The 72,089-nt window shown below is 36.9% G+C and overlaps 2 protein-coding genes across 2 annotated transcripts; one reads left to right on the top strand and one right to left on the bottom strand.

Moving 5' to 3' along the window:
* The first annotated feature begins 15,424 nt into the window (after nucleotides 1-15,424).
* Nucleotides 15,425-16,075, top strand: LOC134528162 (twist-related protein 1-like). Its single transcript, XM_063361518.1, has one exon. The coding sequence runs from the start codon at nucleotides 15,425-15,427 to the stop codon at nucleotides 16,073-16,075; it is 651 nt and encodes a 216-aa protein (XP_063217588.1).
* A 40,459-nt stretch (nucleotides 16,076-56,534) lies between these two features.
* Nucleotides 56,535-64,760, bottom strand: LOC134528092 (uncharacterized). Its single transcript, XM_063361346.1, has 2 exons — nucleotides 64,651-64,760; nucleotides 56,535-60,458 (listed from the first exon to the last, which is right to left on the bottom strand). Exons 1-2 carry the CDS (start codon nucleotides 64,676-64,678, stop codon nucleotides 57,619-57,621), a joined length of 2,868 nt encoding a protein of 955 aa, XP_063217416.1. The 5' UTR covers nucleotides 64,679-64,760; the 3' UTR covers nucleotides 56,535-57,618.
* Nucleotides 64,761-72,089: the final 7,329 nt, after the last annotated feature.

The raw sequence follows: 72,089 nt of genomic DNA, 5'->3' as shown, positions 1-72,089 counted from the left end.
CATGGACAGATTCCACTATCGTGCTGGCATGGTTGGCAAGTTCTCCAAGACACTGGAAAACATTTGTGGCGAACAGGGTAGCAATAATCCAAAGCCTTGTGCCCTCAGATCAATGGTTCCATGTAAGCGGCGATGACAATCCTGCAGATTGTGCCTCCCGTGGGTTGTTGCCGAGTGAACTTTCTTCACACCCATTATGGGGGTCAGGTCTATCATGGTTGCAACACCCTGGTCCTTTGAGATCGAGTGAGAGAATTGAGCCTGATCAACCCCTAATGGAACAAGAGAGAAAAGTAACTGTGTTAAATGTGACCATCCACCCTGAAAATGCATTGCTGAATAGGTGGTCTTCCTTAAGTAAACTCCAACGGGTGACAGCGTGGTGTTTGAGATTTGTTAACAACTGCAGGAAGCCACAAAATGACAGACTACTTAAGTCCTTAACTGTGAGTGAGCTTCAAGTAGCATTATTTCGTTGGGTGATCATTGTGCAGAAGGAAAGTTTCAGTGATGACATTCACTGTCTCACAAATGCCAGACCTCTTAGTTCAAAGAGCCGTTTCGCCAGTCTTGCTCCATTTCTGGATAAAAATGGTGTAGTCAGGGTGGGCGGTCGAATTCTGAAATCATGTGTTCCAGAAGAGCAAAAACATCCTGTTGTGCTACCAGCCCATGGACAGCTGACCAAATTAGTGGTAATGCACGAACATCTGGTAAATCTTCATGCAGGACCTCAGTTGGTGCAAGCAGCCTTGCAACAACGATTCTGGATTCTTCGTGCCAGAGATACTATCCGCCACATACTGAAGGCTTGTGTGACCTGTTGCCGTCAGCAGGCTACTACTGCTACCCAGATGATGGCTGACCTTCCAGCACCAAGAGTTCGGGTCTCACGTCCATTTTTCCATTGTGGGGTTGATTATGCAGGGCCATTCCAGCTTCGTAATAATTGTAAGGGGCGCAGTAAAACTAAATTTAAGGGTTATGTAGCCCTATTTGTATGTTTTTCCACCAAGGCCATACACATCGAACTGGTGAGTGACCTGACGACATCAGCATTCATGGCCGCTCTCAAGCGTTTCATTGCTCGGCGTGGAAGACCCCTAGAGATTTTTAGTGATTGCGGAACGAACTTTGTTGGAGCGGCACGGGAGCTTAAGGAACTCTTTGTGATGGTCCAGTCACAGAAACTCCAACAGACAGTAAGCAACTATCTTGCTGGACAGGGTATTTCTTGGAGGTTTAATCCTCCTGCGGCCCCTCACCAAGGAGGGCTTTGGGAAGCGGGGGTGAAGAGCATGAAACATCACTTGTATCGCGTTGTGGGAAGTGCCAGTCTCACCTTTGAAGAATTTTATACGGTCCTGACTATGATTGAGGCCTGCCTCAACTCTAGACCGCTTACAGCACTTTCCAGTGATCCTAGTGACCTTTCCGCACTCACTCCAGGCCACTTTCTGATTGGAGACTCACTACTGGCGCTGCCACATCTTGAGGAACCAGATGTAAAACTCAACAATGTGGCCCGATGGAAAATGGTGCAAAGAATAGTTCAACACTTTTGGAAACGCTGGTCTTCTGAATATCTGTCAAGACTTCAAAATCGACCAAAATGGTGGACGAAACAAGCCAACCTGCAGATTGGAGACATGGTTATTCTAAAGGAAGAGCACATGCCAGTCCATCTATGGAGGCTGGGTCGCATTACAAAGATCTTTCCTGGTTCGGATAATTGTGTGCGTACAGTAGCTGTGTAAACAGTCTCCGGAGAAGTCAAGCGACCAGTTGTCAAGATTGTGCCTTTGCCATTCTAGTGTCATAAAGTAACTTATAGGTGGTGTATCTTGGAAAGATGGTATGAGTGAAACAGTTACGTGATGTTTGGTTATTTTAAGTTGTCAATTGGAAATGACAAGGTGGGCGGAATGTTGAGTCGCACAGAGTGGTTATTCAGTTGTTTGTTTTGAAAGACAAGTGGCCTTTGGCGTTAGGGTTTTGTTTTTGTTTTGTTTTGTTTTGAGTAGTTGTGATCTTGGGGAGAAATGGTGGCAGATGTATTTTAGTGCATTAAAACATGAAATTCAATAACGAGTTCTAATGTTACGTATTTATTTTAGCATTAAATGTGCGATTCCGACTTCTAACAGCTTACTTCATGGAACACATATATAAACAAATATTTGTTTGATTCAAACAAACCTTTTTCTCAGTGCACGCGTGGCCACTGAGACGAAGGATTCGGACACAGCTAGCAGCCACTTCTAAGGTCGCAGAGCGTACAGCGACTTCGGCAGTCGCCGTCTTCTGGGTTGGGTGGTGGGGGGGGGGGGGGGGGTCGTTTATCGCGAAGGGCGGCGTCGTGAGGAGGTGGCCCTCCTCGCACTGCCCTTCGCCCTATCTAGCACCTGCATCAAGCCCTCGCCTCACCCCAGTGGCTTATTAATTACGCCAGCCCAATCGCCGGTGGTTGCTTGGCGAGGGGGGGGGGGGGGGGAGAGGCTCGACCGACCGACATCCTATAGATCGCCGCGCCACTTCGCCGGAAAAAAAAAACAAGGGGTGCGGCCTCGCTATCAAGTCCCTGCCGCGGTGCATCCGAGGCTCATTAGCAAACACGCTAGCTTCCCCTAGACCCTAGTTCGTTCACCCCCGACATCATCTTCCTCGCAGCACTAACGTCCTTCCTAAGCCCGTTGACGGTAAAAAAAAAATTTTCCTCTTAAACTCCACTGAGGATCCACTTTGAGATGGGTCGATTCCCACCGTATTACTAGAGTCGCTGTTATTTCGCGGGTTCATATCAACTCCAGGCTAGAATACCAGTGCGTATTGGTAGATAACCATACTTCCTCTCCTTGTTTGTCTTTAGCATACTACAATGAAGGCCCAGGGTTGTCAAGAACAATGTACAGTTAAACTTCGTTTACTCGGACTAACTGGGACCAAAGGCAGTCCGGACATGCCAGTTAACATGGGAAATTATAAAATCCTTAAATAAGCAGACTTACAACTTACGAATAAACAAAACTTATGTTTTGTAACAAAATTACATAGTGTACATGACCTACATGTTTCACAAGTAATAGAAAATATAAAATTAATTTTCACGTCATTTAGTTTCACAAGCGCTCGCCGACAATTCCCCCGAGACGTAGCTAGGGGCGCGGGGAAATAGGTCCTCCCTTCCAGGAATAAAAAAAAACGAGCAAAAGACAGAATAAGTAAATTATAGCAACGTAGATACATAACATTACAGAGCGATTATTTTACAAGGATTATTGAAATCTTTAGTGGGCTAACATAATAGTTCCTCCCCCTTATAACCCGACGGGACTCGTGCACAAAAGCAGCAGTAAATGTGTTTTCAAGTATTTTTCCATGTATTCAATGCCTGTTTGCACACGTGGTGCTGTAAGCATCTTTTATACAAACTTGTTATGTGTTTAATAATTTTTGATAACATTTATAATATATGTATGTATTTATAACTTTTTTTAGCGGAATCATCAAACAATTTACTCACGAAAAAAGTATTAAAAACAATTCAATAAAAATCAAAATACTGAACGCTTGTTTTCCTTTTTTCAAGCAAAATTATTACTTAAAATCCTATGTGTTAAGGTTGGAGTTATTAAAATGCCAACCAATTTAAACGTGAGATTTTTTTTGACAGTCAAAAATATATTATTATTTTAATAATTGAGAAAAGTTATGCATCGTAAAAAAAGTGAGTGGGTTTTTCACTACTTGCCTGAGATTTGTAATATCAGACCTCGGAGACAAGCACATTCGTATTTTCGTTTTGAAAATAAGACTTATAAGACGATACACGGACACGAAATATAACGTAGAACGAGCGAAATAAATATACGCAAATTGTGTTTTCAAATACATTTCTTGACGCAAATCACACGTAGTTCGCCGCTAGAATTCGCTGCCGGAGCAGCTACGTCCTCTGAACAATTTGATTAACAGACCGAAGTTTTAAACCGTATAATTAAACTGCTCCGATAAAAGCGAAAAAAATAATGGCAATTTTTTAAACTAAATTCTGGCCTTTAGACCTGATTTTCGACCAGGAAATATAATAAAATAATTCCCAACTTGTAAAAAATTCATAACAAACCGAAAGGAACTATACCAAACCAACACTAGATTTAACAGGCACTAGACCGAAAGGCAAAAGACCGAAAGGCAACAGACCGGAAACTTGAAAAATTATCTTAACTCTGGCAACATTCACTAGAACAAAAGACACTAATCCGAAAAGCACTAGAGCAAAAGACGTTTCTCCGAAATTTCGATCCAATGACTTTCTGCCTAGTGCCTGCTACCCAATTGAAGGAGATTATGTAACTAATTTTCGCGCGGATAAGGAACCGGAAAATGCCATTTTGTTTTCAAAAATTTCTAGGCCACAATATTTTTTTGTAGTTAAATACTGAAAATTTTCTTTGTTAAAGCAGTGAGCACGAGTTAATAGATTAACATAGAACCGTTACATTGAGTCCGCTGACACTATTATTACAGTTGTAATCATCCCCGAAAATGAATTAATTATTAAATGATAGAAATTTCACAGGGCAAACTATTTGAAGCCACAAATCACTATTAACTTCAGAATTCCGCTTAGCTATATACTACATATATTTGTCCAAGTTAACTATGTATATAGCAAAAATAAATTTATATTAATAATTGATCCTTACTTAATATTATAAATGCGAAAGTAACTCTCTGTCTGTCGCGCTTTCACGCCAAAACTACTGAACCGATTTAAATGAAATTTGGTACACAGATAGTCTAGAGGCTGAGAAAGTACATAGGCTATTTTTTAATGCGAGAAAAGGGTTGTAAGAGATTGAAAGGGGGGATGAAAAGTTGTATGGAAGTATCGTCATTTTTAGAGCTAGAAGCATGAAACTTATTATTTAGGCTGTTGATTCGATATAAATAAATATGACATTCAAAGTTTGTAAAAGTTTTACCTTCAAGGGTGTAAAATAACAATAGGGAATAGGGGATAAATTTTTGTATGAAATATGTAAGGTTTATGTGAATGTTTTATAAGTTTGACAAGAGACAAAATATTAGAGCTATTCTGATGTAACATTTACAGAGTCATTACAAAATGTGAAACTGAAGTTAACGCGAGTAAGAAACTTGCCAAGCACCGCGCCGTACACAATGAGCGCTGTGCAGCAACACGAGGACAAGGGTGAGGGGGGGGGGGGGGGTTGGGGCGGTGCGCGGCGTGGTATGGCGCGGTGTAGGTGGGGAAATATGCCTAAGTGCGCTTACCCGAACGGGCAGACACGTGAGGGCAGACGACTGTGCCACACTCATGCGAATACTGATTTTTTCCGCTGCAAATTCATTATTATTCATTGCAAATTGATTACAATTCTATTTGATTACACGATTGTTTTAAAATTTAATTGATGTTCTTCGTGAAATACAAATAACTTTAAGTTTTTGGGTTAGGCTATTAAATATTTTTTTTCCTTAGTTGGGTCATTGTTTTGTTATTTCATTCGTCAAAATTAGATTACTTTCGAATTTAGTTAGATGTTATTACATCATTATTATTTGTTGTACATTTGAATATTAACTAGGTACCTGAGAACGGTAACTCCTATTCTTTATTTTGTAATAACGAACAATCTCAGTACAATTTTCTTTTCATAAGATTTTTGTTTATTTTTGTGAATTATACATAAAATACCATTGTTGTCATTAATTTTGCAAATAGCTCATTAAAGTATTTATACGTATGTGTCTTATTTGTAAAATAATTAGCCTAAATAATTAAAAATGCTACCCAAAGACACTATTCCACGCGGACGAAGTCGCGGGCACAGCTAGTTATATATACATACATATACATATATATATATACTTTTTTCATACTTCACTATGGTATATTGTGATTCCAAAACATCTGAAACACTCGCATTATACGGTAGTTAATCTTCAATAAAGCATTGTCAAGTGTTAGTAATACTCTTGGTTACCAGCCAGGTGCACCAAGCGAGAAATCACGCCCACCGAGAACAGTAACTACAGTACTGGGCCAACACAAAGCATAAACGATCGAGTAAGAATCTGTGTGCACTGTTTTGTAGTGATGCAGTTCTTTTTTTCATATAAAAGTACAAATTTACAAATATCTGTAAATTTACATGAATATTTATGTTCCATTTACAAAAAAAAATCCTACATTGAATTAACGTCAGTTGACTTGTCGGTAAAATGCCCGCAATGTACGCGAAGTTGATTCGCGTTTGGACTAATTCTTTTAGGCGATATCTCTAACAGCAACTTTCAATAAAATTTCGCCACCTATCTTGTCAAAATTTCCTTAGAACTTATGCGACTGCACTGTGTCGTAGTTTTTCCTATGAATACTTTCTTCAACTGCCATTGTGATTTCATCTTAAGTGCGTTTAAACACATGGAGGTGTTAGCATACTGAGTGGGTATCTGTTCTAAAGTCAATGTGGTTAGCAATTTGATGTTAAAAGAATATATTAGCTGTGTAAAGGATAACACTAGAAGTTTATTTAACAACTGCAAAGGAACTCGGTAGGAATGATCTTATAAATGCAATCATAACTTCATCATAACTAAAACACATTTTGCTATTCAAGTGGCGAAATAGGTTTGGTTTTTTCCCCCCATTTCGACTGCAATTTATTATTAACACGGCAAAACTTGTGCACACACATTCCCTTACCTCCAAGGAATAAAAAAATTTATAATAGGGAGTTTACAGTAATATATATATATATATATATATATATATATATATATATATATATCATGGAAAACTTCCGTCATGTTTTTTACTTTTCATCATAGAGTTCCCCCCCCCCCCCCCCCCGCCGCCCGGCCCCGTCCACCAAAAGGAAGTATACCCCAATCATCGTGCTATTAAGCGCGTGACTCCTAGACTACCGAGACCCTGTTCTTGAATGTTGGATCTGTTAACCTTGCGCTATGTTCGCAACATGTAAATATAAATGTTGGGACATTTTTTAAGCTGATGTTGCAGTGTAACACTGACTTAATTCTTGTTTGCTCTTACACTGGAAGTTCCACGCATATGGTACCTTGGTGTGTTACATCCAAATAACGCCCAATTTAACCCCAAAGTTTATTATGAGCAACACGATGTACTTAAAGATACTAAAGTAACAAATTGTTTTTGCTATGAATTTTGATACGTAATACTGCGAGAATTTTTTTACCAACTTTATCAGCACTATCGTATTTAGTCATCTCAAATAATAGCATTTCATGCCTTTATTTTGAGTTTGACTTCCTTGCTCGCAGTTACAAAACCGTTGTGTGTGGAAAATAAATGTCATTAAAAGGTTCTTGTATTTTTTGCAAGTATTTTTGTTTCGCTATTAACAATAATAAAGTCAAATTTCATTAAAGTAATTATGTTAAACAACCAGCAATCTTTTAGAAGAGCGGTGATACATACGACCATTTTCCCAATACAATGTCTTAAAATAAAAAATTACAGGTAAATGTCAACATTCATGAGCTTACACTTATATTGTCTGCATTAATTTAAATGCCATAGTCGGGAAAATTCTCGGTGAACATTTCACGCAAGACTAAGTCAGAGAATTTCACAGTTTTAAAAGTAGTTTTGAAAGAAACTCGTGTTTACGTCACGGTGTTTGATGATGTATGAAATAATGCAATATTAACACGCGAATATACGGACGTATACCATTGTTCTCCCCAGTCGCGGCGCGATCCTTCACAACATCCTGTTGCCACCCTCGGCTCGTGGCTAGCAGGTGGCAGACACCGGACGGGAGAGATCGATTAACGATTAAGACACATCGCACGAACGCAAAACAACGAATTTATTTGCGCTTTAACCTCGCAATTTACACGCGCATTCTTCGCGAAAACTCTAGTTTACCCATGATTCTTGATTTTTACGAGCGGTAACCAACTTAAGGGTGTGTGTCCCGTTCCAGGTTAATATTTTACATTAACCTTTAACACGGTTCAACATGTAGACATTTTGGGTGGCCGAACTTCAACAAATTAAAAAAAGTTTGATGTGAAGATGTTTGCATAATTAGCTGATAAAGTTGAATCTTGAACATTCTCTTGCAGTATGGGTAAGTGAAACCTATTAAATAATGAACTGGAAATGCTTGAGTTCAAAGGATATGCTGATGGCTGCTGCGTGGTATGGTTTAAAATTCTTTCGGAAAAATTTATTTAAATATATTTACCTTTTTGAAAATCATAAAAAATTCTGGTGATATTAACAGGAGAGGTAAAATTAAATAACTTTTTTTTTCTGAAAGAAGTTAAGCCATAGCAGCCAGTAAAATTGTCTTCAAGTCTAAATTGTTCCAGTTTTATATTAAATTTCATTCTTCTTATACATACTGCACACATACGTTAAAAATGCGACTTTGCCAGCTAATTATATAAATAATGCTATTATGTATATCTTTTTTATTTATTTTGTCAATACAGCCACTCAAAAATTCGAAAATTTTAACCGTTCGGAACGTAAATACAAAATTATGACCTGGAACGGGAATTACGCTCTTAAGGTATGGCCGCCTGGCTCGGCTGCAAAGAGGCATGCAGATTTACCGGTGTTTACACGTCGTTTACAAATCGCTCAAGGTTTATCAAACGTATGATGTTCCGAATACCATTTAAGAGCCATCGCATTTTTCTAGGGCAGTTTGCTCAAATGATTTAGTTTTTAAAATACACAATTGGACAGCAAAAAAAAGTTAAAAATTGATGTTTTCAACAGCGTTTTTTTTAGGCAGGTATAAAATATGATAAACGGTATTGTAAATAGGGAAAGTACACTTGCAGGGAATTTTATTATTGAATTATAATCCTTAAATTATAGGATCGCCACTTAAAGTTCTATAGAGGCGCGTTACCGACGATAAGACCACATAAAATTTTGGTGCCTGGCGCGTAAAGACGAAGAGGAGTTTGATGCGTAATCAAGTGTCGCCCTTAGCGACCCTGCACTTTCAAGCTTTTGCGTCCGGCCACAAGACACCTTTAAGTTTTACTTACTTACGTTAGTAATTAGGTAAACTCTTGCGTGCATTTTTATGATAAAATTAATGTTGGAAAATAAAGCAGGAAGAATAATGCTTTACATCCAAACTGTTTTAGAAGTAAGCCTAGTAATGAAAACTTCACTATGAGCAAATTTTTAGTATAGAGACTATTTAATTACTAATAGGCGCAAAAATTAACACAAATAATATGAAATATTTAGGATTATAGATAATGTTTATATAAGAAGGAATAACAATGAAATAAAACTAGTGGCGTTAAAATACAAAAACTTAATATGGATGATAGAGCGGAGCAGCTAAGGTCTAAACTGATTTACACATCAGATGCCACATCACCCCTTCACACAAGAATATGTACTGGCCCGAAGGTTTTTTCGTCGTGCAACAACGGGGTGTAGAAATAAAGATTAAATTTGAAATGCATATCCGTGATGTGCTATTTGGCACCATTATTTTTAACTAATAAGCGCTATTCGAAAAAAAAATTAACACACACTAGTTTTAGTCTACTATTATTTCATAAAAATTAAAAATTTATTAACGAAACTCGAGAGAAATCTAATCTTAATGCAATTAGTTTCTCAAACTTTTACAGGAACTTTAAATTTTGGTAAGCCAATTCACACATGCAAATCTTAGGATGTACTGTGGATTCATGGGAAACATCATTGCCAGTACATTACGACGGTTAATTTCTAACATTTCCTACATTTTTATTGGGACTAGTGGGGGAAATCGGATTCGTAAGAAAAGCCTAATTAAATATATACAGTTTTACTTGCTACTAATATTTGAATTACTAATTAAATCGCCACACTTAATGACTGTTCACATTTCATTAAGTATCTGTCCAATCCACAGTCCACACTCCTCACTGGAGCTAGGCTCAAAAGTGGTGCGCCCATTACCACGCACCTGTCCACACACACAGAGTCTCCCGTCACTCAGTCACACACGCACGGTCCCATCGCTTTACGCCTGCGCTGCACACCGAACTCGCACTTCACTCAACTCGCCTGTTGGAACCGAACTGCCGCGGAGGCCGGCGTCAATATCATTATTTCCGTTGCCGTCTTTCTGGAACCGACTGGAGGGATCGTGGTGTGTCGCATCAACCCGGGCTGACCCGACGCTCGAAGCGTCCAGAACATCTTCGCTTATTCACGCCACTCCACGCGGTGGCCTCTGCAAGCCCGCGTAATTTCAAGGGCGGCTCAGGGATAGACAACAGCGCCGAGGAAAGATTGCGCGGGGGAAAGAGGGGTGGCGAGAGCGGCCCCACGTTTGTAACAGTATCATGTAGTATCAATTTGTACATGTTTTTAAGGTTTTTGTTGAGTCCACAAGTAATTACTGTAGATTGAAGGAACTTACATATCTTTCGTAACTAAAATACTGATTTCTCTTTACTCAGGAACAGAGAAAAAATTGTCTATACTAGTGAAATCCAGCTTTGTTACCTATGAACTTTGTTTAAAAGATGTGGACAAGACGTGCGGGGACAACATTGCCGAAATTTTTGTTCGTTGCGACCAAACTTTGTTCTCGTCGTCGGTCAGCCGGGCGAGTCCAACCTTCGCACGACGGCGGCAAGTGGTCGTAGGTTAAGGAGCCGCTGTCATTGTTTACGGGAGGGACCGCGCGTGGTCTTTTGTCTTCCCCTACCTCTCCCCTCTTATACCCCTCACGCGCCCTGGCAAACAGCTGATGGCTCGCCGCGGCAGACAGGCCCCAGGGAACCAACTTCCCGGGCCGGAAGCAGCTTCTCCCACCCTTCCCCCCGCGCGCGGCCGCTTCCGCGCCGAATTTGAATACAGCGGCGAGAACCCGGCCCATAGTAGGCTACAGCCCGCTCTCGGAACATGACCACGAGCGAGTCTGTCAGTGCTAGCCAGTGATGCGCCACATCTGACCTCGGCCACGAGCGAATATGCGTGTTCTCGTGTTCGAAAATACACTTTTTTTTAAAAGTAGAATTCTCTCAACTAATGCCCAGCGTGATAAATATACGAAAAAAAAAAAAAATGGTTGTCAGTAAAGTCGTTTTACGGACGATAGTTTAACGTGACAACGTCATAACAAAACATTCATGAAATGATTGCATACTTTTATGAATAAAATTGAATCATTTTTATTGAATTATCACTATTTTGTATGGATACAAAGAAGAAGTGAAATGAAATCTACAATTTAATTGATGAATTTACTTTTATTTTCACTCATTAATTCAAATATGTTTATTACTTTAACGAACAGATTATTTTAACTATAACTTTTATACATGTTTGCTAATTAACTACTTCCAATCTGTGTTATTCTGTTCAGGATAGGACGATGATAGGAAAAGTAGGAAACGAATGGGAGTGTTTCAAGTTTAATGTGCCTCGAAAAAGTCAAATCGATGGTTGTTCCAATCAAGTGGAAGAGAGATCGATGCGGCGCAAGCGTACGATGAGCGTAACGGGACAACGCGTAACGGGAAAATGTGCGTAACGGGCCATGAGTCATCCTTTGTCGTGCGTGCAGCCGGCGTTCAACAATTTATTAGACGTTGTCACGTCAAAATGTGTTTCCAACGACATTTCTTGACGCGAATCACGCGTAGTTTCCGCACCCGCCGCTAAAAATGCATAGAAATGAATATAGCTACGTCGAATATTGATTCATTTGATTAGCAGACCGAAATGTCAAACTATATAATGAAACCGCTCCTATAAGAGCGAAAAGGACTTTAAAATTCTGAACCTCGGTCTTTGGACCTGATTTACGACTAGGAACTTTATTAGCATGCTGCCTGTCTTGTTATAAATCTGTAAATGTAACCTTTTTGTGTTTGTGAACTTCTGTTCGCGCCATCCGCCGTAGAAGGCAGTGCCGTGGTTACACATTTCCGTTCCATATGACTTCCGTTCCATTCACGAAATCACTCCCACCAAATGCCGTGTACACATATATAACAATAATCGTACCAGTACGTCGCGTGAACGAAATTCGACCGCCACGTTTTCGAACCTACTTATTTACAACTGCGCTAGGAAGATCGTGTTCGTGGGAGAGAAGAAAATTACTTTATTTTATTTATTTTACGGACGCATGGTGTAACAGCCAATGGGAGTAGAGTTACGGGTCATTTTGGCGGGACTTGAGAACTGTTTACAGTTTACATATTGTCGCAAGAAATTGTCGAGATATTACAATGCTCAGGAATGTATGATTTAAAATTAAATAATGTAATTACGTATAAAAAAAGGTCACTAGCGATATATGCAAATACAATAATAAAATTGTGGTTAGAACTGTTAACTAATTTTTTATTTAACCAAAATTAATTTATATGTTCACAAACTCTATTCACAAACAGCAGGTCATATGGGACGAAATAATAATTTTGTAGTTAGTACATTTATTTATTAACACTTTTATCATATGTAGGATACAGCCTGAAATTCCAATGACTAAAATTAAGATTTTATTTGTGAACCTAATTTACAAAGGTCGTGATTACAGTCTTGTGCCAGATATGTATTTGATTTTTTTTTCAACCTTACGTTGTTGAAAATTTTCACCTAAAATATACGAAGATCGCTGGTTACAATTTATCCATGGATTTTCTATAAATTTACGGATATTATAAAAAAGTAGAGTTTCAAAAGTTCTTTGCTTTGAAAATAAAGCGTACAAGAATCATCTTGGTGTTAGAAAAACTCTGGTTACGTCTTCATTAAAAAAATACTCTTCATAACTCATCCTTTATCGTACCCTTTAAACTTGAAATTAGCGTAGTTTCTACGAAAAAATAGTTTCCATTAACAACGAACATTAGTTCAACGTTTATTTAAGACACAGTCTTCGTTGAAAAGTACGTAAATTTAACGGTATTTTCTAACAGTGTAGAACGAATGTAGCATCGTCTGAAGCCGTGCTGAATCCAAAAGCTTTGGTCTCGAGCTAATGACTTCCCCGATTTACCCCCGAAAACGTTATTTTGTCCCTAAAGAACTCCTACCCAATCCTTCATTTCGGATTCGCCACTGCCTCGGAATGACTCCAATCCATGACCACCGAATCCACGCACAAGTAGTTCTAAATCCATCATAGTCTCGAAGGTTCTGTCCCCTCTTCCGCCTGAGTGCGTTACAGTGTATCGTAAACTACTAAAGTATGCAAAAATAATTCTTTTTGAGACATGACTGGGAAAGAAAAACCATGGAGACAGGAATGGTCAGGAGACGATATGCTATGAAGTAGTTTAAATCCTTTTATACCCACTATTCGCCATAATGCTACACCCAACACCTCACGGAAAATGTTGTTTGACCGCGCTTGATGATTTTTAAAGAGCATGATAGCGTTTTTCAATTACGACTCCTTAGAAATATAATTTTAATATTATCAGATGATGCTATTGATTAAATGATATTTCAAAAATTCTCATTCCAAATTTTACTTTACAAAATACAATCTTACAGATACATTAAAAAATATGTCAACGTATTACAAAGTTCTGTCTAAAACTTTTTGTCTCGGTAAACAAAGCACACCAAAACAAGGAAAACGCTAATGGCATAAATTGTGCATTGTAAAAAGAGAGAAAATGCCTGTTTAAATGCACACTGCAATCTAAGAATGGGACACACTATAGATATAGAGAGCATGACGTCTAGCCAGTAATGCGTCTAGTATTTTATAATAAAATAAATATGTCACATAATTTTTTTATCTTTAAATAGCATAAAATACAGTAGCTAACCACGTCTGTTAGCATAATATTCCTTCAAACTACACAAGGGTTATTAATGCGGTTTTCACCAACACCCAGAGAATTTATCCCGAAAGGTTATGTGTATAATACATTGATATTAAAATTAAAGGTATTAGATAAATATCAATTTTTTTAATAAAGTCATAAAAATACATTTTAGTGATTTAAATGACACGCTGAATTATATATGACTGATACACCAATAAATGTACTACAGAATTTTAAGTATGAAAAAGGCTAACAGAAAAGTCCCCGAAATCATATGTCTTCCTTATAATGATAATCTACAAAAATAATTACTAACTTACAAAATAGGTTATATATAATGAGTTATTTGCGAAGTTATTTCGACTGACATAGTATAATCCTTATTCAATTAAATATCTTAGTTACTTTAGGCATATAATAAAGATCAACAACAACCTTTAAACAATATAATTTAAATTTATATTATAAAAGATAACACGTGACAAAATAATTATAGTTTACTTGCGTAGCGAGACTTGCGAAGCTATTCTCATTTTCGAAGTATTAATCATGATTAAATTAAACATATTAGTTACATCAGATCAAAATTTTCTTTATATCATAAAATTTAAATTAATATAAAGTAAAACTTTTACTATCAAATATTTTATAATTAAAAGTTACATTAATAAGTGGTATATGGTAAATAAGGTAAGTTTTAGTGACTTATAAATTAATATTTAGAAATATACTGCTTAAAATTTAGTTAGTGGTAATATTTGTTCCCTTGTTTTCGTTTGGAAAGGTGGTTCGCTCGCAGAGCGCTTCCTTCCTACTCGTGAATTCGACTCTCCAGTTGTGTGCAGCGCCAGGCGGGGGGAGGGAGGTCCACCGCTGGGAGGGAGGGGTAAAGAAGGTAGGGTTTACTCCCCCCCACCACAGTGCCCGGTAATACCATCCTCCGACCATCCCTCATTGGCCAGCCGGCCACCGGCGCGCAGGCAAGCAAAAAAAAAAATTATTACCGTCAGTTTCACAAAGTGGAAGGGAAAAAAAAAAGAGAGGGAAAAAACACCACTAGCGGCCTCGCACGTCTTCGAAAAAGTGTCCTTTACCCTCCACGTTGAGCTGACCAGTATTGAGATATTCCCCTAGCGGTGAACGTCCACAGTGAAGCGTTCGTGTATGGTGTTTTTTTTCTCTCCCCTTCTGGGAGTACGGTCGTGTTCGCCAGGATGCCACCGGAACGGCCGCGCGGGTTGTGCGGCCCAGAGGCGCGCAGGCTCTCATCGGGAGCGATGACACCGAGCAAGAGGCGCTGGCGGCCAGAAGCGTGATGCGGGGGCACCCAGAATGCTCTGCGCCGGCCGACGCTAAGCGGACATTGATGACAGCACGACCGCGCGGGCTGGGCTGAATCGCGTGGGAACGTGGTTTCGACGTTGCGCTCAGTCTTCAGCGCGTGTCTGTCTCCAGCGGAACAGTTGTAGACGTTTCCTCCGATGGCCAGTAACGAGTGCAGTGTAGGGAAGGTGGTGACGTCTTACCACGTGTTGGTGACGTGGGTGACGAAGCGCGCGACACGCGGACAGTGAGCAGGATGGATATGGTGAGCGGGCGCCACTACCACCAGATGGGCCAGCTGAAGACGTCGACGACCTTCCCCGGCGGGTACGGCAACCCGCCGACGTCGGCTCCAACGCAGTCGGGCGCCTACCCCAGGAGGTTCGCCGCGGAAGGCTGCGGGGAGCCCCAGCGGAGGCCCTTCGTCTTTCCGTCCGAGTTCGACGACGGGGCGGTCCGGCCGTCCGGCGCGGGCTTCCCGGCGCAGGAGGAGTTGCCGACGGCTACCGGGTCGCCGTTGAAGCTCGCGGGCGCGGACGAGCTCTGCCTGCGGCACCAGGAGGAGGCGGAGCAGTTGTTCGGCGGCGGCTACCCGGCGGACGGCGGCGGCGGTGGCGGGCCCGCGAGGCGCGGCCGCGGCGGGGGCGGCAGCGTCGCACGACGCAGGCTGGGGGCCGCCTCGGGCGCCGAGCGCGCGCCCTCCCCGGGAGTGCTGCGGCGGCGGCGGCTGGCCGCGAACGCGCGCGAGCGCCGCCGCATGAACGGCCTGAACGAGGCGTTCGACCGCCTGCGCGAGGTGATACCCTCGCTGGGCGAGGACCACAAGCTGTCCAAGTTCGAGACGCTGCAGATGGCGCAGACGTACATCGGGGCGCTGTGCGACCTGCTGGACCGCGGCAAGAGGTAGCCCTGCCTTCTGGAACATCCCGTGTGGTCTCTCCTAGAGAGCCCCGGCTCCACACTCGGGTGTAGTTACACGTACATTTCGTGTAGACATGTGCACACTGTCCTAATGTCTGTATATTTTTATTTTATTACTGACGATGATCGACTGCAAGTAGAGACAGGGAAAAATTCGCGTCTTCAATGACCTCTAGCATGGACTACCCAGTACCTACTCTGCTTCTGATTCGATGGTTCTCCAGAAGGACCGAGAACCAATAGCAGAATCAACGCAGAGGTACAATGTTTCACGTCTCTTAGCTATAAGTTTAGACGATAATTATCCACAGTAACCTCTGATTACACTTATGATTAGAATAATATATTTATTACTTGACTTAGATATTTTACAGCGTATAGTAGGTGGTCTTCATATCAGTGTGTGCTTCTTAGTTGGCTGAGCTAAATGCGGAACGAGCTCATCTAGACGATAAGAGCCATTAACAAAAGACTGGCTGCAAATATGTACTAAGTGTATCAAATTGTCAAATATACCTCCCCCTATAAATAATGATTTCCAGCAATAAGTAGATGTATCTACTTTTCAGTAAAAATTTTTACTGTTTTTTTTATACTTGGATATAGTAATGATTTGTACAGTTGATTCCATTTTTTTTTTTAAGCCAGCGTAAATTGATTTTCCGCACTAGACTGAACCTATGAAATTGCGGTAACAATTTTAATGAACTTCAAAGATTGGCCAGAAAACAGTGTCGTAATTTTAAAAATAATTTTACCAAAAATATCTAGAGGTTGGAAAATGAAGTGGTTTCATTTCTGGGTAAGCTTCAATTAAAAATATAATTCTTATGCTGCTTTTTCAACTAGCCCTAATTTTGTATGGAGGACTGCGAGCCAGTAAGTACTGAACCTATAATATTTTAATATGCCTATAATATCATTTGTAATCCTGTGTGTGTTTATAGCTATGGGTAACCCAAATTTATTTATAGAATTTATAATATAAGAATATTATTTAATAATTATAAAACACTCGTAGAAATAATAGCCCTAGTATATTACCAAAACGGTAATTGTAGCGTGAAACAAAGGACTAATAAGAACATACAAAACTCTTGGTATGCCTACACCAAGGATAAGATCTAGGCGATAACTGAGTTAAGCTGATTTATAAAAGGAAATATTTGTGAGCCAATTAGAAACAACCTGCCGAAGAAGTATTCTTCTCTAAAGTAGGGAGCCAGTGAACACGTGACATTAGATGAATGTGCAGCGGAGTTCATTGACCCGCGTGAAACTTGCCAGTCCCTATGCACAGCAGTAAAAACCTGCTACAGTATATTGAGAAACATCTTGACACGAAAAATTTTTCCGCGAAATATTGGAATCTCTAGCAATAAGTACGGGCCTTGCAAAATTCGCGGATTCATATCGTGATAGGCTAGACTCCAAACACGTCTAACTTTACGCTGCTTCAATGATTGGACCACAGTTAATCTGCATGACTCTGGGCCTATGGAAAATCCTTAGCCAAAGGAGTATCGAATAACAAGCATCCCAGTTAACAGGCGTTACCAGTCAGCAGCCAATGAGCAAATAAATTTGCTCGAGGTCATATAGGATCGTGGAGCCTAACCTAGAGATAATTGAAAATGATAATTTTTGCAGTTCCTAGCGATCAGTATGGACCTTGCAAAATTCACGTTATTATTTGGCTAACGTGTCAAATAAACTGTGTGATTGTATCACGGAGTTATTCGACACGCCCTGAAGGACTATAAACCAATTACCATCGTCTGAAAACCATCTGACCGTATCATGTGTGATTCATATAGGAGGTGACAAATGGGTTTCTTGATTACAATTACGTTAGTGAAGTCTATTCTCACATAAGAAATTGAAGCGAATATTGTAGGTTTCCAGCGATATGTTATTTTATAGTACCTGGCTAGTATTTCTAGGCGTGTTACTATTAAAAATGTAGTATAATTCTCAATGGTACGCTAATTCTATATAGCCGTGAAATAATAATGAGAATTTTGCAGAACGATATGCACACAAGATGAGATACATTAAAGGTTACGGCTTTTTAGAATATTTAGGGTTTAAATAAAATGTTTAGCGGTTATCTCGTGGCCCAAATTCGGTTATTTACTGGTTTGAGCTGGACTTAGACACAAGCGTTAAAATACAATGAATAGTACGGTTGAGTCAAGGATTTCAAGCCATTAAGAGTGGTATATAGAGAAGCGGCTACTCAGAATCCGGCGCGAGCAGCACAAAATACTTCTAGCCTGGGCGGAGTTTAGCCTTGGAGGAGTGGCCTACTAGGAGCGCGTCCTGGCGAAATGATGTCGGTGGAGGGGATAGACTCGGTTTACCCTCCCTCACTCCATGGTCATTCCCTCCTCATGACGGCGCGGTACGGGTCGGGATGTCTCGACAGCATTGCTACCTGCCTGCCTGCCTTCCCCGTACGAGCGGAGCGCCGCGCGAGCTAGTGGCTACACACAACGTTTCATTCAACACAAATGTCAAATAACGCGAAAAGTATGTTTGTCGTAATGGTAGCATTTTTTTACGCGTGTTTAGTAGTTCATAAGTAAAAAAAAAAAGATAAAATGGATTACTATGTTTTTGCTAAAAACACAAACTTTTACATGAAGTGGGAAAAGTGATATTACATCGTAATTTTCGAAGTCACGTGGATATTAAACGTTACATATCCTCCAAGGAACATGAAATTACCTTATTCTGCAAACAAATCTTGCCGAAGTTAAATATATTTTCCGAATCGATGTTATGTATTTTTTATAACTCGCATCTGTCAATGATAGTTGTAAAAGCTTTTCGAAATACATACATATTATGTACTATTTTTTTAAAAAAAGTGTTCGTGTTTTTATAACATGGAATAATCTCATTTGTAATTGTTTCACTTGTGTCATGGCAATGAGTTATCATGCAGGTAGCATATATTTTATTTGGACGTGGTTTAAAAAGGCACTATACAAAAAATCGTTACATAATTCCACATTATAAAACATGTATTTATTTCACACGTAATTCATACATTTTGTTTCACACCAATATACAATGTTCATTATGTTATAAAAGACAAATAAATTTAAAAAGAGCACTATAAATTAAACCAATGTGGGCACGAGTTACTTCCAAGAAAGACAAATTAAAAAAAAAACTGTACGGTATAATAGACATTTTAAACACAAATATTTTTACATCACAAAAACCTTTTTCAAAACAGTTTGCAGAAAAGTCCAACAATCTTAAAAGTATGTAGATGGCCTTTAGAGAGGTATTTAAGAGAAACAAATGCTTAAATAGAAATAATTTTACAAATCCGATACAGTAAACGACAACAGATTATTTAAACAAGTTTAGTAGAATTACACACAAATTGGTTTTTACGTGTGACGCACAAAAAATGTACATAAGCTTTATATTTTTAACTAGACAGGCATTTATACTATTCGATTTAATGCACACACACTTTTAAAACAACAAAACACAGAATTTAATTCAGCTTACCACTGAAGCAAAATATTTTTATGGTCGCTATTATACATTTATTTCGTTTCTCCTTTTTGTTAGGACTTACCAGACAAGAAGTTTATGCATACTGAACACTCTTTTTATGAAATTCTCTTGTTTCTCATTTAAAAATTTTACAAAATTTCTCAATTGGCTGCCAAATGAATTAATTTCCTTCAAAAGTAACAGTTACGAACACCTCAGTATTTATTCACCTAAACAAGCAATGTCTTCTATAATTTTAAACACCATTGCTCACTTGAGCATTTAACCATTCTGGAAAGCTTAACTCAGCTTTAAAATTTACATTATAGGTAAGACATTTAATTTTTTTACATATCCAAAATAATTACGGTAATGATTCTCTAGGTATCCACTGAACGTGACCACACGGGCTATACTTTCTAATGCACACGTAGGTGCTGGCATACTAAAAATGAAGGTTCATGAAAATGCTTGGCATGGTTAAACGTTCTAGAAACAATGAGCAAGAATAATTTCCAGTATGAAAGGTGATAGTTTATGAAGCAAAGTGAGCAGGCGACTTAGATTGATAAATCAAACAGGTCACTATAAAAATTAGTTTGAATGATTATCCAAGACCAACATTTTCTTGAAAGTTCTGCAAAAGCTTGAAAAATGTTCACGTTTAATGTAATCAGGGTGTAATATTCGGTTTTGTTTTGGACGATCTTCGTTTTCCCATGCATTTTATCTTATGACTTCTGATAGCCTCTGTTATGTGCGGCGGATCCCGAATTTCCATATTTCTTGTGTGTCTAGGATCAACTAATTCCGGAAGAACGCATTGTGTGTAAAATAAAACGAGTTTTGGTTCCATTTTTTTTTTTTTTTCCAGAATGTGTCGTCTCTGAAAATTTCCAATAGGTACTTTTAATTTATTTTGGCTCGAAGTCCAGATGCCAAACAAGCAAATATCCCTTCTGGTTATGTGAAGTTGACCCTGGACTTGGTAGAAATATTCAGGATCTTTTTTAAATGAAATGACAGTAGGACTTTCTTCAGAATATTTCAAATACTTTATTTTGCCTTCTCGCATGGCTTCATTTATGTCCATTCCATATGCCGAAGCAGGACACTATTTCTACGAGACGACCTTCGCCAACAAGGCCATCGGGTGTTGCGGCAAGAAATGGGTGTTCTTGGTCAATAAAAAGACCAGCTTTACTTATATTAATTTTTTCCTGGTCTTCTAGCTGTTTGATGACTATTTCTTCGGACTGCCTGCCATGTTGTACTGCTGGAACATTAAGTATGTCATGAGAGTATATTATGGCTCTTACTAGGTTCTAGCAGGTTGTTGTTGGCTTCAAATAGGTTCAAACGTTTTATTACAAAAATTCTAAATCAGCAATAAATGTTTGTTCTAAATACCTTTCTTTCCTGTTGAACACTGCTCATTTCATACGCCATTTTATTAAGTTTTCAACGATGTTGATGTTTTCTATGATGATGGTGTCAGACACTTCCGTGGACCAATGAAAAACACCGGCTTCCGTTTCCAGCAGTTGGATTGGTGGCTGAAGTTTGGCGTACGATTTGGTGACTGTCCTGCAAAGATTAAAACAAAATATATTTGTGACATGTTGAGTATCAAAATTCCAAAAGTAACGAAATTTCCTATTTTGGCTCTCATATTTGAGTACAATTTTATAGTTGTGTGTTCCGCTCAAAATGTTGATGAATTACTCTTTAAAGGTAGTGAAATATTCAGTTAATTCTATAATCCTGCCTATAAACTCTACCACTGTTCGCAAACTAATCAGTAAATGTGGGATATGATGTAAGAGAGTTTTATTGTACACTAATATGACAAGTCTAATTCCAGAATGTAGGTACAGCACGAGATACGGGCATACACATGCATGCACGTACAAACTTGCATACAAAGAAGTAACATTCAAAAAAAAGGAAAGGCTACGTGGAACAATAATAATTTATGTCATCATATATTTACTGAATGTTTTTTGTTTGCAGGAGAGCCATATTGTATATCGTCCTTTACTAGAAAGCCTACGAGGCGAAAATTTTTCGCACTCAATATTTTTTATAAGGAAACATGGACAATCACCCAATGACGCACTTGAATATTGCAACATACAGCAGTAAGGATTCCTGGCGTTTTTCCAGCTAGCGGCTACCACAAGTAACACAATAATTTGTTGATAGTCGAACGCATTTGTAAACTGAGACACGCTCAAACAAGGGAAATGAGGTGGGGGATGAAGAAACTGTCTTTTGGAACCGAACACAGTGAGTTATCAATAGCTTGCCTTCCATTCTCGCAATTATTCCCCCACCCTCATAACTTCACCCATACTGATTAATTTAATTATCTTTCGGCTTGTTTTATAATAGCACTAGTATTTTTCACGTCACATGGACTTTTCTTGGACTGAATAAATGCCCTATTAGTTCACTTTTTAAAATTACTAATTGAAATTGATAATCGATGACGTATGTATGGTCGTCAAGCCATAATAACTTCCTATGACTTGCATACAACAGTAATACCGAGTATCTAACTTTTCTTTAATCTGTCCGTAACACTAGGCCTATATATATATTTTTCCAAGAACAAATCCATAGAAGTTCAATTACTGAACTGAAAATTATTTATATGAAAAATTTAAGCCTTTCATTAGACTCTGAACGTAATAAAATGCTAATTATAAATGTTATCGTTAAATACAGTTCGCAGTTTGTGTAGTATAAAACACTGGCTACTTACTCCTCATCAGGATTCAGAACCATATTTTCATTCCCTGCGTTGCTTGATCCTGGTAAAGAAAAATGAGCCGTCAAGTTAGCTGTTTGGGGATCAGTTATTGTGCTGTTGACTTCCTCTTGAACTGCACCATATTCTTCAACTCTTCGGATTTTTCTAAAAAATTAAATGCATTGTACAAACTAAGTTGTAAAATATGTTTCTTAAAATAGTTTTTAGCCGGTTTTGGAATTCTCCGGTGTTCTTTTACATTGATAAAAGAAAAATTAATATCGGTATCGCTATATCTTACCTTTGTTTCTGGTACTCAATCAGATCCGTTGGTCTTCTTTTCTTCCGTTTCGCACTTAAATAAAGTCGCCCTAACTTACCGATTAATTTGTCTTGCTTTTTTTCCATGCGTACCGACTAACAGATAATTGCGTCTTTTTTATATTATGCGAAAGCTCACAAACAGCATTAACGAACCATTGAACGAATCAGCAGACTTAAAAATCTTTTACAATGTAGTTTGCTACCGAGTGAAGATTCTTTTCAAGCTACTCGCCAAGGAAATCGTCTGTCCCATGATAGTCCAGGAAAGATATGAAAAAAACATGGACAAATTGCAAGAAAAGGTTTTTTTTACATCAAAATTCGCAGAAAAATTCGTAGAATAACATATCCAAAATCCACCGAAATCCACTTTCTTTTGGTAACTTTTTTCCGGGTTTTGTCCCGGAAAAAACACGAAATAAAATAATAACTCAAAAACGGTGCATGTGACGACAAAACCTGTAGAGGCAAAAATTAAAGAAGATTAACTTTTCCATAACATATCCAAAGTTCAAGAAAATCAGCTTATAAATTCTGCTTCGTTTTCCGGGATTAGTCCCGGAAAAAATATTAAAAATGAAATAAATCGCAAATTGTGCACTTTGCAGCATAATGGTTTAGGAAAAAGATAAAGTAAACAATGTTTATCATAATATATGAGAATTTAACACAGATCAACATTTAATTTTTTTTTGTTTTTCAGGAAATGTCCCGGTAAAAAGTTATCGAAAGCAAAAAAAAAACGGAAATCGTGCACTGTACTTCAAAATAAATCGTGAATTAAATTATGGGCAAAAAAATTGCATTATATAATTGACCTTTATCAAATTGTGCTTAAAATTTGTGTACTATTGTCCTGGCTGGTATATGTAGTTACTATTTATACGATTGAATTCCCATTCCCTTGTACTGAGTGATTTTATGTATCCATGTGTTATAACTCTGCAAACGATAAAATATATAAAATTAAATTAAATATGTCATTGACGGAGGATATTTACTTCATCAGTTACCTTGGCCCCATACTGCAACATACAACGAGATCGCTCAGCTGTACGTGAGTTTCATCTTGAAAAATTATGGATTAGCAACTACTGTATTTGATGGATATGGGAAAACTCACAGTACTAAAGACACAGCACATATGAGAAGAACAAGAGGTAATGCATCACCCGTAGTTGAATTCACAGGAGAAATGCATCTATCACTCCGTAAAGATATGTTTCTTTTGAACGAGCGAAATAAAGGACAATTTGTAAGGTTATTAGCAATACATTTACGCGAAGCAGAATGTCCTGTTGTTGAAGCACCAGGTGATGCAGATATTTACATTGTCCAAGAAGCTTTAAAATGTGCAAAATAACAGTTGACAATAGTTATAGGAACAGACACAGATTTACTTGTCCTTTTACTCTACTACTTTGGCTCACAAACACATAACTGTTTGTGTTTAAAAAGTGAACAAAGGCAGAAGAAAACATATCACATTAAGGAGCTAAAGCTGAAGCTCGGTGATGAAATTTGTAGTAATATTCTTTTCTGTCATGCATTCATGGGATTTGACACATCACACATCTATGGTATAGGAAAGGGGAAAACATTGGATCTGCTCCAGAATGACAGTGCCTTCAGGCAACTTGCGAAAGTATTTCAGATAGTATTCCCAGTGTGTCAAAAGAAGACACTGTAAAATCGGCAGAACAGCTGTAGTACGCCTGTACAATGGGTCAAGAAGTGACACACTCGACACTTTGCGTTGTAAAGTGTTTAGTGAGAATGCAGCTACTAGTTCCAAATGTGTACAACCAGAACAATTACCTCCAACTAGTGCTTCAGCTCGTTTCCATTTCTTAAGGGTTTTCTATCAGATACAAGAATGGAAGGGAATTAAGATGAATCCAGAAGAATGGGGATGGAGAAAATGTGGCTACCTTCTCTTGCCAATTTCGACAGACAAGCCAACAGTTCCGGAATGCCTTTTTAAGGTAATCAGGTGCACTTGCAAGGAAGATGGTTGCGGTGCATCCAACTACAGTTCTAGGAAACACGGCATCTCATGTTCTTCGGCTTGTGGAAACTGTCATGGATCAACCTGTAAAAACCGTGAATTACCTCCCGAGGACTGCAATTACTGTGACGGCTTTTTAAGGTAGGGTGTTCCTACATATCCATGCAAATTAGCCAGTTTTCTTAACCAAATACACAGATATTTAATGCTGTGACCTTTTAATATACCATTTTGTTCAGAAAAATATAATCTTTTCCAATATAGTTACACATTTTCATTTTTCTCATCGAATAACTAGAAATTCGTCAATGAATTGCTTGTTTTTACCATTTTTTTAAATACATTTTGCGTCACGATTTCCAAAATATAAAACTATATTGGAAAAACTGCATTACTTTTCTCGTCAGATTAATACTCTGGAAGCTGTAGCTATCATAATTCTCGAGAAAATAGGCTAGTAGTGGACGCATGTATAACTGGTTTTAAAAAGGGGTATATACCACTCTTAAACAGGATGATTCTGTTAAATAACATTTCGAGCTTATATGTAGGTAATTTTCCGAATTGTTGGATCAGTTTGTTAACATTAATAGAAATATAAAATCACGTTAATGTTTGTTTAGGTAACCTATATTTTAAATTAAAGTACTTATGTATGTTACCTAATGCATGTTTATTCAGTATTGTGTGTTAGAGTGCATCCCAATGTGTGTATATTTTTCTATTTCTTCTCGATACAGGTCACTGGAAATCTTGTGTAAATTTAATTGTATGGTATGTTTTGTGAGAATGGACGTGTCGAATTTTTCTTTCAAACGATAAGCAGTTGAAATGAGTCTGATTTTGTTTTCTGGAATATAATTTTGGTAGATTTCAAAAACGTTTTAACACATCACTAACTGAAAAAAGGAATATAATTTAAGTGACTTTAAATATATATTATGGAAAATGAATATAGTTCGGATCTGACAATTTGACATGGGATACAATGCTTTCTGTTATTTTGCCTACATATTCAATACTTTTTCCGTGGCCGATCACAAAATAAAATCTATTTACCAGATTTCAGTGAATTTAGGATCTGGTAAAGGAAATCTTGTGTGCTTCTGTTTGTCCCACCGAAACTTTTTCAATACGATGTTCCGTTTTCGTTTTATTGAATTTTTAAAGATTTTCCAGGACGAGTCACAAAAAAAACTATACATATAAAAATATATACATTTATATATATGAGCAGATTTTGGTGAAATTAAATTATATTTAACACAAAAAAAAGTCTTTAATTTTAGTCACGACTTTCTTTGACGTACGATACGTTTTCGATTTGTCCTTTTTTTTCCAGGAAATTTTCTGGAAAACCAAAAACCTATTTTGTGTTGATTTTTGTTAATTTGTAATATATTATGAAAATCGTTGTGTACTTTAACTTTGTCCTGAAACATTTTGCTGTAAAATGCGCTATTTTCAATTTATTTCAATATTTTAGGTTTTTCCGTGACGAATTCCAGAAAACAAAATAGTAGTTATTAGTGTATTTTTGTAAATGTTTTGTATGTTATGGTAAATTTGGCTCTCTTTAATTTTAGTGTCTCTACCTTTCTTCGTAGAACGCACCGTTTTCCAGTTATTAATTTATTCCGCATTTTTCCGGGACAAATCCCGGAAAAAACGTTACCAAAATAAAGTGGATTTCGGTGGATTTTGGATATGTTATTCTACAAATTTTTCTGCAAATTTTGATATAATAAAACCTTTTCTTGCAATTTTTCCGTAAATCGACCCCTTTTTCTCATAAAATGCCTGGACTATGAATCCTTCAGAGAAACGGTGTTGCTGTGTAGCGGGAGGAGGTTGAAGGGAGGAGGGAGGTTTATCACCGTTACAGATCAGCACTTCCCCTACAGCGGGCGACGTTGAGGCGTGTCAGTGTCATCCCCACCCTGCTCGTCTTCCCGGAGCTTGGCGTCAACTTTCACGTTGAGCAGCACAAGGCAGACACTAAAAATGCCAAATTAGCCAGTTTTCCTAACCAAATAAACTGATATTTAATGCGGTGACCTTATACTTTTAATATACCATTTTGTTCAGAAAAATATAATCTTTTCCAATATAGATTCAAATTTTAATTTTTCTCATCGAATAACTAGAAATTCGTCAACGAATTGCTTGTTTTTACCATTTTTTTAAATATATTTTGCGTCACGATTTTCAAAATATAAAACTATATTGGAAAAACTGCATTACTTTTCTCGTCAGATTAATAATCTGGAAGCTGTAGCTATCATAATTCTCGAGAAAATAGGCTAGTAGTGGACGCATGTATAACTGGTTTTAAAAAGGGGTATATACCACTCTTAAGACGAAATGCGTGATAATTAATATTAGTATTTTCTATTTCTGTTTCAATGTGTATAAAATGTCACATTTATAATTAGATATCCGTTAGTTTATACGGGTGTACGGGTGTACGTGAGAGTTGGTATATGAATTGAAACAAGAAAAAACTTAAAATAACAAAATACTATTAAATTGGCTTGAAATGACTCCAAATTCTCCGAAAATTGTGTTATCTATTTTCGTCATTTATTTAACACGGAGGCTGCCAAAATATAATTTTAGTTTTAGTACTATGAGTGAAAACCTTATGCTGCCATATCTGAAGTGACTTCATGGGTTCCGAACTACGTGGGTGCCAACTAGGAGCTCATAAATATGAGTCATGTGCACGACACGTTACCTATCACGACACCAAGAATGCCTAATAATCTAAGTTAAATAAAATGTTTAAAAAAACTGTTTTAAAGATACAGATAATTATATATAAAATAATGCTTCGGTTCTGTAATTAAATTCCATTTGTTTTTTTAAGGATTTATGCTATCGTGTACACAACCAAAACATAATGGAATGCCAAATTTATATGAAATCTTGTTAGGTTCGAAGCCCAAGTAAGACATGGATTCGTGCGTTTCCGATTTTGAAGCAGTTTCTTTACTTGTGAATATATTGCAACGTTTTTATTAACTTGACCTGTATGTAGGAATAGGCTGTGTAATAAAATCTTTCCATTCAATTTTTACTCACTTTTCGACGTCCAAAAGTGTTGAAATTTTGCATACATATAAAGAACCTCTGACAATACAATATTTTGATAACCTAAGACCTTATAGTTAAGAGGGTGGGTAAAAAAAACACTATGGGAAATAACCATGCTTTTTGTGTATCCATGAGGTCGGGGCACGGTAGGAATTTACCCCGGGGTCGACTGTAACCCAAAATTTCTAAAAATTTAAAAATCAATGCTTTTTCGATTTGGAGTGTTTCCGATACAAAAGGTCGGTTAATGGTGGAAAATGTGCTGGGGGAGGTGTTAAAGTACTAACATCTTTAACGCTCCCGTAACCCGCCTTGGAGGCTGATTTTAGAACAACCTCGTACTCAAATAATGTGTATGTAATATAAAGAACACCCCTGCAGAGTTTCAAGTATGTAGACACATATTTGAAAGACGGCCAAGAGATTTCATTTTACCTAGAACTCACCAATTTAGATCAGTCTTTCTTTAAATTAGTTTTTCAAAACCATTAATGTTTGTCATTTAATTTCATAATAATGTTTTAACTGGCAACCTAAAACCATTGTCGTTTTAAATTTTATTAATAAATTAATGTCTGCAGTTCTATGGTAGTGTTAATATGTTGACGTAAAAATGAAATACGAGATAGGTAATGACAATGGTATCAAACATGGTGACATTTTATTTTGAGACTAAAAAGAATAAAATAAACTTATAGTTTGAAAAACAAAACAAAAATTGCAATGTTGAATGAACTAAAAATTAAAAAAAAAAATTAATTTAAGTTTTTTCTCTAACAGCAAATAATACACCACATCTCTGTACAACTAAAATCGGGGGGTGTTTGATATCATTTGTGTTAAATTTTCTTTCAGTATTTTTAGGATGTAATCATTACGAAAATGAATATATGAAATAATAACAATATTAACTTAAAAAATAGTAATGGGGTGCTTGATATTTTTTGTCTTAAATTTTATATCAGTAATTACAATATGATTTGTAATAAATTATCCATCACTAATTTTAGGATATAGTCAGTACAAAATTTTTAGGATATAGTTATTTCGAAAATTACTTTATGAAATTAATTACAACATTGTAATTTTAGGATATAGTCATTACAAAAATGAAAGTTATATAGAGCTGTGGAGCATTATTAGACTTATAAACTTAAATTTTAATTTTATTCTATATTTAAATTCCCTTTCGTTATCAAATAAATAGTATCATTTACACATTTTATATTGAGGAATATTACGTAAAATGTTGGGTTCAATTAGGCTAAATGTGCCTTGTGTTATTTACTATCAAAAAGTTAATAATTTTTCCAAGGGACGTTTTGATTATTGCTTTTAGTGGTCAAAAAATTTAACTTATTTTTTTTATTTTAAATTTAAAAAAAATTACTAAAATCGTGATTCTATCATCGAATCATACAAAAAATGTACCAAGACAAAAATTATAAAATGAAAATTATAGCACATACTTATAATTACTAAGAAACCACAATTTTAATAAAATTTCACACAGTTAAGTGAAATGTTCCTAATGTCCTTTAAACAGACCATTTATAAAGCGGACTAAACAAAGTCGGGTTTTACACGAACTAATAGCGACTTCTACACTTTTCTGTGTTTTAATCTTAAATTTACAAATAACACTGTTTACAAGTTGTCCATGTATCTTCACAAATATACAGATACTAGCTTCGTAAATGCATGAATACTGTATGTATGAACTCACTTTGAAGAATGTACTTAGAAGAATAACATTAGAGTGCAATTAAAAGTAAATAAAAACTATTTAAGTCTACAGAACAAACAACCGTATTCCTTCCACGAGATTGTTTACCTCGTTTACAACTAAACACATATCTCGAAATTTGTAAAACAGCGTAGTTCATACGAAGATCCAGTCTTCTATAGATCTAGGAAGACCTCTTCGTTTATGCGTGGTACGCTATTCGACGAAAATCCTGTAAATTGACTGCAAATATTAACAGTATAGGTATTCTGAACACTTCATAATCTCCGTCAGTGTTTTCTTTTAGTCATTAAGATTTTAAGTATCAACTTCCTCAAACTAGACTGTTGTTAACTACGGACCGGGTTCGAAACTGGCCATGATTAGTTTGAATTGTGTGCAGTCTTGAAGTGGAATATCGTTAGAAGTTGATTCAGTGTGTGTTCGGGTTAGCTGGAACATACACTGTAAAATATTTTTTTTCTACTTTTTACAAGGAAAATCCTTGGAAACTCAGTTGCCAACGATATCACTTGTAAGACTGTAAGGCAGAGCTTTGTAAAATTGCAATTGGCACAAATCTCTGCCTTGCAGTTTTACAAGTGATATCTTTGGCAACTGAATTTCCAAGGACTAACTTTGTAAAATTACAAAAAAAAAAAAAAAAAAAAAAATAAAGTGTAGAGCATAACCCGACATACAGATACGAATATGGGTCTTTAAAAAAACTTAATCTATAAATGGTTCTCAAACAGGACAAAATAAATAATATAACAATATATCGTACGTGTATTATATCTGGAAAAAGAAAGACTTTACTAATATCTTTAGTGAACAATGGTTAATCTGAGTTTTATCTTTAAAGAAAACATAATAGTTTAATTTTCACCTATTTATCAGTGAGAAAAGTTATACATTACTGAGCTGCCGTGTACTATGGAAAATAAGTCTTTCCCGCTTGTATTGAAACCTCGTCTTTTCTCATTTTGTGATCTCAGCTGTATAAAATATGAAACATTCACATAAGTTGACACACAGTATATATAAAACATTTTAATCGACTTAACCAAGCCTGTTCTATACCAGAATTTGAATGCGTTCACAGAGAATAAAATAGCAAAGAGCTTGAACTAGTAAGTGCAGCTGTTGCATTCATTTAATAATATTGACCCATATATACTAAATTATTAAATAAACATGATTAGACAAAGTTGCAAATAAAAAGAAGACTAACAACTTTACAAATTCACAGCTGTGTAGTTTATGTTGATAATAACGATAAAAGTTTGTTCCCATACGTCTGGACTGGAGAAAAAAAATGTGGGTTCATTGACCTCTAGGATGAACTTCACAGTCCTGCGCATGTTCGGCCTACGCCACCCGTTCATTGTCTGCTTGCTGACTTGTGAGGCGTTTCGACTGGGACACCCGTGATTCGACGCTTCTTTGGTTTAGGGTACCTCATTGGCTCAAAGCGGCCCATAGGTGAAATTCCTTGAATTATAGCGTACCGCGAATTTTCCCTGTCTTCAAACAGTACCTACGCACCGGAGACCGAAGCAAGCCCACACCTTTAAGTTATTGTGGGTGCAGTATTATTAAAAAGTATCTGAAACTTTATAGACTTGTAATACTCTGAACATGTTTGCTACGTTAATATAACTTCCAAATCGTACAGCAACGATTACTTCACGGATACACATCACTAGAGACCGGAAAAATTCGCGGATTACTTTCGAGACAGGCTTGAATCCAAACTCGTTTAGCTTAATGCTGCGTCAGTGATTGGACCGCAATTTACCTGAAGGACTCTGAGCCAATGGCAAACACTCAACAAAAGAAGTATCGAATCATAAGGATCGCAGTAAACAGGTATCCTGAGTCGGTAGCCAATGATCAGGTGATAGTTTCCCGAGTACATAGAGAATCGTGGAGTCTATCCTAGTGGTCATTGAAACCGCAAATCTTTCCAGTCCAGTCCAGTCCAGTCATTAGACTGCAATAAGGTATGCCCGAGTCGGTGTTTTCTTCCTTGTGATTGGCGACAGTCTGCGAGAGAAGCGTTTGCTTTTATTAACCAGCCCATTCAGGACGCGTTTGCTTCCGCAAAGAATTGCTGTGATTGGTGTGTTGCCAAATGACATGTACCTGAAAGAAACTCGACCTATCAGGAAACACAGGCAATGCTACAGTGTTTTAACTCTCATCTTGTCTATAAAATTTTTCCGCGAAGAATACATGCCTCTAACTACACTTCACCAGAGACCGGAAAAAAATGGCATATTTATTTCGCGTTAGGCTGACTCTGCTATTGGCTTGCAGTTAACTGGAAGAGGTAATTAAACCCGTGAATTTTTCTGGTCCCTGTACATCACACACATATACTCAACATGCGTATATATAATCAAGGCATTTATGTAGTGCTCATTTGTCAAACATCCTTCGGCGGGTTGTACGTGATTGGTTAACAATTTCTTTTCCTTTTTTATAACCGGCTCAGGGTCTCCAAGGGGCGTGTCAAGAGCAATGTACATCCTTCAACCAACGTGAAGCATATGTATGTGAGTTTCAAGTTTACTGTGCTATCCAACGAATCTTCAAAATCCTCGTGCTTCTACAAATACGTCTTTGTTGGACCATCAATTAATTATCCGCTTGTAAACATAAATTTTCATTACCTGGGTAACCCAGTTATGTGCACATGCAATCCAAATATGCACTTCTCAAAAAAGAATAATTTACATTTACTTATGTTCGTAACATTTAACCCCTCGATATCGAGTTGCGAAAGCCAGAGGTAGTTGGTATGTACGTTTGCTAGCCACGTGAAAATAATTTTTCATCACAAGTTATATACTTTCGTAGGAATGTATATTTGTGACAAGTATTGAACTAATTTAGCTCTTTATAAGTGTAAAATATTGTTCATCCTGCAATCCTATTACGAACTGTGTGATTTTATTTATTGTAGTTTGTAGCTAATGTAAATATTTTTAAGTGTCAATGAATAGTTCTTATTACCAGTATTAATTTTCTATCATTTAAGTATGGAATTCCTGTATTATGTTTTAGAGCTAAGTTTCAGAATTTCCGATCCTGTATGTAACTTATAGATTATAAAAGATAATAATATTAAAATATTATTATTTTTTCACAGAAATTTTGTTCCAGTATTTAATTTAGACAAAGTGAAAATATGAATTTTTGTATTTGTGACATTTGTGTTAAATGTAATATAATTGTTGTTTCAACAAGTATTAATGCAAATTTTTTTACATTAATTTTGGCGAACTTGATGAATATGTATTTTTTTTAACTCTGTGCGTTAAATCATTATGTAAATTACCATTATGTAAAATGTTATGAAATACAATGCCAAAGATAAAGATATATATCATGTAATAAAATTTTATATTTAAAATGATGATAATTCTTTATACATGTATCCTCAATAGTATCCTTTAAATTATTTTTACGGAAAACGTAACAAATAAGAAGGAATTCCATTGCATAATTAACATTAATTAACTCTTAATCACTCAATAACCATTTATTAGTGCTATAAATAAAAAACAGTATAATCTAAATGCTTCAAACTCAAAAGAGAAGTCAACGAAAGACGTAAAAAATTTCACTAACACGATTACTGTCAGCTCTGCCATTATTTTGACTTGAAAAGGAAACTTCTCACGAGCTTCTAGAATTATTACGAGTCTTTCGAGTTATAAACATTATTTACGATTATTGGCAAGACAAACCACTTAACGGAGTCTTGCAGTAGACAATGATTAAATTCTTTCTTTTAATATTTTCCCATGTAAATAATTAATTATGACAAAAAAGGAGATTCATGTTTTCTGCACTTAATATTCAATTTTCAGATATCTGTTGGTTTTAGCTTTTGCATTAATTGATACATTATAAAGGATAAATCTTCACTGTATTTTCCCAAAATTTTAATTTGTACTATTTAACGCCATCGTATGTATTTATATTAAAAATATAAAATCTTTTAAAGGCTTACTGATATTTAGCTTGCATAGAAACACAATGTTGCTGCTATTCGAGTTGCTTTCCTTGTGTTCTTACTCTTTAATTTAATGTTAGTTGGTTAACATGCATATTAATTTTATATTGATTTCAACCAGTTGCAGTGAAGTACCTCACAATGTTTTCCTTTCTATTTTACACAAATTCGTGTTATTTTTCACTCTACTTTTTTCATGTTCAGATGAAAAAAAAATCCCAGATGTTTTTTATTTACATGAACAGTACTTCAACAATATGTTAAAATTATTGAATGTAATTTATTAACGAGTTTCAGAACATACTAAAATCAACTAGTAATGAAGTATCAAGATACTAAATGCCTTTAAATTCGGACAAACAAAACGCTACGAGATTTTAAAACCTCGACAACTTACCTGCTGCATCTGCCACGATGCGATATTGTGACACTTCCATTGGCATATAGGACAGTCTACTATTCGCAAATATTTTCGCACACGCCCGAATACTTGCCTTCGTGTTACATCAGGCGGTTTATATTTAATTAAAAAAACAACGCGGATTAAAAGTGTGACATGAAGGTCGCAAGTGATGCGACAAAGATATTTACGCCATTGAAAGGAGAAGAAAATATTGATTTGAAAATTTCAGCAATCTTGGAACGTCACTTGATACCTGCTCTGATACCAGATTCTGATTTTAAGGATTCTGTAATACGTCCTTTAAATGATTCATGCAATGGAGAATTCTGATTTGATGTATTTTTTTAGACATACGCCAATTGCAGTTTTGCACTGTTTGTCATGGAAAAAATTCAGAAAATCAAAAGTAAATAAGAATATGAAGATTAAAAACAAGACTGAATCAGTTGATGTCGGAGAAACAGAACCAAGGATGAAACTAAACAATATTATGGACAACACAACGATGACAGTACGGACAAAAAATGTTCAATATATAAATATCAGACAGCACAAGAATTCCGTTGAGGGAATTTAGTCATGGAAAATATAATAGGGTAGAGAGGGGCAATTCCGATCACTTCAAATTGTGTTGTGAAAATAAATTGTTGAAAATATGATTAGGTTAATGAGAATACATGAGCATGAACTTCAATATGTATACTTAATATACCTTGAATGAAAAAGGTAATTAATGGCACATATAAGTTTACAAAAAAATTATTCTTTAAAAGGTGATATCACAGGATTCACAAAACAAGTGGGGTAATTGCGATCATAGTGGGGCAATCATGATCACACACATTTACCGCATCTGAATTGTTTCATTCCTTTGGCACCCACACAGATTTAATGATACCAGCTTCTACATTTCTGGCACTTGATCCAGTCCCCTCTGTTGGCAGACTGGCTCCATCTTCTGTTGCAAAATCCCCATGGTGCGTCACTCGAATCTTTCATGATGAGGATTTCTTCTTCACTAGAGTCCATTTCATTTTCTGCAAACAGTCTTCGTCTCTTCACTATGCAATCTATCTGTTTCTTTTTTAATGTGGCAATTTTAACTTTTTCTGCTGTTGCCTTGATGTTTCCATCCGATGTCAGATGTCGAGATTTCTGCTTTCTGGTTTGTTTCGGTGCATTCCTATTTGTAGATGATTTTTTTTGGGGTTGGAATGATTTCATTAAATCCAATGAGTTTCTATTCACTGGGAGACTTGGACGTAGAAGCTGATATGGACATGGTGGATGAAGCTTGGGAACTGGAGCAAACGGTGTGTTTGGACGGGGAATGTTGGCTGTGTGACTTATTTTGAACATGATCAAGAGAAACATCAGATGAAGGACCTGAAGTTTGCATGGTGGATGATTTTTTTGACGTAGAAGGAGATTCAGCTCGGAAAGCTACATATGGTAGAAATTTATCCATCGAGATAGCCTTAGGGTTAAATGGGTAGATACCAGTACACTGAAACCCTTTAGTAGCATTCCCATGGGATGCAGCTTTGTTCCACGCAGCTGTGAAAATCTTTCCAAAGTCAGACTTGGTGATCGATTGTGTTGGGTTGTTGTGAAAGAATGTGGTTGCTTCTTGATGGTAGAAAGTTTTTAATGGTTTGAATAGTGTGCGATCTAGAGGCTGAAGGACATGAGTGGTATGATGTGGTAAACAGAGAAGTTCAATTTCATTTTCTCTGCAGTAGTTCAGGCATTTAAGCGAACAATGTGATGCGTGTCCATCCAAAATAAGAAGGCATTTCCCTGGGAGTATGTGCTTTTGAAAATGTTGCAACCATCTGAGAAATAGGTCCTCATTTATATATCCAGATTCAGACATTGCTGCTACAGATCCAGATGGCAAATTAGCACAGTATGACTCTCGATACCGCACACCCTTGAAAATCACGAATGGTGGTATGTACACCCCACTAGCACTGAAACAAGCTACTACTGACACATTTTCCCCACGTTCTACACTTGTCAATTTAATTACTTCTCTTTGGCCTTTTTCACAAATGATTTTTGATGGCTTATTGTTTAAAGGAAATCCAGACTCATCAACATTATAAATTCTCTCTGGCTTCTCCCTGAGTTCTAATTCATTCGTCAAACCACCAAAGAGGTCATAAAAGTCGTTAAATTATTTTTCATCCATGGCAGCTGCCCTCATTTTTGACAAACCTTCCGGTTTCCTCAAAGAGAGTTGAGGATGTCTGGCCATGAACTTGCCAAGCCAATCTTTACCAGCCAATTTTTCGGTATTGCTCCAAGGAATTTTTAGACCCTTCTTTTCAGCATACATGTATGCTGCATTTCTTACCTGAATTGTGGTCAAACCAAAGCCTCTTTTGGACAGGTTGAGCAGTCTGTCACACGGTTCATCTTCCTCCTCAGCATTTAGTACAGGTGGGTGACCAACTTTATGTTTGCACTCTTTCCCTTTGTCTCCTAATAACTGCTGTAGTTTTACTTTTTGGATCCTGTTCTGAAGTGTGGTGAATGGCACCTCATGTAAGTTAGCAGCTGCTCTGATGGTTGTTTCTCCATGGAGGACACTGCTGATAGCATTTGACATAGACTCCTCGGACCACTGAAGAGTGGTGTTCTTTCTTTTGTAGTTTCTGACCATCTGAAATTCACAACCATAGTACATATTAGTGTTGATTTACATTTGAGATGTTTTAAATGCATGCAACACTTCAGTAAAATGCATCAAAATGTTTATCTCGGTTATAAATTGGGTAGTGTGGAATTCTGTTATCGTCTGGTATTCCAGAAAGGATTTGGAGATTAAATAAATTATTAATAACAATATTAGATTTCAGTATCAATATGTTTAAGAAAATCCGTAATTAACTAAACTTTGTTGCGAGAAATCTTATGCTGCTATGGTCCCCGAAGACCTATTTCGAAAGTTGTTAGATTTCAGCACACAGCGGCTGGTACTAAGAACCAGTAAAATTTGTGGATGGCAAACACTCTGACAGTATTTAACCAATGGTAATATTTCAAGGTACAAACTTGACACTTTTTCGTTTTATATATGTCAAGTTGGTAATGCCTTTATTTTATGGCATCGAGATGAAAAAATGTGTGCGAGTTATTTAAAGTGTGGCCAACACGGAGTGCGACCAGCCAACTCTTTCTTGAGTAATATAGGGTGCGACCCGCCAAGCATCGGCAGTGAAACCAATCACCGCAACGGAATGTGCGGTAGTCGAAAAGATAAACATCAGTATCTACAAACTGGTGACAGCTAGGTCTCTAACTGTCCCCTCAGCTATCCTTGAAACATTAAGATAATACTTTTTTCTGTCAGCTACGTGCACCGTGACAATAGAGCAGTGTCGAGTAATCGCTTTTAAGACTAGTTGATAAATACGATCCTTTCTGTGCTGTATTCTCCAGAGCAATAAATTATTTCCTGTGATCGAAATAGCCCCAATAGCGTGATCGGAATTGCCCCATTTTGTCGACTTTTACCTTTGCCGTCCAAACTGTAAGAGGAAACTGGTTTTTATCATAACTGATACAAGGATATTGTTTTCCAGTAAATATGCTACGTGAAGAAACCAAAGTACTAAAAGATATCTCGTTTCTGTAATTGTAGCTTCTTATTTTGGAACGTGAGATTTTATAAAGAGTGATAAAAATGCATGGCGTGACTTACCTTGGTGTTGAATCGCTTCCTTACACACAGCAAAGTTTAGAATAACAACGAAATTTTTTACCACGTGAACACCAACACTCCCAGCTTGCGACTGATGGGATGATATTGTTTCCTTTCGGCTCATGGCTTGCTGTGTTGCCAATTCTCTTATTATGATCGGATTTACCCCGTGATCAGAATAGCCCCCTCTACCCTATAACAACACAGACGAACACAGTGGGCTTACAACGAAGAGTCAGATTAAATGCAGGCAGACAACAAATCTGGACCATGCAGCAAACATATAAACACAGCGATGAAGATAAACAAGTACTATGGACAACGCATGGTGGCGCCCTCGTCGCATAGGCAAACAGGAGAAGTTAGAAAAAAAAACTATTAAACTTCTGTTATAATTTTGACGGAACTTAGAATGTAACATGTAAAGTTATTCTGTAAAAAAAAATTGGTTGTCTGTAAAGTCGGTTTACGGACGATAGTTTAACGTGACAACGTCTTAACAAATCATTGATGAAATGATTGATCCAGAAGAAAATGAAATATCATATTCGGCCTGAGACTGAGCCGTAATAGGTTTTTGCAACCAAACCATTTAGGCATTAAAAATATTATATTCATTGAGGAAGAATTTTTTTTAGTTTTTGTATCTTTTGTATGATAAAATCTACCTCTGCATACTTTTATAAATAAAATTGAATCATTTTTATTGAATTATCACTATTTTGTATGGATACAAAGAAGGAGTGAACTGAAATCTACAATTTAATTGATAAATTTACTTTTATTTGCATTCATTAATTCAAATATATTTATTAGTTTTGTAGTGTCGCCCTTGGCAAATAAGCCGTTCGTTTAGTAATGGACTCAAAAATTTTCTGCTGCACAGCTTTTGGTGAACGATCTATATCCAAGATCCATGTTTATTAAGTCTATAACGTGTTATGCTTTTGAGACATGGAGATAACAGCCGACACTGAGGTGGTCTACACAATGAAGATTTTAATATATAGAGGAACTACGTGACAGATAGTCTAATTAGAATTGTTGGCAGCGAAGATTGAAAATATCAAAAACGTTTTGTGAAAACCTGATTCTTAAATGTGAACTATAATAGTTTTTACAGCTCTCAGAAATTCCAAGTACTTTAACTCTGTATCAAAGTTACCCGCTGAATTTCGCAAAATGTTTTTTATAACAATGAGTTATAGTAATACTAGTGCGTTTATTTCCTTTAACCAGGTCATTGCTAGTAATTATGGACTCTGCCTGTCTTAAAAAAATCTCTTATTAATTTATACCGTCATTTTCTTATTTCTCCCAAAATACACATGGGCCCTCTGTTCTTTGGATGAGTCTTGCAATGGAAAATATTTAAGACAACCTAATTAATTTACGTACCATCCATATATTAGCCATTTAACACATCACCTTTACAAACGGCCAATATTGGATTCAATTAGTACCTTAAGACACTACTAAATACACTAAGAAACGATGATTATAATATGTATTACTGTAGAACACCACAATATGACAGATAATTGTGTGGACCGTCTATATAGATAGCCAACGTAACGAAGATACTCGACAGAATAGACATAATGAACGAAAATACAAGTTCTTCGTTTCTATCTGTCAGTTATTTAAATGGTTTCTTTATTAGCGACTAACTGCCAAGACCGGCGTGATTTTCTACACGGACGCTGCAAGCAGCCGCTTTTTGTCCATGTTGGCGAAGTGTAGTGTTTGTGTCATGGAAACAGCATGATATAGGATTTTTCTCACCTGCAGATAACTTGAGAATATCATGCGAACAAAAAATGTGAGCGTGTATTTCAGTACTAGCCAAAGATGTGTAACATCTAACTTCGGTAACGAGCAAATTCATATGTTGTCATTTTGCAAATATACTTAAAATACGAAACTCAGGCATCGGACCCGAAATTTAACCTAAAATTCTTTAAAATAATGCCAAGTGTGGTAAATATGTGCAAATTATGTTTTCAACTACATTACTAGACGCGAATCACAAGTCCTTTCCGCGCCCACCGCTAGAATTCGCTGCTGGAGCAGCTACTTCGATTATCGAATCATACTATTTGAAGAGCGAAATTTAAAACTACCTATATAATGAAACGGCTCCAATAAAAGCAAAACAGACTTGAAAAAAAATACTAAACGCCGGCTTTGGACCTGATTTTCGACAAGGAATTTTATTAGAATAGTGAAATTACATCAAACATTTTAATATAATAAAGTTTCCCTTTGGTTTTGAGAAACTTTGGTTTGCGCCATCCGCCACAGATGACAGCAACGTGGTTGTTACACATTTCTGTTCCTTGACTTCCGTCGCATTCACGAAATTACTCCAACCATAATGCCATATACCAAGTGCTAAGATGTTACCCATGAATAAAAAAATATTGCTAAGTCTGCATTTGGGTCAGTGTTGTCAATGATCTTGTTTCCGAAGTTTTATCTCAGGGTTTTTGCGATAAGAAAATATGGATTTTGCTTTGACACGACTCTTTTTATTGACTGCAAGCCACGGAGTTTGGAAAAAACCAAGCTTTGCAATCCGACGTTTATAGCCACGACAGATTATTATTTTGACAAAAGTTCCACTTTCGATACAATAATCTCACATAGCACAAATATACGGATGAAATATCATGTTTATAAGCTTACAAATTTACAAGCAAAATGCTTGGTTTATTTATTCGTACTTGGAATTGTCTTGTCAAATTCGTGAAAGGAATTGACTGTGTTCAACGGCGGGAATTACAACTCATAGTCCTACTTACTGGCGATCAACAGGCGTGGTTTCGGGTGTTGCAACAACAAGGTGTAAGCGAGGTTGGAAGTTGCTCCAACTACGATTTTTTTTCCTAACCTAACTAAAACTAAGTGTATTTTGGAGGGGTCCGGGTTAGGGAGGGACCTAGGTGCGTCTCAGGCCGAAGCCTATACGCCTAGTCATGCTGGGATTAGCCATGCAGGGAGAGGGTCGCATGCATCATGTGCTAGGAGGGGATTGGCCAGCCATGGCAACGATTGGCGCCATGACTAACTCCCCTCACTCTTAAATCTAGACTATAACTAGAGATAGGTTGGGCCCAGGTAAAACCTGCATAGACACGGGGAAAACCCTGGGCACATTCATGCGGGATGCAAGCGCCCCTGGTGGTGAGTGGTTGCACTGACCACTCACTCCGCCGCCAGTCAGCACCTAAATCCAACTACGTCACAGCACGCCATCTCCCGACGACTCCCGACGACTCCCGACGACTCCCGACTCCACGCCGAGGTCCGCCAGTCCGGTCGTAAACATTCAATTAGTCCCACCGGTTGTCTTGACTGAGCTGTCAGACGGACAACCAAGAAAAAGAAAAGAAAAAAAGAAGACGCCGTACGCGAGGTCGGTACCAAGCACGTCGGTGCAAGCAGTTTACGCCAGTCGATAATCAGCTACTACAGTTAGTTAGGAGATTTTTTTTTTACGACGCAGACGTCGAACAATCAACGCGCGGATTGGCGATTTCACGCGTCGCTTCACGTCGTGAGTGGGAACTCCCGTCGAGCGATGAATCGTGAAGTTTTCATCGGCGCCAGAGCTTAGACCAGGCGCGACACCCGAGTTGCGGCTCAGCGGAGGCTTCCACTGTAAGTCAAGTCGCAGGCAGTCCGCGTCCGGGGTATTCCGATGTTGCGAACGCATTGAGGGCGTAACAGTCGAGTGGGGTCACAAAGAGGAGGGCGGAGGCAGAATCAACGGGGCCCGAGCACCAATGGGGATGGGAGAGGGGGAAGCGTGTTTGAGTAACTAATTACTGTTTACCAGGAGGTTGTAAGACGCCTAACGATGAATATAACAAACACTTTGATCTGTGCTATTAACCGATGATTCTAGCAGCGAGAAATTAAGTGACCACAAAATAATTTACACTATAAATATTCATAATTGCGTAACTACAAAAAAAAAAAGAAGCAAATATGCCAAAAATAACTTCAGGCGTACTATATATATATATATGTGTGTGTGTGTGTGTAGGTGTGTGTGTGTGTGTGCGTGCATAAAAACTAAACTACCAACGGTTTTGCAATAAAATTATAAACTATTAAAAAAAAATAAAAAAATATTTTCGAAAAAGCATAAGCACAAAATTCAATGTATCAACAAAAGATTCCCAGTGACGCAAACTTAAATTTCCAAAAGGGAAAAATTTTCACAGTTTTTGATTAGAGATAAATATGTTTAGAGATAAAATTTATGAGATACAAGCGATTTTAGTAATTATAAGCAAAGTTATTCGTAAGGCGCCTGAGGCGTCCTTTGAAAATTGTTGAATACAACAAACACTTTAATTTTAAAATCAAAGTATGTTCCACTTATGCAGCTGTATTTCAAATGTTACTCTATTGTTACATTTCCATTTTCTACTTTATACACATCTCTAGTGAGTAGGCTAATGTTTGTGCTTCATGATACGTTTGTCTCCAAGGTATGCATATCTCTTTGGTGTAACAGATTCAGTACGTGAGTGATGAACGTAACTGTAAATAGGATTTTTGTGTCTTCCCTGATAATAGGACAAAAATATATTGATCATAAAACTCACTGAAAACCTTATAAGTCAATTTATGCGATTATTTTCAGATCACTTATACAATTTATAGTCTTTATGTATTATTAATTATGTGGTTTGAAAAATTGTTATTTAAGTAATGGAAAGGGGGGGCCGACAAAAAGGAATTTGTCATTGGCACTTTAATTTCTGATGACGGTCCGGATGAAGGGGAGATGTAAACACTCAAAGACGCCACATTGGTATCAACAATTTTCATGTAGTAACAAAGTTTTGTCGTCTTATAGTATTATTACGGTTGACATTTCCTAATTTTTTTTTCAATACTAAATGCTAGTGTTTGATTCTAACGGGAAGTTCACTGGAAAACCTACCAAGATTTTTTTTTTTTTTTTGCTTGCCAATCTCAGATGAAAGGTTCACAGTCGGCTCAAAGGCGAAAGACGTGCCGTGCCATAGCTTTCAAGACATGCGACTGGTAGCGGAGTGAAAGAGCTGGAAATATTTCCTGCTACTCATTTCAAATAACGACTCACTCTGCCGTGCACTGGAGAGTTGGGAAGTCCGAGATCGTTACCACGTCTTCCCGCGCAAACTCTTTGAGAGTTGACTTGATGTAAGTTTTTGGACATCTTTGAGAGTTAACACCAACATCTCCAGACTAAGTTGTAAGTGATCAGGACAAACTCATTAAAAAAATATGTTTTTCATCATTTTGTATTAAAGTCGTTTTTTCGTGTGTTGACGGCAAAATCGCACTGTCTTCTTAGTATCCTTCTGTCCGTGAGGATGATCTGATAGCATTTTACCTCCGTATACGAAGAGCCTGGACATCACCGGATAAACTGCTATGACTGCAAATACGTTGATAGTTGATAATAATAGTGCTAATAAATATTGTAATTTGACTTTATGTAATATGTGTCAAGTGATGTGATACCAATTGATGACTTCATAAATTAGATAAGAATATTCCAGAATACACTAACCAAGCCTACTGCTTATTAACATGATGTTTTAAACGTTAATCCGAATATTTTTTCTAGTCAACCGGAATTTATGATTTAATTCCTGTAGGCACTGCAATAATATTATTGTATAGAAAATGAACCACTTAAAAAAAATCTAGGATGACTAGACACATATGATTTTAAAAGTAGGTCCTTTAAAAACTCTTTTGGTTTAGAGACAATGAGAAGAATCGTGTCAAAGCAAAGAGCATGTTTTCTAATCTTCTTCAACATAAAAAAACACACTTAAGCCTTTTCTTTGACAACACTGACTCAAACACAGTCAGAGCATAGTTTTAGTTTTACGCTGTAATTTTTTTTGTAAGTAGAACAGAAATAGTCATGTAAAATTACAGATATTTGTAAATTTGTACATTTATGCTTTGTGTTGTCCTATTACCTCCAATAGTAAAAGTTATTTGTAAACCGTTCCCTGAATAGCTTTCCAGTATTAACTGCGCATATTAATAAGCATGGTAAAACAAATTAAAGTCAAGTTGTAGAATATTCGATTATCTTCTCCATGGGTTAAAAAAATGCTTGAATGAAACATAAATTAAAATATAACGTTATGCGCCAATTTTCGTAAGAAATGTTCCGTGCAAAAATAACCACAACCATGTCTTGTACTATGTTACAATATCATCCACCTAATATTAAAAACTTTTTCTTGTGAACTTGTTTTCAAAGGAATCTTTTGTAAAAGTACAGAAAATATTTTGCTAATTACTTGATACTCTCAAGTTATCTGCAGATGAGAAAAAAAATCCGACATCAGCTCACCCCCACGTGAATAACGTATGTAACTGATTATAAGCAAAGGGATTGAAGAGTCGAAACACGATCTTCCTCAAATGGTTGTGATTCGAAGACGCAATCTGTGTCCATCGCATGGGCAAAACGCGCGCTGCTGTGGGAAAGGTCGGTGCTTGTCTCGCTCAGATAACAGAGAACTGACCAGCCGTCACGGGCGATGACAAATGTCTCTGGTAGAATTAGGTAGCCACAAATTGCTTGCCTTCCAAAGTAGTGGTTACATTGTTATAAAGTCTGAAAAAAAACAATACTCTTTCTTCCACACTGTTATAAATGACAGAACATTTGCGGACTATTCAATGAATCTTCGCAATTTCAAATAACTGAATCTCCTAAGAAACTACGCTGTTTTTATTTCCTAGTTATATGTTTAGTTCTAGACAGAGGTGGACAAAAAACAGCGTTCTCAACCAGTTTTTGGAAGTTTCGCGAATATACTAAGAATATTCTTTTGGATCCATGTTCAAAGTAAGTGAAATCAGTGTCCGTATATTACGACGATAGACGTAGACTTACGAAGATCCCTGGATAATTTGTAATCAGTGTCCACGTAAATTGAAGGTGCAAAATTTTAACAGTCCATTTAGGTGTTTACTTGTTTATAATGAAACTCGTAACTCGGAACACCAGCGTAGTTTCTACGAAGATCCAGTTAAGAGTGTAATGCAATAAATATGTTTACTCATAAATTTTGTGTTTTCGTCAGTGATTTAAAATGAATAAAGACTTAAAAGTTGCTAGTTTAAAATTGGTTTTATCAATTCAGTAAGAGTGTATTTTACTGCCATAATAATCTTATGGGACAAATTATTTTTCAGACCTTGCATGAATTGATAACACGAAAATTTGTATTTTACAATTAAGAATAAACCGTTTGTGTATACTCTTTATTTTACAGTTATTATTTTTAAAGATAATATTCAGTAATCAATAAAAAGTAGGTTTTCCCAAAACCCTGAAATTTCACGTTTATAGGTGTTTTCTTTTTGAAACCAAGTGATTATTGATTTACGACTGATATCCTATAATTAAAGAGTTTTACCTCAAAGGCCACATATAAAGTTTTATTTAAAAATTGTATACCACAAATGTTCATGCAAGGATTGAAATAAAAGAATAATCCTTAAGTTTCCAAAAACCATTAAAAATTATTAAACTCATCTATAATCAAACTACCCATAGTTTTAAATTAATCTTCTTTTGGACATACGCCATTGTTTCAAGAACCATTCAAAACCGCACCAATGTTATTTATTTATGAATTTGTTTAAAATCATGAGAGAAAAAAAAAATTCATCTGAACATAAAAATTTAAGATACAGAATTACGAATAACTCATGGTTTATTTGATGTGAATTCTACGATGAAAAGTTTGTGAAATCACGGTTATTTCCAACAGCGTAGGGAAGCTAGTCGTGGAGACACTGCTGGCGTCCGTGTCGTTTAGTCCGAGATAGGGTAATGGCAGCATTGTCCTCGAGCACACACTGTCCGTCCCACGGTGACCGTGGTAACCACGGGAACACACAGCGGTGTCCGAGCATCTGAGCAACGGGCTTAGCGATGCAGAGCGTGAATATCACTTTTTTTTATTCTTTATTTCAAAGCCTGGGATTAAAAGATTGCAGTTGTCGTATGAGCGTCTCTTCAACGGTGCACGTGACTCCGCCGTCACGACGTGTTCTCGTCTCCTCTCCCGGGAGTTGCACAGAACTGGCGGATCATTACGTTGTGACGTCACGTTAGGTTACCAGTGCCCAGTCTCTTCCTACCGCAATAGTCTCCCCGAGATGTCCGTAGATCTATACGGTCTGGTTGCATTCAAGAATATATGGGACAATATTTTTTTTTTTTTTTTTTTAGTACGGGAAACCACTGAACGTATTTATAACCATATATATATTTTTTTTTGGTGTGTTAACATCTTAGCCCACGGTGCGGTGGCTTGTACTCTGTCCTGATCGACATGGCCGGATTGTACCAGGTGGCCATCAGTTGGCTACTCGGGCCAGGCTCGGGTCCTGGGCTAAAGTCTTTAACTGTCCAATGACCTTAATGAACCCTCTGAGGCCAGGGGCTGGCTCTTTCACGGGGCAAGGCTGCGATGGAGCAGTTGGCTGCACTGCTGATGCCCGACCCACCTGCATGTCCGTGGCATTAGGGGTTGCCTCTAGGAAAACTGCTAGGGTCGTTACCACAACGCCGAAATACCACAACGCCGAACGTACAATAACGCCGAATACCATAACGCCGAATACCAAATTGACCGCAACGCCGACAGCAAGGAAACTGCTGTGTACCACAACGCCGAAATACAGTAACGCCGAAAAATGTTGCTGCGGGGAGGGGGGCCACAGGAGCAAAATGATAAACAACTGAATGAATTTGTGTGCTAACCTTACCTAACCTAACATTTGTGACAGTCCTGCAATGACATTTTTTGGCGTTAATGTATTTCGGCGTTGTGGTAATTCGGCGTTGTGGTGATTCGGCGTTGTGTTACACAGCAGTTTTCTAGCTGTCGGCGTTGTAGTCAATTTGGCATTCGGCGTTATTGTACGTTCGGCGTTGTGGTATTTCGGCGTTGTGGTGCGTCCCCCAACTGCTAGTGGCTGCTTGGTGGGCGAGTGAGGGGGGGTGGGATGGGCTGAGCGCCTGGAAGCAGGCTGTTCCTGTCATGGAGCAGGCTGTTCCGTCTAGGGGCTTTTCCCCTTTCCTTTCTTATGGCCCGAGTGGTGTTTCTTCGGGGGGTCTCTGGGACAGGGGTTGGCCCCTAGGCCGCTATGGGTTGGCGACGACAGGGTAACTCCACTGTCGGCCAGCCACTAGTAGCTCTGACAATGCTGGGTGGCGGGGTTGCTCGGAGCGTTTGTACAAGAAAATACCTTTTTTCAAGTTGACTTTCCTTTTAGCCGGTAGGGTAAAAAAAAAGCGATGATTTGTTAGAGCGTAACGTTAAGTGTAACACTCATAAGTGGGATACTGGGAGATTACTATAAAACGAATACAGTATACTATACTTTATTTGTAAAAGGAATCGAAATAGTAAAATGACTGATATTTGTAAATTTTTACAATTACTTCAAAGCAATTCTATTGTTACGAAAAATGTTTGCAGTAATACTGGGTTCGTTAGCCAAAGTTATTTGTAAACCGTTCCCTGAATAGCGGTCCAGTATTAACTACGTACATTAATAAGAATAATCAAACAAAATAATGTCCAGTTATTGAACATTCAATTATCTTTTCCATGGTTTAAGAAATTTAGGCTTGTATAAAACATGAATTAAAATTTAAAATTATGCGTCAATTTTCGTGAGAAATACTCAGTATTATCTAGAAAAAAGTAATAATATTTGTTTTAAAAATTTAGAATATTTTAATTTTATTTTAGTATTACAAACTATTTCTTGGCAAACTGGTTCCCAATAATCTTTTTTATAAGAAAAAAAATTATTTTCTGTGTAGAATGTCAGACAACTGTAAGATTCTTTGCAGGTTTTTTGTCGCCATATTGTTTTTTTTTTTACCATGTAATCATCCAATTTGGATTTTCATCGTGTAATTTATTGTTTTGGTTTTATCGTTCAAGTGATATGTTGAAGTATTTTTTTGTTTTATCGTTTAAGTGGATCATTGAAGTGCGAAGTTTAATTTTTTTAACGTGCCATTAGATTTTTGTTTTGTTTTTTATTGTCCAGCACGACACGCGAAGACTGGGAGCATGCCGTTGTCCGCTGCTGTCCGCCGGAGAACAGATGACGGCCGTCTTTAATGGTTGCTGAAAATGACACCCCGCCCGCCGAAAAGGAGCCGCCGCCCGCTAAGGCTCACTGATAAGACTTTTCATTAGGTGGGGCGCGGTGTTTTAACCCCTCGTTCCGGCTCTGGGGTGCTTGAGAGGACGCTTGGGGGGGGGGGGGGGAGAGAAAAGGGCGGTCGCAACCGCCTCTGAGGACCAGCCACTCCCTTCACGCCCGACGACTTCCTGGCCCGCGGACCACGCCTCCGCCTCTTGACGATCACCCTGGCTCTTTGCGGTCGCAGAACCACGAGGTCATCTGCTCCCCCACTTAGCGGAGATGACGAATGGTGGGAGCGGAGCGGAGAACCTCCCTGGATCTCTGCGCCGGGAATCGGCAATTAATTGCCCACGTCAGAAGACTTGACGATGTGCGACATCCAACATCGGCAACGGGGGCAAATTCGCGTGTTCTCGTGTCGCGAATACACTTATAACATTTAAAATCGGACTTGGAATTCAACTTGGAATTCTTCAAAATAATGACGAGCGTGATAAATAACAGCAAATTGTGTTTATAACTACACATCTCGACGCGAAACACACCTAGTTTCCGCATCCGCCGCTAGAATTCGTTGCTGAAGCAGCTGCGTCGACTTTCGAATCATTCGATAAGCAGACGTAAATTTTCAACTATTTAATTAAATGGCTCCGATAAGCGATAAAAAGACTTAAAAAAAACCGACTTTGGTCCTGATTTTCGACTCTGAATGTTATTAAAATACTGCCCATCTTGTTAAAATTCATTAAACAGGTAATACTATAAAGTTTTCCCTTTGCCTTTGTGATCCTTGGTACGCGCCATCCACCACAGATGGCAGCACCGTGGTAACACTTTACTGTTCCATGCGAATTCCGTTCCATCACGAAATTACTCCTGCCAAATGCCGTACACCGAGAACTAGAATGTTAACACACACACAAAATTATGAATGTTTTTTTTTCTTGCGCGTTGCTTTGGTGCGTTGTTGCGTTCAATGGATAGTTTATAAACTTCATGGTGGTAATAACACTCCGTTATCGGACGATGGGATGACGACCTGAATCACTGCCACACGAGCAGGCGACTTTGAACGGGGCTTCTGATATCCAAGTCGGGAACCGAAGGGCACATATCAAAGGAGCCGCCCTTAACCCATCCCTGGCAATGACCCAGATACAAAGCTGTCATTACATGGGTCACGTGCCACGCCTTGCAGACGGGACTTTCCTGCTGAATGGTTTTCACTGGATATATCCCTTCCCTGGAACTTGGAGACCGATGATGCCAAATGTTCTTTTAACGATCGCATTTAGCTCTTCCTCTTTGCAACTGAGCCGAGGATAGAAAAAAATCAGCGAAGTTAATTAAACTTTAGTGAAGAGGTAGAAGGCGCCTCCTACGACAAATATATTTGATAAAGATTTATGTCTCCTCCCAGATCATTACTTCATACGTACGCCCCCACACGGTTAAACTTGCTGAATATTTGAGTGGTTGGACTTCCAAGAAAGGAAAAAAAAAGTACATACATCGCATACTTTTTTACATAGCTGGTGTAGATGCATTTTTATCGTTTTGGCGCAGTATGGATAAGGAGACAGAAATAGAATATATGTATAACTGGACAATTTTACTGGCTTCTATGTGATACGGTCTAATTTCTTCCAAAATAAAATATTTAATTTTACCTAGCTTTTTCAAATTATAAGAATGTTTATGATTTTAAAAGGCTAATTAAAGTTATTATTCCATTTGGTTTTCCTTATCCATGCTGTACAAAAAATGTTTTAAAATAAATTTTGCTAGCTTTTATGCAAAATGTATATACATATATATGTACATATACACATACATTTTGTTTAAGTTCAGCAACTCAAAAAGTAAACAAGTTTAACATTGTGGAACGTAATTTAAAAATAATTATCTGGAATTGAACATACCACCTTAATAAGTGAGTTTTAGGATATAAGTTAGTTATCGGTTTTGAAAGACCTGACGCCGACAAAGTCCTCATAAAATGCGATTTAAGCTCAGATGAACCATCACACACGGAGGTTTAGTGGAGCGACTTCTGTAGCGCCGTTGGAAGACTATCTGCTTTCGGCGCGTGGGGCACTGGGTTTGAGTCCCGGATGGGTTGAATTTGTAACAGTCTAACTAAGTCACAACTATTGTGACAGTCAGTAAAAACTGTCTCAATGAAAATAAACCCAATAGTGAGTCTAGAAATAAGAAATTATGCTTCGTTTGGAGAGTGGATTGCTGACTACAAGGTTACAACAATAGGCGTTGGAACGCCACTTCAATAAGATTTTTGAAACATTAAAAATTTAAGGCCTACACGAAGAAGAAAAAAGAAAAAAAATTAAAATGTTTTACTCGAGCAGTAGGTTTTAATGTTTTTGCTACTCAAAAGGGATTTTTTTTGGTACAGTATACCTGATTTAGAACCACAAAATGGTGCATGTATTCAAAATATTAATAACGCTGACCGTATTATTATTAAAAAATTAATTTAATTGCTACAAGAAACTTACCAGGCGTGGATGGTTGTATAAAATATGTTTACCATCACGAACAAGAAATTAAAGTAAACTTATTTAAGCTCAAGTACTCTAATAAAAATATATAATCTTTGCATGAAATTAAATTAAATTCATGTATTGAAACATACACGTTCTAACTATAATGAGATAATTTTAAACGTAGACGCATATACAATTAAATATGGCCAGAAATAAAATAAGTATTTTTTTTCAATTAATAAAAAACTAATATATGGTAGGAAACACAGTTAATTCACCCCATAAAACAATAAGCACAGTACATACGAACAATACGAAGAAATTAATAGCGCAGGGCTTCTAGGACGATTCAAAGATACACGAGTAACGGTAACAGCGACCCGTCGCCAGATTGAATCCCGTAGAGGAAACAGACTTTCACCGGGTGCCGGCCGTTAAACAATCGATCTGGGTTAATTAATTACCAACCACCTACTTGCGTTGAGAGGCGAGGCAACGGCGTGCGTGCAACAACCGCCCAAGCCACCGGGCCCAACCATTAAACCTGTGATTACTCAGCTGTTTCATCGCGCTTCACGTGAACCCATGTCGACGGGAGCAGAGATCTCACTCAGGAAGAGAATTCAAGCTGATCCGAACACTTTGAAAACATTACCCATTCTTCTATTTCGTTTGCGAGACAATCAAATACGAAATACGATGGAATACACGAACATTCTGTAAATTTACAAAAAAAAATATTCATTTGGAAAACAGTTGCAAATAAATAGTTTTGTAAAACTACAAGATGTGTATTGTAACTTTGTACAACACGTAACTTAATACTCTGCTATTCAGGGAACGGTTTACAAATAAGTTTAACTATTAGAGGTACTGGGATAACAAAAAGCATAATTCACTGGGTAAGAATGTGAAATCAGTATTACTGCGATCACTATTTTGTAGTGATACAGTTTTTTCCATATAAATTCATAAATTTACAAATATCTGTAATTTTTCATGAATATTTCGGTACGATTTACTAACAAAACCTATATTGTGTCGGTTAATTACTCTCAGAGATATTGCCTCATGGAATATTACATAATTTCTTTTTCATCGTAAAATCGAGTATTTTTAGTGGCTCTGTTGGAAAATCTTTCGCCGATGTTGGCACCATGCGCAGGAGACAATAGTCAGTGAGGGGAACATGATAGGTAATTGCTTTTCCCGATAAGTCCTACTTATCCCGAAAAAAGCCAATACGTATTTCTAATATAAACTTAAAAATGGTAAACTACTTGAGAAGTCTTACTGCCAACCAAAAGAATCAATCATCAAATGGACCGAGAGAAACTAAAAAAAAAAAAAAAAATAAAAAAAAAACATTTTCAGAATTTTATTATTATTTTCTCGGTATACGGCTTTTGGTAGGAGTAATTTTGTGAATATCACGGAATTTGCATGTATCGGAAATGAATAACAAATGGCTCGAACAAAGGTTTACAAAGCCGAAAGGAAATTTTAAAGTATCAACTGTTCGTATAATTTTAACAAGATGAAAAGTATTTTAATAAAATTCCTGGTCGAAAATCACATCCAAAGCCGTGATTCGGTTTTTTATTTTTTTAAAGTGTTCTTCGCTTTTATCGGAGCCTTTTCATTATATAGTTTAAATTTTCGTTCTGCTAATAGAATGATTCGATAGTCGACGTAGCTGCTCCGGCAACGAATTAAAGCGGCGGGTGCGGAAACTACGTGTGATTCGCGCCAAGAAATGTTTTTGAAAACACGTGTGACTCGCGTATATTTACCACTCTCGGCATTATTTAAAAGAATTAAACGTTGAATTCAGTGTCCGAGTTTCGTACTGCAAGTGTTATTTTGAACACGATAACACGCGAATTTTCTCATCACCGAGGTTACATGTTCACACATCACTGGCGAGTACTGATAGACCCACTCATATTATTTTTTTTAATTTCCAGAAAGTCGCCGCAAGAAACGCAGTAGCGGGACGGCGCATGCGCGGGCAGCATGCCGCGCCATCTGGCCCGCCCCATGCCACAGCAGGGCCATTGTCCGTGGTCGCCTCCATCAGCGGGCTGCGGGCAGCCTTTATTCCCTCTGGCTTCTGCCGCGGTAGCAGGGCTCATCACAGGGGAGGAGAAAAAAAAACTTTTTTAAGCGAATGAACGAGCTACCCTCCACCCTAGAAAAAAAATTAAAAAAGAAACCAACTACCTATCACGGGACGCTCGTGAGAAGAAAAAAAAGTTTTGCTTGAATACATTTTAATATTTATTGATTCATAATCCCATTATGAGCCCACGTTTTTAACTATTGTACAGAAAATTAATAAAAAATAAATTCACACCCTTGAAAAAAAAAATTTTCAGTCTTGTTTATAATAAATTATTATTTTAGAAATAGTGGCTCAATATTTTATTTCGTATGGACTATTGTTTGTCGGGAGCGATAAAATCAGGTAAGTGTATTCTGATGCTTAATGTGTGTACAACCTAAGGGTATTCCAAGTGTCCATTGGTTGTGCACAAATTTGATATTTGCTACATGTTTAACATTATAAACTACACTTAAACGTGAAAAGCATTCCTGATTCCTACTTATATACTAATATTATAAAGCTGAAGAGTTTGTTTGTTTGTTTGAACGCGCTAATCTCAGGAACCACTAGTACGATTTGAAAAATTCTTTCAGTGTTGGATAGAACATTTATCGAGGAAGGCTATAGGCTATATTATATTATCAATAACATAAGGGATCCTTACTAAAAGTCCAATTTAGAATCAAATGCGTTAGAGGGGGTTAGATACAACATGCAGTACACGTACGAAGTGTGTGTTGACAATGCCGCAGGCGCTAGAGTTTATTACCTATTGCCTATAAACATTGTTGCCATATCATTCTTAATTTTCCCATACAAGTAAAAAACACCCATGTGATATTAACAACGAAGCAATCAGTACCCTCATAAAAGTTCAATTAGTATTTAAATACTTTTTATTACTTTAAATCGCCAACCTAAACTATTGTTTTTTTTCCTCTCTCAGTGTTTAATCTGTTTTTTATTGCCCTTTTTTTCAAGTATATATATATTACAAACTTGAAACTTCACAGTAATGTTCCTTATGTTACGCAGGATGACATTTTCCGAAAATTAGATCCCATGGGCGGTTAAAACCAGGCAACAGTGGGTACTTTGTCTGCATGAGAAAAGGATTTTGCATTGTTCGTGCCTTCTGCGTCTCCATTGCAACGGGCATCGCGCGGCAGTGGCGTACCCACAAGGAGGGGCATGTATAATGGGCGGCGCAAGAGTGATCTGCCTGTAGACTGCCGTAGCGAAGTACGGGTACATCAGTTGTACGTTGCGTGCAAAAGTCGGGAAACCATCGGTGCTATCCATTTTCTCTTCGGTATATTATACAGCATTGTAATAAATTTTCACTGAATTTTTTTTTATTTACCATTACTGTAAATGGGAGATGTGGCTTAATTTTTTTCCATTAATATAGCCGTGCGAAGCCGGGTCGGGCAGCTAGTTTTACATAATTATGCCTGCATAAGGTAAAAGGAGGAAGAAACCTAACTAAAATGTCTACGATTCCTTTCTGTGTTTTTCAATTATTATTACTGGAAAAAGTGTTTTGGTAAAAGTATTTTGGTATCCCACTAGCATTTTTAACGAATAGAACAATACAAATATATACCTTAAATAAAATCTTCAGAAAATTGGAATATATAATTCCAAAATACTTATTTATAATTGTAATTATGTATTTTAAATAATTATCATTGTCCAATGCAGGGGCACCACTAAAAGAAATTGACTATACCATTATCTTGTTTTCGTGTTATATAATTTTTTTTAATACACTATACCAAAAATAAACCCTGTAAATACTTACGCATTTGTTTAATAAATGAAACTCCGTGTGAAGAATTATAAATGGCAATGTTACGTACCGTCCAGTAAGGCAGTGTAACCACACGAAATTTACGTGGAAAAATTGTCGCTAGTCTACTCATTTTATTTTTTCACTCAAGGACTTCAGGGTACCGATGCTAGCTCACGAAGTTGAACCTTAAACACAGCCTTAATTGGAACCTTCGCCAGCTAGGGGAATCTTCTAAAAAGCTTGGAAACTATCAAAATCATCATCCCTGTTGGAAACATTTACACTCTCAGAATTAGACTTCGCTAATGAATAACCTCGCAAACCACTGTCAGCTCCGACATGTAATTGTTGTAGCCTGCTTACTAAACTAGCAATTCGTTTTCTATCTCCTCGTAATGTTGTCAAATAGAGATACAGAATTGCAGCTATAGTTTCTTTTTCGGAGTTTGTACCAAATAGAAAAGGGTTTGAGGGGGGGGGGGAGGGGGTAGAAATGATACTTTCACTTCGACGTAACAACCAAGGACGTTCATATGTTTAAAAAATGGTTGCTGATAATGTTAGTGGAAATATAAATCTCGTATTTCTAGGAGAAAAGATAATTCATGGACCAAATAAACGGCAACGTTTTCTTAAACATATCATAACAACATATCTTAAGCATATTATGGACATATTTGATTGTTCGTCAAAATAAGATAATTATAATTATAATTGGTCTATATACATGTAATGATGTTGTATTGATGAATTGGTCTATGGTTTTCTTAATTTCTTACTTTATGGGTAGTCTAATAAAACGTCGAAATCATACATAAATATAAATATCGTGTTTTGAAACAAAACAAAACATGTATACGTCTGTGTTCTACCTAACCAATCCATAACTAACACCATTATTACCAGTATTCAGACAAAACTGACAAATCAATATTTATTTGATCATTAATACGTTTTTATTTTTCTTAGAACCCATCACAAAATATTTTAACTCATATCTTAAACTCCACAAAAAAAATCAAACGTGAAACACAGAATTTGGTGTACACTGCGATGTTGTTACAGGTTTACACAGTTTCCATAAAGGGTTCAGTTTCTTTTTTAATCGGCTATGTTTGGGCGTGTTCGCTTCTCGATGCCTTGTCGGCCGTCTTGAATGACGTCACGTCTGCCATCTTGGAATCCGCTCTTATGAAAATCTGTAAATATTAAGCTGTAAATTCATAAAAAAAAACATTATTGATTTAATTATTCATTTAATTTGTTTCCGTCCTTGGTTAAATGCTTGCTCGATACAAAAAAGGTAATTTTAGGTAAAAAAAAAAAAAAAAAACCACTTGATATAACATGGTGAAAAACTCTGAAAGCTGCTTCGATTCATCATCCACCATCCACCAGTAAGCTGCTGATGCTAGCTTGGAAGGCTACGTGGCTACGAGACTACTTGGCTCTAACTGACTACAATAGCACCATTCAGTGGTGAGAGTTAATTTATCTCGTATTACAGAGGATACGGTTTGGAATCCTTCTTCCGTTATTCCCATTGTATTCGGAAATTACTCAGAGAAAAGGCTTCGATTTGGTTTGTAACAGGAATGTCATGGAAAATTTATTCCCAATATTTAAACAATCGAGTAAAATAATTATCTCAAAACTAAAATTAACACAATATGGAGCTGAGTATATTAGAATGTTTTACGACGAGACGGGTACTACATATAATGTATATAAATATAATAACTGTACGTATAATAGTAGTATATATTATAAGTCATTTACATGTTATGTGATATCGTTACATTGTTCTGTAAGTTTATGCTCCTTTACATCAAGCGCCTAAATTAACGTCAAATAAAAAATATTTTTTGAATAATTTATTTTCAATTTTTTTTTTTAAAGAGAAACTACATTTATAGTGATAGAGCTGTATCAACGAACCACCGATTCACTTTTCGAAAAATGGGTTTCTATATTGGATTAAAAGTTAAGAGTAATAGTTATATTTTGCAGAATTTATCTCTTGGAATACAAAATAAATTTGGACCATAATGTGACAAACTACAAATGAAACTCGCTAACAATCGAATAAAAAATTAAGAGCAGTAATAAAAATGGCAGGTAAATTGCTTTGAATCATTCCGCTTCTCAGAAGCTTGTATCAATCATTGCTGACTTCAAAGGCTGCGAACATCATTATTCAGAGGGTTGTGAATTTAGGGCTGTCATTAAGACCGTTGGCCAATAAATAAAGACCTTGTAGTTCCAGTTTTTTATTGTTACAGACAAGTCGCACACACATTTGGGGATAAAGTTGTCAACAGAGCACTTGAATTAAATTTGTAGTTCTACATTTATTCGACAGTTACAAAATAGAACAAACCGGCTGGTAACTTTTCTCTTTACCTGCTTACCATAGTTTAAAGAAGTCTCAAAATAGTTGATAAAACTATCAATTTTTATGCCATAGTTAATTAAAAATTGTAATTTAAAATTAAAAAAGCAGGAAACAATATTACTCAAGTACAAAAACATAAACTTATATAAAATCTGTTGTAAACAAGATTTATTCACTCTGTGTATCAACATTTACTTAGTTAGTTATAACCCAATTAAACTCTAAATTTCAAATAGTGGAAACTTCAAGTCAGTGAGATTGGATTGTTAATTTGTTAAAATTACTCTGGTTTGGTTGTGGATTCATATATTTATTCCAGAGACTAAAACTCACTGATCTATGAGTTCTTTCGCTCAATTAAAAGTGAATTTCACAATACACCAATTTTCATGGGGATCTGTTGAACGGAATAGAAGTTGATGCACTGCAACACCATCTAGTGATGAGTTACAAAAAATGGATAGCTTAAAACTATATCCACGAAAAAAACACTCTGATGTGCCAAATTTCATGGTGATCGGTCAAACGGTGTCGGTGTTTAACGAAGTCATACATCCTATTTTATGTATATAAATGAGAAAAACTTTTGTTATTAAAAAAACTTACCTATTATGTTTTAAAATAAGCAAAAAGTGTTATATATAAAATATATATAAAATTGATTTTCACAAGGCATTTTTAATTACGAAAGATAAACAAATAAAATAAATTGTCCAAAGCGCTGCTGTTCGCAACGTAGGTATCGTACCAAATTTCAAAGCAAGAACTATTTTTTTGCTGAATTTTATCATAGACTTCAAAACCAGGTACGACAACAAATGATTTTTATTAACTATTAGTTTAGTTGTATTTATATATTTCAAAAACATCCATTACACTTTTACACCTACTATCGTACAGAGTTGTAATATAGCTGTAGTGATAATTATATATTTGTTATTACTTATTGGTTGCTTTCCTCGTTTGTTTCAGAAATTTCGTAACTGAATTCTTTATTTGGTTTTGTTTTAATTACAAACTTTTTGGGATATTTTTTGTTGAGTTTCACTTCTACTGAACTGGAATGTTCTTGTTCCTGGGATATTTCGGTCTCTGAGCTTTGTTGATATTTCAGCATAGCATGAACTTGAAACGGTTGTTTAGGTTGAATTTCAAATTTATTATAGATAGGTATATTTGGATTCGGGGTTCTGTTTATTCTGTTAATTTCTATTTCTTCATAACTTTCAAGATCTTGTTCTTTGGATGGTTCAGACTCGTCAGGGATTTCTTTGGTTTTTGACTTTACAAGAGTCCCAATTTTTCGTTCAAATTTGTCCCGAAGTTTATGAGAAGCCGTAATTTGGTCTAGAGTTCTGGTCCTGTTTAGGTGGGAAAACTCTATTTCTTCAGAACTGGCAGGATCTGATTCCTGTGATTGTCTTAACTTATAGACTGGACCATATTTCGGCTCAAAAGTTGCCTTAAACTGCTGTGTGAATTGACGACGAGGTCCATTAGTAGTAAATAAAGCTACAGTCGTGCTTTTGTTAAGTCGAGGTAAATATATTTCTTCAGAAGTGGAAGGATCTGATTCTTCAGATAACTCAGACTCGTGACTTTGCTTGGTTATTGACGTAAGCAAAAACTTAAACGGGAGTCTAGGTTCACGTGTAACTTCACTAGTTACTACTGGAGCTACTGTCGTGGTCCTGTTCAGTACAATGATCTCTGTTTCTTCTGAACTAGCAGGATCTGATTCTTTAGATGCCTCAGATTTCGAGCTTTGGTAAGATTGTGGCTGAAAACTATTTTTAAAATGTTTTCTGGTTTGACGACGTTTTTCTTTAGTCGTTAATGGAACAACAGTCGTGGTATTCTTAAGTTGGGCAAGCTCTATTTCTTCAGAACTAACAGGTTCTGATTCGTTGGATAGTTCGGACTCAGAACTTAAATTCTTTATTGACTGAGAATGTATTTTAAACAAGCGAATAGTTTGAAGGTGAACAGTAGTTGTAGGTGGGGTTAAAGTCGTGGTCCTTTTAGGTCGAGTTACCTTTACTTCTTCAAGACTTTCAGGATCTGATTCTTGTGATGCTTCAGACTCGGAGCTATGATTATTTTTTGATTCAAATAGAATCTCATACTGGCGTCTAGAATGGCGACCAACTCTAGTGGTTGTAGGTGGATTTGTTGTCGAGGTCCTGTTAACTGGGATACGGTCTATTTCTTCAGAACTTTCGGATATCGAATCTTTTGATATGTCAGGCCTGGATTTAAGTTCGTGTTTTAGTTTGTCTCGAGAAGTGAAACCATGCAAACTGAAATTTTCTTCATTATTTTTTCTAAAATTCCTTTCAGGACCTTCGAGAGGTATCTTGCTGTTTTCTGAAGGACTGATACTATTTGCAGCGGGCTCAAGCCGAATGTTCCCAGCAAGATGGTGCATCCAAGAATATATATGTTGCCTTGCACCAGGTGTTAGTTCACGAGCATGGATTACCAAGAACTTCGCGAACACAGCAATTAGCCTCTTCACTCGCTGTTTTAAAATGTTGATATTACCTCTGTAATCCTCTTTGATGTAAGAAATTAAGTCTTCTATGGCATCACTATTCGTTAGTAGAGGGCCATGTGGGCTAAGAAGAAGTGTCTCTATCATGTCTATGTGATCTTTCGCATGATGCGCTGAAGGAGATAGTAAATTAGGTATGATAAATGCAATATTACTTAGCTTAGTGTTGGATTGCGAAATAGGCACTGTTTGGGTTACTGTGGCTAAAATACTCGAGGCATTAGTTTGTATACTCGATTGTGATTCTGTTGGAATTATTTCTGTAACACTGATGTTTGAAATTTCTGTAGCGAGTTTTGTCGACAGAAGAGCGACTGTTGGGGTTTTACTTGAGTATTCATTTCTACTACCCTCAGATTCAGAAATGTTTCCTGAGCTGAGTTTACTTGATGTTTCTAGCAACCCGTCTGCAACAAAGTGTGTTGTAATATCACCAGCAGATTCCTGTTTTGGAGTGACAGAGGAACTTTCTAATTGTATTTTCTTATACGAGTCATCAAATGTTTCTGTCGCGGATGATGGTGGACTGGTTAAGTTTTCAGTAACATTTGCTTTCAGTGTCGAAGATGGTTGACGTGTGGTGGATTCTGTATTAAGTATTTCCCTTAGTGAGGACAGCGTACTTGCGTTGGATCCAATTGTAATTGCTTTCGTTGACGAAGGCGATAGGCTTATGTCGGATTCAGTAATCAGCTCAGTTGGCGAAGGGGATTGGTTAGTGTAGGATTCAGCAATGGTTGTTTCCTTTGGCGAAGGTGGCAGACTTGTTAATGAGTCAGTTATTTCTTCCGTCGCCGAGGATGGTATATTGGTAGTTATTTCTTCCGTTTGAGTGGGTTGAAGTGTGGTATCGGATTCAGTTACAATTTCTGTTGGTGAGGTTGGTAGAGTTGTGTACTCGGTAGTAGTTTCTTCAGTCGGGGAGGTTGGCGCGCTCGTGTCGGATTCGGTGACTGTTTCCGTCGGCGGAACAGACGGACTTGCGGGCAACTCGCACCCGGCAGTGGACGGGGACTCGCACGACTGCAAAGACGAGTCGAAGTGGAGGCCGTCCGGACAGGCCTGCGCCACGAGGTCTCCAAAGATGCAGATGTAGTACATCGTGCAGTTGGTGCTGTCTGGCAGCAGCACCATGGAGAAAGATGCAGAATCTTCTCTGGGGCAGGGTTGCAACGGTATTGCAAGTACATTCCCCAATGTGAAAAGCAGCGTAATGCAGATCGTACTGACTGTGAATAAAAAAAAAATTACATTGTTAAGTTAGTTACGGAATTTGACTTATAGTTAATCTGTATAGGTCTATATTTTACCACCAAGATACCTTTCGCGACTGTCAATATTGATTATAATTATATATAATATTGTACTAATTTATCTAAAAAAAAATCAGACATGGTGTCCAAAATTTTCTGCTTTTCAAAAGCAAAAATCTTTAAACTATTGTATCCGTTGAACATTTGTGGCAGTTTTAAAGTGTAATACAAGCAATGGAGTATACATATAACCAAAATTCTTTGGTATAAACTATAAAGCCAAGTATACTTTAAGAAACACTTGTGAAAATTGCACATAGAGCCGTGATGCAATTTAATTATAATTTTTTTTAAATAACTACACAAATTAAGATCGAAGTTAAATGTTTACATAGGCAACTGCCAGTCTCATATGTTAGATCATATTTTCACTAACCGAGCGCAAAGGTGAGAAGTTAGACTCGCAATCGGTCTATACGTTCTGATTTCGTTTTCCCATGTTTTTACGAAATCACTCCATATGAATGCTAGGATAATTGTTTTACTTATGACATTGCTGACTCCATCGCCTATTTTCCTGACTTGCGTTTAGTATATCCGTCTCTTATGACATCGTTATTATTGATGACTCATAAAACTATAAGAAAAGCTGTTATGCATAAATATTCGCAATAAATGGCCTAGTGTTAGTGATTGGTAACAAACACTGAAATTGATATATGTAGTTTGGTTTTCTTAAGCTTCTATGATTTTTATAGTTATTTGGCAAGTGAAAATTCTGATTATTAGGACAAAAATACAAAGCTTTCAAGGCGAAATAAAAATAAGCATGTACGGTCATCATCTACAAGTAATAATATTAATATAAATGCTTAACTTACATATAGCAGTGACCTAAAAAGTACTTTTATGAAGGTAAAAAATAAAGTAAGTTAACTCTTTGCTACTCTGTTATTTATGAATTTTGTCGGATGGCAGTGCCTCTGTGTCAAATAATTTCTACATGAAACATTTCTCTCAGTGCAAACGCACAAAACACATCTAGTTTTCAAGCTTAGAATTGTTTTCAGTAAAATACAATTTCTTAATTTATGAGACTGTTGATGGAATCGACGATCTTACAAAACCCATGCTGTAATTCATTTGTGACCTCAAAAAATATAAATTATTTTTTTTTATTCGGGCTTAAAGTATATTCTACAAGGAGGTTGTTAAGGACTGTAACACACAACGATAGTGAACAAACATAACGAGGAAAAATTAGTCCCAATCTATAGTAAGAACCATCCCAGCATTTAATGGAGTCATTTCAGGAAAACAAAAAGGAGGGGGGGGGGGGGGGAGAGAGAAATTGAAATCAGGATGGTTCAACTGGGATTCGATCTCAAGTCTTCTTTAAAGTGAGTATAGTGTCTTACCACTGCACAACCATGCTCCATCATTAATTTAAGTCTGTATTCAAAAACTGAACATATATTATGTGTAGCTGGAACGTGCATACGTGAGTAATTTACGAGGAAATAATGTTTTCTCATTCAGTGCCATTATGACACTTCTTAAGGTAACACATTCCCATTAACATTTAGCATGTAGGTACTTAATAATGTTATGAGGACTATAGCGTCTATGCTGGACAGCTAGCCAACGCACCTGCCTGCGCGATGCAGGTATCACCCATAACTCTATTACCGCTACACATCATCACCGACAGGACCAACTTGATGAGTCTAGCCAACGACAGGTCGTGCCTTGACGCAGACTGGACATGCCTATCTGAAAACTGCACATGTCGGCTACGAACTGAATGTACCTTGCCGCCGATTACGTTACTGGCTTCTGAATAGACTTGCCTAACTACCAACTTGATGCGTCTTGCCACCTACTGGACGTGCGTTAGCTGGCCTCTGAATTATATGTGCCTGGCCACAGACTGAAGATGTCTAGCCTACAACTACTGGATGTGCCTGACCACCAACTGATCGTGTTAGCTCTACCAGAAACTGGAAATGTCTAACTACCCACTGGACGAGACTAGTCAACAAACTCAATGTGGCTGTACCCTAATAGATGCCTGACCACTGAATATACATGCCTGGCCATCAACTAGACGCGCCTTGCCGTCTACTGGACGTGCCTGACCGTCGAATTCATGCCTGGCTAAGGACTGAATGTGCCTAACCACTGGATGCGCCTGGCTGCTGATTACGTGCCTGGCTACTGAATATATTTGCCTGGTTAAATGACTGTTCTTTATAACTGGCCTAAAAACACGTGGAAATCATGTAAAGTACTCGCTTCGCCTTCTAAGAAGACTGTGGAAATCGAGAAACGCTATTAATTAAATTGTTTGTAGTTGTAGTACTTTTGTAATAACTTTTTTATTTGTAATTTTGTTGCTTTATTTCTCGTACCTGTCATTTTAATTTTAATTTTAATTAAATTAATTTTTTAACCTGTAATTATTTATATTTTGCATCAAGCTAGTATCTAAACAAGGAGATATCCATCCAATCAATCATTATTTTAACAACGATTTTTTTAATGTTTATCAGAATTTTCATGAATTTCTAGTTTAATAATTACAGAATATCAAGGTGGTTACCAAGACGTTCGAAAAGATTAAGGATGACATGATAGTTTGGTGATTGGCACTCTAATATGACTCAGCACAATCTAGAAAATGGCGTATGAAACATGTGACACTAGCGATCCTTATATCGATTACTGAATACATGTTGGAAAGCAGTGTCCTCTAGCTGACTATGTGTGTTAACTAGCGCCCCTGGTAGCTAGCATTGAAAATAAAAATGGCGAAAACGCTGTTATTCCTTAAAATTAAAAATAAATTAAAATTCCGAATATGTGTGTTTTCTATAGGGCTATACCTTATTTAATGTATGTTATTCAATACAAAGTCCGAACTATCAAATTTCAAAATTACTTCTATACACTTATAATCCTATGTTAGACATGATAGGTCCAGAGATTGAGTGGTCAAAGCACTTAGTTGATGGACAGAAGTTTAGGTTGAATTTTCCGACTTGCGAAATAGTTTTACTTTTTTTATATATTTTAAGGAACCACTATATAAACTAACATAAAACGATTTTTACAGTAGAAGTAGCCAATACTGTGAAAAATATAAAAATATGTCCATCCACGACGGTAGTGCGAATCGTAGGCGACACTAGTTGAACTAGCGAACCATCGGTCAGGATTGCGGATGAAAAATACGAATTTTACTGAAGATCGTCGAAGAGGTTCCGATCGTAAGCAACGAGCGGCGGAAACGCTCGAGCATGGCCGAATCCTTAGGAATGACAAGACCCCACTAAGCCACCACCAAAATCGTAGTCCCATAAGGATGACATTGCGCCAGACTCTGGCATTATATACTACTTATCTATATATAAGAGAAATACAAATATTCTTAGCCCTATTTATGTTTTGAAATGTTTAAAAATTCATTCTATTTCCTTTACGCTTTAATTTTCAAACAGTCATCCCGATTTTAAAGTTTATTCACGTAAAAAAAAGTATGGCAAGTGTAATATTGTCCCATAGTTGATATTTAAAATAATGTTTGCTGTCAACAATTTCCAGTAACCCCACAGTGTGTGTTGTCACGATTTCTGATAGATTCGTACACGGAAGAAAAAAAATTCTGTACTTTTACAAAAGATTCCCTTGGAAACCAGTAGCCAAAAAATAGTTTGTAATACTACAAGAAAAATATTGTAAATTTGTTCAACACACGACTATGTTTAGTTTGTCATATATGATAATACTGAGTATTTCTTATGACAATTGGTGCATAATTTTATATTTTAGTTGTTGTATCATTCAAGCAAATTATTATAAATCATAAAACAAATAATCTAATATTCAATAATTGGATTTTATTTTGATTTATAATGCTTATTAATGTGCACAGCTAATACTGAAAAGCTATTCAGGGAACGGTTCACAAATAAATTTAACTATTTGAGGTACTGGGAAAACACAAATCATAAATATCCGAGGTAGAATCCGAATCTAGATTTACTGCGAACACTATTTTGTAGCGGATACAGATTTTTTTTCATGTAAAAAGTATAAATATACAAATATCTGTAATTTCACATTAATATTTCTGTTAAATTAAAAAAGAAAATTACAGTGTACTCACCGCGCATGGTTTCACTGCGTCCTCTCATTCGGAAGGGTTCTCATGCCCGACCAGACGCACTCTGTTGCGTAGTGCTTGCTCTGCTGCGCTCGGCGCCTGATTCGAGGCCTTATAAACACGCAGCTCCGGCGAGAAGAAATTACGAGCCTTATCAAGGTGTCAGCAGGCTCAAACACTGCGGCGTTGAAGGATGCAGAATTCCGAGGAAAACCCGCAGCCCTGACTTTCGAGAGCAACGTGTGTTGCCGGTGAGATTATTTACGCACGTTGACTAGCCGAAAAATAAATTGCGCACGAGTAATACTTCACTTCCTGCCGTTTCCGACTGTTTTCCGATAAATTTGCAGTAGAGTCTGGCACCGCATCGTACTGCTGAAGGTCAAAGCCAAGTTGTATTCGGAGGCAGAACAATTTACTGAAGACCTATTCTCACTTATCTATCTACCCTTACGCAGAAAAAGGAAAAATTCTGTATTATACAAAATATTCCTTTGGAAACCCGTTGCCAAGAAATAGTTTTTTATACTACGAAAGCTATCGTAACTTATACAACAAATGGCTATGGTTATTTTTGCGAATATGAAATACTTTTCTCAAGATAGTACTAAGTATTTCTTACGAAAATTTACACACAATTTTATATTTAAGTTGGGGTTTCATTTAAACATATTTTTTAAACAATGTAAAAGATGATCGAATATTAAACAAATTGACTTAAATTTGTTATACCATGCTTATTATGTGCGCAGATATTACTGGAAAGCTATTTTGGGAACGGTTTACAAAATGACTTCAAATACTTATTGGAGGCACTGGGACAACACAAAGCATAAATGCCCGGGCAAGAATTCGTACCCAGTATTTATGCGAACATTCATTTATAGTGATACATATGTTTTCATGTAAATGTACAAATTTATATTTATCTGTAATTTTACATTAATATATTTCTGTTCCTTTTACAATAAAATTACAGTTTATACTACTGCAATTCAAACCAATGTTACTTACCAAATTTATCAAGTAAAATATTCGAGGAAAACGTTGATAACGAATGCAATGACATGATTATTTTACGAGGGCTTTTCGCTGCATGATGAACTTTACTGCCACATTTGTACTCCATTCACATAAAAGTGCACTAATGGAAATCACAGTTAATGCACAGATTTGAGTTGGTTTTATTTTTCAACGAAACATTTACCTCAAACCAAGAAGTCTTCGTAGATAGCTGGATATTCGTGATTCCTACTTCTCAGCCAAGTGGTTCTTTGTAAAAATGTTAAACAATCACGTGAAAGAAAGCAGAGATTTTTTTATTCTAGACTAAACTAGGTTTTTTTTAATGATTTTTAATATATTCAAGATCATTCTAGGTGAGGTGATTTTACCTGTATGTAATTGTATGTACATAGCGAAAAAAAGCAACGTTCGTGAGTGGGACACACGATTCAAAGATGGTGGTCCTGATGACATGATTCAAGATGCCGGAAACTTCTAGAAAACAAAATGGCATAATCCAATATGGAGGAATCAAAAATGGTGGAATCCAAGATGGTGGTCGTATTAAAGGTTGTGATATTACCGTAACTAACAGATCTGAAGTTTACCGAAGTAGAAGGATAGGTTAGGTTAGGTTCGGACAGTGTTATAAATAATAACTCTTTTTTTTACGGAAGGGTAGGTTAGGTTAGCGTTATTTTAAATATTATATGACCGTAAAATATATAAATACTTGCAATATGGTGTTTTTTTTCCCTGAGCGATCGATAAACTTCCGAGAACTTCGGAACTGTTCGGGTGTGGCTCTCATCCCTGTGAACTGTAGGCTTCCCATAAGCCCGTCAAGGGTGTGTCAAGAGCACTGCAGTCCAATAATCAAACGTGAAGCAAGGGCACCCATATGATGGTTTATTGTGGAAAGAGGGGGGTATACCTGGTGGTATGGAGTAATTTTAATATTTGGAAAGACGAATGGCGACTTGTAAGTATATATTTAAAAAATATATATTTTAGTGTTGAACCTCTTCTACGAAATACCGACTTTTAAATCATTTCCTTGAAAGAAAAATCCCTGAATACACTATAGTGTTTTCTTCCCCTGAGAGCTAAAAGGAGGGGGGGGGGGGATGTCCTAACCACCATCCCCCCAGGCATGGAGGCGCAATTTGACTTAAAGCAGATATGCATGAGCTTCAAGTCTACTTTACTTCCCAATTAATCAACGAAATAGACGTGACTCTTATAAAGTTATTATTTAATGAACCAATGATAATCAACATTAAGTTTTAAGACTGAGTAAACAGTTATTGATTCTTAAAATAATAATTATTTACATATGATACAGTACTGTAATTTTTTTTTGCAAATGGAACAGAAATATTCATTCAAAACAACATATATATATTTGTAAATTTGTACATTTAAATGAAACCAACTGTATCACTACAATATAGTTTTCGCAGTAATACTGGGTTCGGATTCTTACCCGGGCATTCATGCTTTTTTGTTTTACAAAACGTGTCCAAAACTGAATCACAGTAGGTAAAAAAAAAAAAAAACTGCAACCGTTTGAATAAACGGCGCCTTGCGCGAGGCTAGGAACTGGTTTCAACACATTATAGCGGACGTTTCGCCACCATCGGTACAATTTTTAGGGTAAAAATACTAGAGAAGGTAGCACCATCGCACAAAAATAGAACTGCTATTATTATTAAGTTGATCATTTCTTGTTACGACAATTAAAGTGCACTAAATGTATTCTAGAATAGTTTAGCTACCATAGAGTTCCATTTGGCACACCAACACGCTTGGTACGTCCCCCGATAATCACGAAAAAGACTATATAAGTGGGATCAGACGCGGGTCCGCTATCTGGACTAAATCAACGGAAAAGTGAGCTTTGCGATTGCGCGGAATTCGGGCAAAAGATAGGTCACGAATATTACACCAAAATCCGTTCCCTAAAAATAAATAACTGGATTTATCCTATTGAGCACCTGGAATACGATTAGAGTACAGTTGTAGCATATTCAACACTTAAACTCTTATCGTTGTCTATTGGAATACGGGGCTTAGCCTCTATGCGCTATAAAATGAACTGGCGCGCAGTCCTTGCTTATAGGTAACGCGCCTATGGGACTTAGAGCAAATGATCCTGATATTTCATGTTGGAATATTAAAGATTAAATTCGTCACACGTCCCTATACCATGTAAAGTGATGTGTTTAGACATTTGCACACCTAGAAACGTCCGTAAAAACATCCTTTTATTCTTTATCATAAAAATACAGGTTTATGTCGAATTTATCAAACGAAAATTATATAGGCAAGTGCATTGGACATTAATTGCTATTTATAACCAGACTCATTAAATAAATCTTGGACTGTTTACAAATTACACTTTAGCACCAGGAGCTCTGCGCGTCATTTGGCTACCCAAGGGTGGTTTCCTTAATAATTTTGCTTCTATGTTTTTTTTAAATTATTTTACTCATTTTTTTGTTAAATTTAAGACATAACAATAGATTAATTTTATATGTATTGTTTATTAACTGTTTCCTGAGAAGTTATAATGTTATTTATAAATATAAAATCAAATTTGTATTTAAAGTCTTGAATGAAATGGTAACTAGAAATCGTATGGTGTACAGTTTAAATAAACCTTTCATATGAAAACTTTGTAGATAAACAAAAATATTGGTTAACATAAAAACCCTAGAAATCTGATTTTTTTTTTAGGATTTTGGAAAACTAATTTTTTTTGACCTATCGATGGTTTACTAAATTTTATAAGTTTTTCAACAAAGACTACACATTAACAGTTAATTTAAAACTGTATTCCACGCAATGTCATGCTCTCTATTCATTAAATTAAGGCCTTATTTAATTGATAGAAACTTTTTACAAACCATCAAGAATAGTTATGTTAAGAACTTAATTTAAAACACGAGAAAATACATGAAATAAGAGAAGCAAAATAATTCAGAATTCTACCCGTTAAACACCACATCCAGTTGTTGAACGTATTTGTGTAATTCATTTTAAATTTCTTGACTCACACTCACGTGATAATTGAAGAATCATCAGTCGCCTACCACTGTCTAACTAGAAGAGATCGCCTCGAAAGTTTCGGTCAACCCAGCAGTCACCATCTACAGCGTAGCAGTTACTTGCTAAGAAAAGCCTGGAGAATTCAGGAAATGTGCAGAAAGCCAGCGAGCTTCATCAGAGGACTGGACGAGTGTTGAAGAGGTGCGCGATATGGGCGGTTGTTGCCCCAAGCGACGGATGAGTAAATGACGCGCTGCGATCGACACAAATGCTTACAAATCGCGGCCGCTCGTAACTTCCGTCGGCACGAGGCAGTTCGTCCCGAGAGAGGCCTGCAGTCTTCGCCGTTGCAAGGGCCCACATACAGGGTATGAGGTTTTAACTTAGGAATGATTTCACCGAACGAGATCCACACAGGACTTGGAAAGTCACCACTTAAAACTGCAGTAACTTATAATTTTCGGCAAATTGCACATAACTTAGAATTATCATAATCAGAACCATATTTACATAGAAAATCACAATTTAAAACCATCGCAACTTAGAAACACACCTTAGAACTATAAGGAAATATAAACAAGTGACTTATAAATACTCAAAGCCACCGGAATGCATAACTTGGAAACTTTTAACCTAGAAAAAAACAAAATAAGAAATAGTATAATTAGAAACATATTTAAGTACTGTCATAGCTCCTCAATAAAACACACAGAACCATCACAAACTGGAAACACACAATAATTAGAACAATTGAAAATTAGAATAACATAACTAAGAAAATTCAGTCGTGTGTGTTTCTAAGTTGTGTGATTCTAAGTAATATGAAGCGCAACTGTTTAATACGCTTCCATACACTTTGCTCATATTTAAACATTGTTATTATAATGTTTTTCTCTGATGAGCAAAATAAGTTTGTTGCGCAATAAACTCAGCCAGCGAAAAAATTCATTACGCCAAGTAAAAAAAATAAATAAATTATAAGATAAAGAAGTAACAGTAATTTACAGACAAAAAAGTCACTGAGTTAAGAAAAATATTGTTAACCAATCGGAGATGTTGTTTTCTTTGATAAATTGGTATAATTTATGGTAATTCTTCTTATTATTAAGTATACTTCTTTAAAAAAATATACTATAGTGTATAAATGGTTTAGTGAAAATTTTAAAAGAAAAAAAGGGTAAAAATAAATGCTGGGTCGCTGTCTGGACTAATTAAATGTCATAAGGTTTTTTTTAACATTATTAGATTATATGTTATTTTGTTGTGTGTGTTGATTTTAAGTGGATTCAAAAACTTTTAATAAATGACGCGCGAATTATAGTGTGCCACAACTCATTATCTTTAAATAACGAAGGAATTCTGTGGTAATTATTTTTTTTTTCAGAGAACCTAACTGTTTTACCCTTTGTCCTGATTGTCTTCTAGCACGAGAGGCGGGTGTTTGTCTTGACATTTCCGCCTGTCCGCCTGTTGTGTGCGCTAGGCACGATACCAAGGCCGCACGCACGTTGCGTCTCTTATCTCTGCGATGCTTTGATTAACAGCATTGTTTACAACCAAGACTTCGTTTTTTATAAGGCGTTAAAGGAAATAAAAAATATTCAATTTTTTCTTGCGAAATTTGCAGGATTTGTTCACATTCCCTCATGCTGAATGTCTATATTGGGCACAGTCAACTGTTACGAATTCGCGGTGGAACTCACGCGTTCGTCAATGGAATTCTTTCGAAACCCCGAGTCTTCTAGATGTCATTAGTAAATTTACAGCTAATGTGTTATCTAGTTTATCGATTCTTACGACTCATCTGCGGTACTGTTTGTATGGACGGGAGAAAAAAAAGGACACAAATCATGGTTTTCAGGGAAGATATCGGCCATGCCAATTAGAGTGATTACAGGAAACTGTGTAAGACCGAAATCAGAATGCCAACACTGAAATTCGAACCCGGGAATGCTATTGCAGTGTACGACAACTGTGCCACCACAATTCGTACACTGTAAAAAATGGCCAGCATTACTTAATCTGTAATTTAAGATAATTATCTGCATAAATGTATGAGAAATTTACCAAACAATGATGGTACCTTTGATATGCTTTTAACGTGATCCTAGACGATTGCATTAAAGGGAATTTGTTGGAAACAATTGTTCAGCTTAATTATTTCATTAAAATTAAATGTTATAATAGAGTGTACAGAAATTCAGATTTGGACTTTGATGTTTTCTTAATTTTATTTATTAATGGTTTCTCATAGGCTAGGTGCTCAAAGACGCAGTAAATAACTGTCTCGCACTCAAGAACCAGCATAAAGGTCATTTACGAACAATGATTCCGTTCGGTATTCAAGCGGTCCCACTCACTGTGCTGATGACATTTGTAGATCCGGTTATGTTTGTTAAGGTTGCCACTTAGCTTAATGAGCTCTAGAAGTGCAATTAAGGCGGCAGCCCGGTCGGGTGCACGAGATCTAAAACCGCGGCGGTGCTAAGAGCGACACTGGCTCGCACAACACACGCCTTTTCGCCTCTAAATGCTGGGCACAGAAATTGTATGAAGTCTTCGGTAACTCGCCTCTCTGGAACTATAGGCTGCGACCTTATGATTTACTGTGGAATACAAAATATAAACGTTTTCTGCACGTGCCTTTCCTACTCACGAAATGTATGCTAAATTTTCTATACCTACAAAAGACCGTGAAAATACCTGACTTACGCTTATTCTCTGTCCAAAAAATACACATTAAGGCCCCCGCCTGCCTGGGCACACATAAGATTTGTGGAGCTTCAAAAGAAAATACAAGATTTAAAAAAGTGGTGTCAGCTTACGAAAAGCATTTAAGAATATGCTAAGGACGGATGAGTAATTCCGTAATGTAGAATAGAAGACTGAAAAAAGGCTAAAACTTGTGTTTTCAAAATAATTTTTAGGAGTGAAACACCCGGAACAGATTCTTAAATGAATCAAGGTACTTGCACTTATATTCATTTCGCCGAAATATAATGTTACGGTTCCATTTAAAATCTCATAGTTGCTCTATGCATGGCGAGAAGAGTGCACGTCAGTTCAGAGTGCACTTGCACTTAGAGGCTATACGACGTAGAAGCACCAGCGAGCGTCGTACCTCACCAACACAAATACACCCCTGAATAGGCGAACCCCTTAAAACAGAAACCATTAAATGAAACGGTTTCATAAGAAAGTGCAATTCTTTTTGAAGCTATTAGTAACCAGACGTCTAACAAATTTTAAGTGGTCTGTAAATTAATATGTCTAATAAGTGTCTGTTTAAAACATCGTTAAGTTTAGAATGGTGGTTCCGTTTTGTAGTTTCGTTGCTTTTATTTTTATTGATTTTGGAGTTAGTGTGGCTGAAACGAATCTGTTGG

Source organism: Bacillus rossius, chromosome 1, assembly GCF_032445375.1.
Source record: "Bacillus rossius redtenbacheri isolate Brsri chromosome 1, Brsri_v3, whole genome shotgun sequence".
NCBI classification, from domain to species: Eukaryota; Metazoa; Arthropoda; class Insecta; order Phasmatodea; family Bacillidae; genus Bacillus; species Bacillus rossius.
This window is presented reverse-complemented; position numbering and strand designations above follow the sequence as displayed.

Excerpts from the sequence above, each read along its gene's own strand:
- LOC134528092 (XM_063361346.1), bottom strand. The coding sequence starts at position 64,678 with ATGAGAGGACGCAGTGAAACCATGCGCG. Across the intron at positions 60,459-64,650 it reads ACGCAGTGAAACCATGCGCG|TCAGTACGATCTGCATTACG; the intron begins GTGAGTACACTG and ends TTTTATTCACAG.
- LOC134528162 (XM_063361518.1), top strand. The coding sequence starts at position 15,425 with ATGGATATGGTGAGCGGGCGCCACTACCACCAGATGGGCCAGCTGAAG.